Source organism: Gigantopelta aegis, chromosome 7, assembly GCF_016097555.1.
Source record: "Gigantopelta aegis isolate Gae_Host chromosome 7, Gae_host_genome, whole genome shotgun sequence".
NCBI lineage: Eukaryota > Metazoa > Mollusca > Gastropoda > Neomphalida > Peltospiridae > Gigantopelta > Gigantopelta aegis.
This window is the reverse complement of record NC_054705.1, coordinates 38,687,347-38,751,740: the sequence shown is the minus strand read 5'-3', so window position 1 is coordinate 38,751,740 and position 64,394 is coordinate 38,687,347. Positions and strand designations below refer to the sequence as shown.

General features: G+C 37.8%; 2 protein-coding genes across 5 annotated transcripts; one reads left to right on the top strand and one right to left on the bottom strand.

Moving 5' to 3' along the window:
- Positions 1–4,171: 4,171 nt before the first annotated feature.
- LOC121376771 lies at positions 4,172–12,638 on the bottom strand. 2 transcript variants are annotated; one of them, XM_041504544.1, is made up of 2 exons: positions 10,192–12,638; positions 4,172–7,319 (listed from the first exon to the last, which is right to left on the bottom strand). In XM_041504544.1, exons 1-2 carry the CDS (start codon positions 10,252–10,254, stop codon positions 5,760–5,762), a joined length of 1,623 nt encoding a protein of 540 aa, XP_041360478.1. In that variant the 5' UTR covers positions 10,255–12,638; the 3' UTR covers positions 4,172–5,759. The 2 variants fall into 2 exon arrangements, with proteins under 2 accessions (XP_041360478.1, XP_041360477.1); XM_041504543.1 differs by lacking the exon at positions 10,192–12,638 and adding an exon at positions 9,915–10,081.
- Positions 12,639–23,768: 11,130 nt separating this feature from the next.
- On the top strand, positions 23,769–53,636 carry LOC121377066 (double-stranded RNA-binding protein Staufen homolog). 3 transcript variants are annotated; one of them, XM_041504927.1, is made up of 16 exons: positions 23,769–23,932; positions 27,713–27,807; positions 29,126–29,535; positions 30,881–31,085; positions 36,320–36,440; positions 37,665–37,855; positions 38,612–38,697; positions 40,820–41,047; positions 42,172–42,255; positions 42,606–42,752; positions 43,767–43,919; positions 45,630–45,687; positions 47,347–47,427; positions 48,474–48,559; positions 49,899–50,071; positions 53,536–53,636. In XM_041504927.1, exons 2-16 carry the CDS (start codon positions 27,732–27,734, stop codon positions 53,618–53,620), a joined length of 2,184 nt encoding a protein of 727 aa, XP_041360861.1. In that variant the 5' UTR covers positions 23,769–23,932; positions 27,713–27,731; the 3' UTR covers positions 53,621–53,636. The 3 variants fall into 3 exon arrangements, with proteins under 3 accessions (XP_041360861.1, XP_041360860.1, XP_041360862.1); XM_041504926.1 differs by having other exon boundaries at positions 36,299–36,440; XM_041504928.1 differs by lacking the exons at positions 23,769–23,932; positions 27,713–27,807; positions 29,126–29,535 and adding an exon at positions 29,937–29,966 and having other exon boundaries at positions 36,299–36,440.
- Positions 53,637–64,394: the final 10,758 nt, after the last annotated feature.

The following is a 64,394-nucleotide window of genomic DNA, read 5'->3' as shown; positions in this document are numbered from 1 at the left end:
ACAGGGTCACGTGATCAACACAGTGAACGCGTATGCCTTCAAATCAATTCACACGTGTATTGTTTAACAGGAAAACACATTTCTGGTGACAAATTAGTGACTGAATGCCACGCCTCACAAATGCAGAACGTGAGCGTGCTGTGGGTAGGCTGGACGCAGGGCAATCCGTTGTGGCAGTTGTTCGCACACTAGGATGCAGCCGACAGACAATTCATAATCTCAGAACCCGTGTCCAAGAGACAGGTGTAGTGGCGGATCGTCCGAGGCCAGGACATCCGCGTGTGACGTCACGCCGAGAGGATGGACAAATCAGATTACGTCATCTCCGTAATCGGTTCGAGACGGCCGCGTCCACAAGCAGACAATTGTTCAGGGGTCGGGTGTCACAATCCACCATCAGGAATCGACTGCGGACTGCTGGTCTGCGAGCTAGGAGACCATACAAAGGACCCATTTTCACGCCATTTCACCGTCGTCAACGTCTGGAATGGACCCGACGACACGTTAGATGGAATCAGAGACGCTGGAATAACGTTGTCTTTAGTGACGAGTCACGTTTCACACTTAGGTTTGCTGATGGCAGGGTACGGGTGTGGCGTAGACCGCGAGAACGATATGCGCAATGTTGTGTTCAAGAGGTCGACAGATTTGGTGGCGGCAGCGTAATGGTTTGGGGTTCATTTTGTTCCCATGGTCGTTCCCGATTGATTGTCGTCCAGGGCAACCTCACTGCCGCACAATACCGTGATCAAGTGTTGACACCGGAACTGCTGCCGTTTATGCAACAACATGGTCCAGGATTGACATTTCAACAAGACAACGCTACACCTCATACAGCGATCTTGACGCGCAATTTCTTGCGAAAGGCCGGTATCAACGTCATGGATTGGCCGTCCCGTTCACCAGACCTTAATCCCATCGAACACATTTGGGATGAATTGGGAAGACGACTGAGACAGCAGGTCAACCCACCGCAGACCCTTCAAGTTCTTGGCCAGGCACTGATCAACGAATGGCGACGACTTACGGTACGGATTTTCAGAATTCGTCGGTCAATGAGAAGACATTGTGCGGCTGTGGTGGCTGCGCGAGGCGGTCACACGCGTTATTGACTTCAGAACGTGCCACGATCTCATCATGTGAACATCGTTTTGGGGGGTCACATGACATCAGGCGGTAATACGCAATAAATTGATCCCCACATCGACTTGTGTCAATCTGTATTGCTTCTCAAATGATATCGACATCCTTACATCGCAGTTTTATAGTCATGCACCCGGTATTTAATTTGTGCGGTCAAATTTACGCAGTGTAAAGTTTGTACTTGCGCTCAGTATATATAACCGTAAATAAATGTGTTGAGTGTGTCGTTAAATAACACATTCCTTCCTTCCTTTATGTTAAAAGTCACTCTTATTGCCTTTTACCAATTTCAGTCTGTGAGCAAGTCTAGTTTGACTACACGACAACACCTGCCCCAAGTTCAGCCAGCGAACTATTTGATTGGTTCCCAACGTGGCCATTTGGTTTACCGTGAAGCGTTTAAACCAGTCTAGCGGACGTTTTTCTCGTTCCATGGAGTGGTTCTAACTAAACACCCATTAACACCAACCAGGACCAGAACAGCAGTACCTAGTATCTGTCTCTTATTCGCTAATGGGCCGGACGCAGCACAGTGATAAGAAAGAAAAGAAAGAAATGTTTTATTTAACGACGCACTCAACACATTTTATTTACGGTTATATGGCGTCAGACATATGGTTAAGGACCACACAGATTTTGAGAGGAAACCCGCCGTCGCCACTACATGGGCTACTCTTTCCGATTAGCAGCAAGGGATCTTTTATTTGCGCTTCCCACAGGCAGGATAGCACAAACCATGGCCTTTGTTGAACCAGTTATGGATCACTGGTCGGTGCAAGTGGTTTACACCTACCCATTGAGCCTTGCGGAGCACTCATTCAGGGTTTGGAGTCGGTATCTGGATTAAAAATCCCATGCCTCGACTGGGATCCGAACCCAGTACCTACCAGCCTGTAGACCTATGGCCTAACCACGACGCCACCGAGGCCGGTCAGCACAGTGATAAAGTGATAAAAATATTATTTTTTAAAATTGTAACTATGAATTATTTATTGAATAATGGACGCCCTGGCTTGACCTTTTTAATTAAAGTATTTATAATAAATATCAATGAGTGAATAATATATATTATTATATATATATATAAACACAGCTTGCTTGGCAATACAAATACAGTACAAATTATGTTCCTTTTAGCTAGATTTTTTCATTCCTTTTTCCTTTTCCTTTTAATCCTGCTCTCCTTTTGCCATCTTTCCTTCTTCTTTTTCTAATTTTCATGTTGAACTCAGAGCATTCAACTTCCTATAGTATAGGTATCCAACAATATTGTATTATGTTAATAATATATATATATATATATCAAGATATTATTATTACTCTTTAAATATAATGTATATGTGATGATATTTTAACATTGTACGGTCATGATCTCAAGGCACCCCAACCTTGGCATGGCCATATTGCTCTGGGGACAATTAAAATGTAATTAAAATGTTTTGAGTGCGTAGTTAAATTAGTAAGCATTCCTTCCTTCCTTCTATGGGCCATTGTGTAAGATATATCCCTTTTGGCGGACCCATTGTTTTTTCCGTTCCAGACAATGTCCCTACTTCAAAGGCCATGGTGTGTGTACAATGTTTCTGCAACGGCGATCGATCCTGCAACGTGTCGCTACTCGGGCGAGCATTTAGCACCGAGTAACATCCCAACCCAAAAATCGATAGCATGCTATTACTAACATATGTAATATTAAAAACTATAAATGCACGTAGCAGAAATAATAGATTATTTATTTATTTTTACATTTAACATTCGAGGTACTAGATACATGTAGTCCTGAACAACCATGCAATGAAACGATTCAATAGCCAATGATAAATAAATAGTGGCGATGTTATGCTAGGTTCAGACTGTCAACTGTAATTTCCCCAACTACCGACTTACGACGGGTGCGCTCAGATTAACAACTAATGGGTTATAATGACGAACATCGAGTTGTAATAGCGCTCAGCAAGTCGTGAGAGCAAAAGGTTAGCCGACTTTGTTGTGCCAGTTGGTAGTCTTTGCCTGGCATTAAACAAAACAAACTTTAACTTTAACCTTCTAATACTAAGGTTGCATATCACCATTCATTTTTACTTCTGTTTTAATATAATTTCAATCTGATTAAAATGAGCTCTACTGGTCTGCCAGTAGATCTAAGAGCATTGCGTGGACTCCCATGTCCAGGTGACATTTCATCTATAAATAACAATTTAAATATCGACCAATTACACTTCGCCTTTTATAGCGTTATTCGGGAGCATACAAATTCTAAAAATATCGGGCGAGACTATTCATGCAATAGGCGAACTTGTTGGTCTATTTCAACATTAAAAAACAGGGGGGGGGGGGGAATGCAGTAATAAACTCTTGATTGTATACTAGTAGAAACAGATTTTATGGCTATACCATCACGGGTTTGTGTTTTTTTCGTCTTGAAACGAATTTTGTATAAAATTTTATGTTGAAATTAGTTTCCGAAATACTTCGTAAATCACCCGAATCATTTCGTATACCCTCTGCATAATCCCGAATGTTTTCAAATTCTTTTCAAATCACTGGCATGATTTTGCAAGTAAGGTTTTGACTGGTCGAATGAACTCCAACGGGGTGCTGGTAGATCCACAGGTAATAGTAATTAACCAGTGGAGCTAATTTTAATTAGATTGATATAATTTCTATGTCAGAATATATTATAACATAAGTGAAACATAGGATACTATCGACAGGGCTACCTGGATGCTATTTGGGTAGGTACAGTTGCTTGATAACAAACTTTGAAAAAAAAAGGTTAACCACAAAATGTTTTAGTTATATACCATTAAGCCATAGCACTACCATTGGGCCATTTCTCGTTCCAGCCAGTGCACCATGACTGGTATATCAAAGGCTGTGGTATGTGCTATCCTGTCTGTGGGATGGTGCATATAAAAAGATCCCTTGCTACTAAAAACAAAATATAGCGGGTTTCTTCTCTAACACTATGTCAAAGTTATCAAATGTTTGACATCCAATAGCCGATGATTAATAAATCAATGTGCTCTAGTGGTATCGTTAAACAAAACAAACTTTAACGTAGTACTTAGTTTTTATTTAGTAATTTCAAACCAATGCCGATGGGTTATTTTTTTATATAGACGGACGAAAAGAAACTTTACAAGACACATTATATTACAGAAAACCAACAGTGGGATATGAAAGTATCATGAAGTTCAACATCTATATGACACAATGCACTCCGTGATAAATGCAAAGTGCTTGTAAGGTGGTTTCTAAATTGGTTCCTTTCGATTAGCAACAATATTTATCAAATTATTAAAATTTTATGAATGTCAAGTTTCTTTTGGATGTCAGTATAGTACGGAGGTCAATCTACTTGCAACAATCAGTTCGAGATTTGCAAATTCAGTATTTTATTTTGATGGAAGGAGATTCAAGGGATATCATATTTAGTAGAAGCTAATGTTGGTCCATGTTCCCTTTAGCCATTAATCCATCTCTAAAATATATATTTCATGAGCCCGCCTTTGAGAGGAATGTTAGACGAATTTTTAAGTGATTATAAACTGAAGAATAAATATCACACGACTAAGATGTGAAATATTTACTATGTCAAGTAAGAAATTTGCAACACAGTCAAGTACCTCTAAAAGACCTAAAGTAGCATTTCATATCTTAAAGGCCCATGTCCCTATGTCATATACACTGCCTTCGTAGAGAAACGTCTCACTGGGTCTAAAAACGTCAAAAAATAACAAAAAAGATTAAATGACTCAGAGTAGAAATCTGTTAAAACGATCACAATAATGTGCTACAAAAAACATTGTGTTTCTACAAATATTAAGAAAAATAAAGAAACAAAAGAAAATAACAAAATTAACCAATAAAAACAGAACAACCACAAAGCAACAACAATAAATAAATAAATAAATCGATAAATAAATAAAATAAAAAAATAATAAAAAAATACACAAACAAACAAAAACAGCATACTGTTCAATACGGGGAAAACGCTTCTTTCGGTTGCACAACACCAATACGTCCTCCATGCATTTCAAAGCTAATACTGCCTCAGAAAAAAAGTGACAAAAATAGCATACTATCACAACAAACTACCACCTTCTCAAGCTGTGGTCACTTGTCAAGTGGCATGAAAAAAACATCGATGCAAGTTAACTATACATTTTCTCAGTTTTCCACCCATAAGTTAGAGCACCGTCTCATCTGCACCCATTTCCATGTGACCGCATCCCACACTTACAAATGCTGTTACTTAGTAATAACACTAACAAATTATTTACAAACACTGGGTTATTTAAATATTACAAAGGTCAACCTACCTGTAATCATTGAAGAAACGTTTAAAAGAAGCTTTTAACAATTTTTAAAAATATCTTTTTAATGAAAAACTATTTGTTAAACCGGACTATATTAAGCTACTACAGCTAGTAACGACACGGCAAATGGTGGTCCTATTTTACAGATCACTATTATTTCACGTAGTGTCACGTGGCCCGCAGCGTTCGCTCCTAACTGTATTAATTAAAAAAAACCCAAAAAAACCCCATAATAATAATAATGTCAAATGCACAGTAACGCTTCGTTTCTTCTGACATGGAGTTCTTTTAAATTCATATATTGTCCGTCACCTCTGGGACGTACTTTTTACCTCCTGGGTAGTAATCGGCCATTTTAATATCGCCCAGTACGTGTTTCATTCCTTTCTTAACTTTCTTGATGTCACCTTCGTCACGTGGGCTAATACCCAGGCCACACTTGACCGGAGGGTTGTAATTTTTATGTTTATACAGCGGGAAATACGAAAAATACGTCCCTTTGCCTTGCCTAGAAAATAGTTCCGAATTCTTGCGCAGTCTCTTCACCACCGAGTCTGACAGGGCAAGGAGGTAAGCGCGCTTGTGGATGTTGGGGCTAATAGCCGGAAGTGGCTTCTTTTTGTCCAAAAGAGAGTTATCTCCCTTAACTTTTCTGCCACCTGCGCTCAACTCGTCACCGGAAATGGAGACGTAATCGTTCAATTCGTCTGCAAATTTCACTTTTCTTTCTTCTTCAGCTTGGTCTGCGCTGACGATTTGTTCCTCGTTCTTTAGCTCCTGATTGTTACAGAAAGAATGGAAGGACCCGGATATGTCCGTGGATCTTTTCTTATGCGAGTGAGCGTGTCGTATTTTCACGGCTTTCCCACAGGTAGGGCAGACTTGAACCTTTGAGATGCACCACTTTTCGTGTCTTCCTATGCAGTAACATTCAGTGCAGCGCAGTTTGTCGGGATCCACATCCTGGCATTCACACCAAGTTGACGTCTTCATCACTGTCATCATGAAGTCTTGAGAAGGAGACGGTGTTGTTAGACTGCTCCCCCTTGACAAAGAACAGGACCCGGAAGGACTGATGCTGTAAGATCCTTGTCTATTTGGGTCAAAACCACCAGCGGTTCTTTTGTGTCGATTCCTCTTACCACCGGAAATTGTTTCATTGTTTGCGTAGAAATCGTCTCCAATCCCAGGCATGTTGTATTTCCCGGATTTGTTTCTGTGTTGATATTTTAAATTAGCAGTCACTAAATCCGAATCCTCTTTCCACGAATCGAATTCGCTCGGGATATGAACGTCCAATAGTTTTCCTCGGCTTTCTTCCACATCATTTCCGGTCTGCTCGTCATAATTCTGCGACCTCTTCGAATGACCTGGCCTTGGAATTCTCTGCTTTCTTCTCTGCTCATCTCCCTTCACAACCAAATCGTTTCGTCCGGGAGACAAAGGGGGTAACTCTGTTATATTCTTTTTGTTGCCCTTACCCTTACCCTTACGTTTTCCGACCTGTACACCAACAAACGTCCTCTCGCTCACGAGCGGTAAAAGACTTCCGTCTGCGCCGACATTTTGTTTTTCGAAAGTTGGAGGGATTTTAAAGTGTTTGGGGTTCCGCTTGTTGACACTCGGTAACTGAGCGTCCTTATTCAGTATATCTGTATCGAAGAGTTCGTCGTCTGAAGGCAAGGTGCTCGAGTTAAAGTCTGTCAGAGTCGGGTGGGGGGCTCGCGTCGCGTGCGGACACCGGTTGAAGTATCCACGGGTAAACAGGTGCTGGTAGGGATTCGCCGGGTATTTCCCGCTGGGATCCAGACGATTGCAGACGTAACAGAAGTCCTCGGGATGCTTTCGTCGACGCTGGAGAAAGAGAAGAAGAAAGGAATATTTAACGTTTAAAGCTGCAATAGTATACTATCGTTTGTTTGTTTGTTTGGTTGTGTATTGTTGTTTGTCTGTTGGGTGTGTTGTTGTTTGTTTGGGATAGGTTGGGGGTTGTTTTGTTTTTTTGTGGGTTTTTTGTTTATTTTTTTCCGAGGGTGGGCTGGGACTTATTTTTTTATTGGTGTTTGTGTGTATTTAGGTTGTTGTTTTATGTCTGTTTGGTTTTTGCTTACTGTTGTGGTTGTTGTTGTTGTTTGTTTTTGTGGGGGGTTTTCCATTAATTTATATACCCCCTACCCACTTTAAAAATGTATAACCCCCCCCCCCCCCCCACACACACACACACATAGACACACACCCACCCACCATCACCATCAATACTAAGTATTGATAAGCTGAACAGCACCTACCTCGCAGTAAGCTGTAATTCATATTTATGCGGGATTTCACAATTAAAGTATATTTCATTTAAAATAAATAACTTTCTTACAAATTCACTGGAGATACATTTGCAATATCACACGACAATATCCCATAAATGAGGTCTGCTCAGTGGTGATTGCCTATAGGTCAAGGCCAAGTTACCAACTGACATTAACACTACCGACAAATATTTCTACCTATGAGATATATGTTAACTGTGTAAGCCCAAGTGGTAATATAATGCTACAAGCTCTCAACGCACTGCATTGGTAGTAGGGCATTCACGAGTCCACAATATTGGACTCGAGTACACGAGGGTCAATTCGAGCCGGGCCCGAGTACCTGACACTTACACTAGATTAGATTGAGGAATAAAGTAAAATAGCATTATGCCATCTTAATTCCAGTGCTGAACATTGATGTCAATTCGACCCGGGCCCGAGTACCTGACACTTACACTAGATTAGATTGAGGAATAAAGTAAAATAGCATTATGCCATCTTAATTCCAGTGCTGAACATTGATGTCAATTCGACCCGGGCCCGAGTACCTGACACTTACACTAGATTAGATTGAGGAATAAAGTAAAATAGCATTATGCCATCTTAATTCCAGTGCTGAACATTGATGTCAACTCCACCTGGACCCGAGTACCTGACACTTACACTAGATTAGATTGAGGAATAAAGTAAAATAGCATTATGCCATCTTAATTCCAGTGCTGAACATTGATGTCAATTCGAGCCGGGCCCGAGTACCTGACACTTACACTAGATTAGATTGAGGAATAAAGTAAAATAGCATTATGCCATCTTAATTCCAGTGCTGAACATTGATGTCAACTCCACCTGGACCCGAGTACCTGACATTTACACTTGATTAGACTAAGGAATAAAGATAAATAGCATTATGCCATCTTAATTCCAGTGCTGAACATTGATGTCAATTCGACCCGGGCCCGAGTACCTGACACTTACACTAGATTAGATTGAGGAATAAAGTAAAATAGCATTATGCCATCTTATTTCCAGCGCTGAAAATTGATGTCAACTCCACCTGGACCCGAGTACCTGACATTTACACTTGATTAGACTAAGGAATAAAGTAAAATAGCATTATGCCATCTTATTTCCAGCGCTGAAAATTGATGTCAACTCCACCTGGACCCGAGTACCTGACATTTACACTTGATTAGACTAAGGAATAAAGTAAAATAGCATTATGCCATCTTAATTCCAGTGCTGAACATTGATGTCAACTCGACCCGGACCCGAGTACCCGACACTTACACTTGATTAGACTAAGGAATAAAGTAAAATAGCATTATGCCATCTTAATTCCAGTGCTGAACATTGATGTCAATTCGACCCGGGCCCGAGTACCTGACACTTACACTAGATTAGATTGAGGAATAAAGTAAAATAGCATTATGCCATCTTATTTCCAGCGCTGAAAATTGATGTCAACTCCACCTGGACCCGAGTACCTGACATTTACACTTGATTAGACTAAGGAATAAAGTAAAATAGCATTATGCCATCTTATTTCCAGCGCTGAAAATTGATGTCAACTCCACCTGGACCCGCGTACCTGACATTTACACTTGATTAGACTAAGGAATAAAGTAAAATAGCATTATGCCATCTTAATTCCAGTGCTGAACATTGATGTCAACTCGACCCGGACCCGAGTACCCGACACTTACACTTGATTAGACTAAGGAATAAAGTAAAATAGCATTATGCCATCTTAATTCCAGTGCTGAACATTGATGCCAAATCATGCCATTGTATTGCATTTAAAAACCGGTTGATACGTGCTGTGTTGTGACGGACGAACGGATAGTTTGAAAAGAGAACATAGCGCATGATCATATAATTATTGTGTAACTTATATCGATGATTACCTACTGCTGAAATTATTGTCCTACATTGTCCATTGTATTATAGTTGATCATTGTATTCCACCTTGTACGGGTACTTGAGTCCTGTGAACGGACTCGAATCTTGCTAGACTCGACCCGTGCCCGAGTACTCGAGCACTCGTGGATACCCTAAAATTTGGTAACCTAAAAAAAAAAACCCTACCAAACCTCTTCTATGTAAAGCGGTCACCTATGACTGCTTATTTGATATTCTACATACTCACGGTAACACGTAAGCCACAACTAGGTTCTGGCAAGCTAAGCAAAGCACAAACACGTCTTTGGGTTTTTCTGATATCCAAGAGATCCAGCGGTATCGGGGGCATGATGCACAGTCCTCCTTAGATGCCCATCACGTGGTGTCGAGATGATGTCATGACCGTTCAGAAGCAGACGAAGAAAGACAGTATTGAGATGGGACGTAGACAGTTAGGTTAGTGATTGCCCAGGAGGTCTAGAATAAAATATAAAATAAAAATATGCATAGTCGTGAGTACTCACCAAGGGAAACTCACTGTTGATGATGTGGATCATCTTCTCAATGCTCAGTTTAGGGGGCTTCATGTCGTTCTTCTTGTAATGCTAACACTTAATGACATTTTCTCTTTCAGCGAACGTTCCAGTTCATGTTCTTTCAAATTCGTGATAAGAAGATTTTGCTGTATAAGGAACTGATGGTTTCGGCCCAAAAGCGTATACCAAACACAGGTTGCTTGTAGTTCTTTGTTGTAGTGTGTAGTTTATTCTTTGGATTACTAACACTTACAACAAAGTTCCAACTAAACATAAGTCCACAACAGCATGCGATTCCGTTAAACTACACATCGTCCTAGTTCTGGGTCGTATCTCCGCGAGATAAATATATTTAATTTTATAAACCACCACCTCCTTCAGGAATAAAAAGAGAGTTTTATTCAGACCAAATGCTGTTAACCTGTTACCGTAAGTTTTGTTTTGAGTCTTGAACTGTCTGTTATACTGAATGTATGATCCCGAGTTGTTTTCGGGGTTGATTGTGATAAACGCTGCTGAATTATTATATTTCAAGAACATCAATGTCCACCAAGAAATATTTTCTAGCACCTATACAGTGGAAAATCTACAGTTTTTTTTAATACATCCCTCCTGATACATTTGAAGCACCTGTATTATAGTTTCTTTTCAAAAGTGATATTCACTATTCAGGCATAGACCTGTACGTACGAAATGGTCGTTGTTTGAGATCCATTAATAACATATCATGTAGCAACGTCCTTTGCACGTCAGTCATATCACCTGACTAAGGTTCTTAATTTCCGGTCAGGTGTATTTAAACATAATTTTTATGTAACTGATCAGCATCGGCCGGAATTGTCACGACATATCACACACACTATCAATTTACAGAACCCAGTTCATGGTACTGGATACGATTAGAGTTCTGTAAGAGTTTCCCCGACACGTAATCCAATCCGGACGCGTTTTCAATCGAGATTCCTACACAAGTTCGTTCAATCGAAATCTGCGTGCCTTGCGTGCGGCACCAGGTGAAAAGGAGCTCGTTTCGTAGATGTATTAAGCTATGTCTGACACGTCCGAAATTATTTAATCCCACAACAGTTATCGATCCCGGTAAGATGTTACGTCATCATACGGAAATGTTTTCTCGGTGAACAAACAAAACAGTTTGAATGTTGTGATATAGTGACTGAATCTGATGTTCAATTAAGGATCAATTGTAACGAACTTGAAGTGAAAGTATTTCGTTATAACCGATGTTCGTTAAGCGTATGACAGGAAGTAGTACCCTTTTGCTGAGTTGTTGTTGGGATTGTTTTTTTGTTGTTTTTTTTTTTTTTTGGGGGGGGGGGGTTGATGCAGTATATTTTAAAGGAAGAGAAAATAAAAGGAAACGTGTTCTTTCACATCTGTAAATTTAATCTCTCAATTCCCGTTGTAACTGAATACTACTTATACCTTTCTGTACCATGTACTATACATTAAAGCTGTCATTTTATGAAATGAATCCGTGATATTAACCCGAAAGCTTTTTTTTTTCTTTTTGTTTGTCAAAAGAAAAGTAGGTTTGCTTTCATTCTGGCAGATATTTTTAATCAGGATTTGCGTTATCGTAAACAACACAGCAATGTGAACACTTGTTTCAAAGATTTCTATTTTTCATCTTGGTTTCTAGATAATTCTAATTTTACCTTCCATCAATGCATAACTGTTACTGCTTACAGCACTGTCATGCTCCTTTGTATAACTATTTTTACTTCACCAGTTGCATAACGTATATATATTGTTGAATAGTACATATAATTATTTCCCTTTCTACTGATATATTTCTGTGGTAAGCTAGTCTCTACCGTTGGCTATGATGTTTTTCATCGTTTCGTCTTAATCGGATAATAAAAGCTCCTTTCTCTTTTCTTTTTATGTTATTGTTGTTGTTTTTGTTGCTGTTGTATTTTACTTCTGTTTAGTACGCTCTATTAATTATTCAGTAGCTTACGTGCTGAACGTGTTTCTAAAACATGATGGTTACAAAACAAAACCCACTGATCTCTAGAGTCAATATTAACATTCCATTGTACATTCCGCCCTCAAAACTAGGCATCGGTGTGGGTTTTTTTTTTATCATATAAACGAGCGTTCTTGAACATTCTTCATTCTAAAACTCTTTAACTCCCCTTATTCTAAAATGTATTCCTCTGTTGTTATTTTACTGTTTATTTCAAGCGAATTGTCACAGACGCTCTGTTGAGTTGGACATGGCCGTGAATGAGCGTTCCTTTATTAAATTTATAATGACGGTTCTGGTGGTTGAATCTTAAAACTGTTATCGTAAAACTTCCTCATTTAGCGAAACGAACTGGTCATTATCTGCCCGGGTACGTGTCTCCACATTTCACAGAACAAGAAAACTCATAGTACTTGACGTCATTACCAACTGTTCGCGGGTTTTAGTGCGTGGTGTTGGTGTAGTTTTGTTGTTGTTCTCGCTGTTGTTATTATTATTATTATTCCTGTTGTTGTTATTGTTGTTATTGTAGTAGTAATTGTTAATGATTTTGTTTCAATGCATTCACTATTGAGACCAGAATTTCGGTGTTATGGTCGACTTGATTTTTTTTCTCTCTCTCTCTCAGCAGCGTTTCTCTTGCAATAAAACATTAATATCATTTGTTTTTAATTGTTGCTGATGCTGAAGATGCTGATGTCGTTGCTGTGGTTGTTGTTGCTGCTTTTGTTGCTTCACTCTTGAAACATCGTTAAATTTTCTATTGCCTTAAAACATTAATCTCACTGTTGTTGTTGTTATTATTATTGTTGTTTCAAAACATCTATTATCAAGACCAATGTCCATGGTAGAGTTCACTGATTTTTGTTCCTTCTCTCTCAATAGTTTTTCTCTTACATTAAAATACCATCTCTCAAACACATTTTCCCCCAAACAAAATATATTTTACCACGTGAAAAGGTAGCCTTAATCCTTTTTGGTCTCTCTTTGATATTCCGAACACGCACCACACACAAAGTAATCCATTGAAAAATAAACTCCGTATTAAGAATAAATCCTTTTTTGTGCTTTGTCTGAAAAACAAATTCACAGCTATTTTCACGTCTTTGTAACTTCTAAATTAACTGGCTTCCATTCTCCGTTCGCACTATACTTCGTAATAATTAACCTGCAAATTACTGTATCCACTCGACTGGTTTTCTTCGGCATGTAAAGAAGGCGCCTTCCAAAGGAACGAATGAGGCGTGAATGGGACGAATTGGGTCTAGCCTTGTGACGTTGTTTAACCCGCAGTGTCAGGTGTCTGTTTGGTGTATCGATCGACAGGTGCGATTAATTAAAGGTCGAATTTAAGGTTGACTAACATGACAGAGAATAAACAAAGTGGAGTCGCGGACAGTGCATGGTTCGCATAGCTGCGTGATATATACAATAGTCATATAATGATTATATCAATCTTTTGTGATTATATCGTGTATAGTGTATACTGTCAAACAATCAAATTTAATGTAATAATAACAATAATAATTTTAAAAATATAATAATAATAATAATAGATATAATAATGTAAATAAAAATAGCGATGAATGATGAGACATTGAAAAAGAGAGAGAGAGAGAGAGAGAGAGAGAGAGAGAGAGAGAGAGAGAGAGAGAGAGACAGACAGACAGACAAACATAGAGATGGACACACACAGAGACAAAGAGAGAGACAAAGACAGACACGGAGAGAGATACAGAGAGAGACAGACATAGAGTTTGTAGTTTGTTTTATTTAACGACACCACTGGAGCACATTGATTAAATAAATAAGCATCGGCTACTGGATGTCAAACATTTGGTAATTCTGACTCGTAGTTATCAGGGAAACCCGCTACATTTTTCCTAATGCAACATGGGATCTTTTATATGGACGTTCCCACAGACAGGAAAACACATACCACGGCCTTTGTCCAGTTTTGGTATACTGGTTGGAACGAGAAAAAAATCAGTCTAATGATTCGATCCTGCGACGCAAGCACCTCAAGCGAGCACTCAACCAAGTGAGCTAAATCTCGCCCCGGAGATAGATAGATGGATAGAGAAAGATAGATAGATAGATAGATAGATTGATTGATTTTATTGATTGATTGATTGATAGATAGATAGATAGATAGATAGATAGATAGATAGATAGATAGATATATGAATGGATGGAAGGATAATAGATAGATGGATGTATGGATGGAAATATGAACGGACAGACATTGTCGTATTGTCCTGTTTGTTTGTCTTTTTCTTTTCTTTTTTATATTACCCATATAAACAGCTATTTGATTTGCTTACTGGTAATTTAAAATTACACCTTCGTATTTAATGAAATGGCGGGGTGTAGCCAGTGGTAAAAGCGCTTGCCTGATGCGCGGTCGGTCTACGATCGATCCCCATCGGTGGGTCCATTTGGCTATTTCTCGTTCCAACCAGTGCACCACGACTGGTATATCAAAGGACGTGGTATGTGCTATCCTGTCTATGAAATGGTGGACATAAAAGATAATGAACAGATACAGCGGGTTTCCACTATATCTCAAATGACCAAATGTTTTACATCCAATAGCCGATGGTTAATAAATCAATGTGCTCTAGTGGTGTCGTTAAACAAAACTAACTTTAAACTTCCTTCTTATTCTTTCCCCCCCCCCCCCCCCCCTTCTTCTTCTATGTGTGTGTGTCGGACAGACGGACAGTTTCTTTTTTTTTTCAACTTATTTTCGTGCTTATATCCAATTAAGGTTCAAGCACGCTATCCTGGGCACACACCTCAGCTATCTGGGCTGTCTGTCCGGAACAGTGGGCTAGTTGTTAGTTGGTTAGTGGTCAGTGAGAGAGAAGAGGGTGTAGTGGCCTTACACTTAACCATTTAGCCCTTGGGTGGGAGCCGGTACCGGGCTGCGAACCACTGCGCCACCGAGGCAGGTCCAGGCGGATTGCTATCTTATTAGTTTATATTACCCATAAAAAACCACAGGTATTGGCGATAGATGCGCCTAATTTAACATTAATCCTTTTTCGTATTTAATTGACACTTTTAACTAATCTGCTCGACTTTGACAAACGACTTACCGATAGATTTACCCGGATCCTTCAAACGATTTCTAGTTGACAACCTCGATTAGAATTAAGTGCATATCAATGTCTTCGAATTAAATAAGTCGCCACAAACAGGCAGAAAATATCGACCCCAAAATAATTGATCTATTTGACAAGGAATCAGTTGAAGGGGCATTAATGGTGCAAACACGGGGAGTGAATAACAAGGAAAACACTCAAAGAAACAAATGTGTTCGATCGGTTAGAATTGAGAAAGTATGGCTATTTGCACAAATCGTTTATGGTCAAATAACACCAAAGAGCTATTAGAATTTCCTGTAACAAAGTTAAATCTTAAAGTGTAGTGCATGGCTGATATATCATACTAACCTCGTGGTATGTGCTGTCCGTTTCTGGTTTGACTTAACGAGAGAGAGAGAGAGAGAGAGAGAGAGAGAGAGAGAGAGAGAGAGAGAGAGAGAGAGAGAGAGAGAGAGAGAGACAGACAGACAGACAGACAGACAGAGACAGACAGACAAAGACAGGCAGGTAAAGACAAAGACAGGTAGAGACAGAGAAAGAAAGGCAGACAGGCAGAGAGAGAGACAGAGAGAGACCAGAGAAGGCGTACTTTAATCACTGTTGATTACCAGCACGGTGAACTTGAAATTGCGAGAGCTCGTCTAGAAAAGTGAATATGAAAACTTTATGGTGCTTTTTAGTGAAATGTGAAAGATCTCGATTAGCCATGTAACATTGTTAATTCTGGTTTCCATAAAGTATGTAACATGCTAGTGATTGACGCAGATCAGACGCCGATATTATGTCCCTATATATAGGCTACTGATGGGGGACAAAATGCATCACACTAAATGTGCACTAACAGTACAGAGTTACTGCAACCAAAACTCTAACACATAATGTCAGGACTTTGACTGTGTCACTGGCAGTTAACCCCCACAGTAAACTTTATTCTGTTTAACGACACCACTAGAGCACATTGACTTATTAATTATTTGCTATTGAGGTCAAACGTTTCGAAATTCTGACAGTTTAAGAGAGGAAACGTAACCTACCGCAGTTTTCCATTAGTAGCAAGGAATCTTTTATAAAAGTTAAAGTTTGTTTTGTTTAACGACATCACTGGAGCACATTCATGTATAAATCATCGGCTATTGAGTGTCAAACCACTAATTGCAAATTTGCTTTTGAATATAGGGTGTCGTCTAACACCCATCCATTCAATTTATCTTGGCACTTTTCCAAATTTTCGTCTTTGTTATGAACCAGTAAAGTGTAAAGTGTATGGCTATTGGTTTTCACACCAGAGAAGTAAGAACTGCAAAAGTAGAAACGTCATGGACTCAAATATCTTGCGACTTGATATAGTTTTTTTTTAAAGTGAAAGGTTTGTTTTGTTTAACGACACCACTGCTGCACATTGATTAATTATAATTATTAATTGGCTGTTGGATGACAAACATGTTTTACACGTAGTCTTTGAGGAAACTCGCTACATTTATCTGTTAGTGACAAGGGATCTTTTACGAGCACTTTTCCATAGATAGGACAGCACATACCTTGGTATTTGGTCATTAATAAACAAACCACTTGTGCGTCTGGTTGAGAAGGGGAAAAACTATCACTCTAAGGACTGGGTTAGAACTCTCTCTCTCTCTCTCTCTCTCTCTCTCTCTCTCTCTCTCTCTCTCTCTCTCTCTCTCTGTGTCCCTCTCTCTCTCACTCTCACTCTCACTCTGTCTGCCTATGTAACAAACATTTAAGTAGTAATGCATGTACAAAAGAAATATGAAAACTATGACTAAAAAAGTGTTACTTCGTCCATATAACTTTGAAGTGGAGTAAAACAAAATAAAAATCATATAGTTTGTTATAAATACACGAAGTCAAAAGGTATACATACCCCATGCTGTACTAGACGAGATCTAACCGAGTAGCCTGGTCTAACGTGTTGATCAAAACGTCATCTCATGATCGAGCAGCTGAATTAAATTAACCACGTCTTGGTTAAAGGTGCAATATCGATTAGTTTAACCTTCTCTGTAACGTAGAATAAAGCAGTACATTCAGTTATTGTTGTTTTGTGTATTTGTCTATAATATCGATTGCTGTAACCTTCTCTGTAACGTCCAATAAACTGTTAGATTTAGTTATTTCTGTTGTAAAATTGTTTGCATATCAACCGGTGTTGCCTTAATTCCATGTGAAGCAGTCACCACAGTTAATTAATTCTGTCTTTCTTTTTAAAAATAGTTTTTGATATCGACTTGTTTACACTGTCTCTTATAAACACATTTGATTGAGTACTTTTCTAGTCTTTCCAAACTACGATGGCGTGCCAATATTACCGCAATAAAGGTATTAATATTATGAGAAAACTAAATCCGAGATATTTGACGCCGCGTTCGAGTATTAAGACATACGACCAAAGAATGATTTTTCCTAAACTGTAAACTGTTGTTTAGCTAGCAGTATTAAAGTGTGATCCGCCTTTGAGGCACGAATTGTAATTATAGGTCTCTTTATATTCGAGTGAGTTAGAACTGCGAGAGGGGGCCAGATTCAATGGGGTGCATGCCTACGCTAGTATTTAATTATTTAATGTGAACAGACATGCAATGCGTGTATTAGGCCTAGGTGTTCTAGTGTTTCGATTTTTTTTCCAACTCAGTCATAGTTTTATCGTGAAATAATTGAAGTATTATACGTCCGCATTTAAGTAGTACCCATAGTCTCGAATGCAATTAAAATCGACAGACCCTAGATTTTAAACATTAAAGGAACAGACCCTAGTTTTTAAACACTAAGACATATTGTTCACTATTAGAGCCGTTTATGATCACTGAAATCAAACATTATTTATGTTTTATTGTTTAGATTATCCATTTCCGTACAACCGAAGTGTTTCTGGTCATCCTGGTGTTTCTGATGCCACAACATGCATATTGTTTTAATATTTTTAAAAACACACGTGCGTCTGAGAAGTAACTGTTATGGACTCTTGTTTCACGCTATTGTAATTTTATCCAAATGAGCTACAAGTTTGTAGATTAATTAATTAAACTTAATGTCCATTTTCACGGGCTGAAACTAGAGTCTGCGACTTTAAAAGTGCTGTGTCAAAGTTGGAATAATGGCGGTTCCCGCCAATATATATATATATTACTTTTTGCTTTGAAACATAAAATCTATACCTTTAGCTATATTCCTGTAAAATATTACAACCAAATAATTCCATTTACTAATAGAAAAATAAAGTATTTTAGGGGGTGAGTGACGTCACTCTTTTATACATATACATTCAAGTTTTTTCCATTATTATTTGCAGACAACTGACCAAAAAAAAAACCCAAAAAACGAACACAATAAATTGATCATTATATTAAATTAATTTTATAGGTGGGGTTTTTTGTGGGTTTTTTTTTTTTTTTTTTTCTATTACAAAACTACAACACAAATATAGACCCTATAAAACCTTCCTGTTTTTTATGTTATAACTATTTATTTCTGACTAAAGGGTCTATCCTCCATGGATTTGTATTTGTTGCTTTGTAATTTATAAAGGGTTGTAGAAAATAATGTGTATTAAAAATGTTACCAATTTTACTCAAGCCACGTGAATATAAAGCTAATGTAAATGTGGCAATTAGTTTTCATGGAATAAACTCTAAAACAAATAATAATAATAAAAAAAAAAAAAATATTAAGATGGTGACGATGCTATATTAAGCAACGAATTATTCGGGAAACCCGTCTTGTCGTCCAGTACAAGATTTAAAAATTATTATTCTTGACTTAATTATGGAAAGGTAATGCATGGGATCGATGGATTTGTAGTTATTTATTACAAATAAATGTGAAAATAACGACATAGTGTAGTTTCAACTTTGACAGAGGACTTTTAAGGCATATTTTTCAATATTATAATTTATAGCAGGTTTTTTATGAATGAAATGACATTACCTATATTTTATTGTTTAGATACTAAATCTCCGTACATCCTGAGTGTTTCTGGTCATCTTGGTGTTTCTAATACCAGAAATGCATTTTTTCATATTTTTAAAAACGCACGCTCCTATGAGAAATAAGGATTATGGAAGGAAGGAACAATTTTATTTAACGACGCACTCAACAGCTTTTATTTACGGTTATATGGCGTCAGACATATGGTTAAGAACCACACAGATATTGAGAGAGAAAACCCGGTGTCGCCACTTCATGGGCTACTCTTTTCGATTACTGCAAGGGCCCTATGGGCAACCTAGGGAGACACCACAGCATCGTAAAGGTCTAAAATTAACGAGCTACTCTCGATTCACTAATATCAAAACCTATATTAGCTCGGCCATTTACCTTTCGACCGACCGTTCAAAATTGCGCCAAATTCCCTCAGTCAAAATTGCGCACCCTTTTCTCTTTGGCATTTAACTGCTCCATTCAAATTCCATAGCACCACCACCACCCCCACCCGCCTGCTACCGATTTGATCGGACTGCTGGTGCTCCCTTGCACCTGCCAGTTCAGGCGGTCCCTCCTCTCCCCTCCCCCCACCTTTCCTGTCATGGACAGGCGTGCGCTACAACAGCTTGTTCTGAATGTGCACGTAAAACCCTGACATGACATAAGCAAAGGATCCTTTACATGCACCATCCCACAGACAGGGTAGTACATACCACGGTCTTTGATATACCAGTCGTGGTGCACTGGCTGGAATGAAAAATAGCTCAATGGGCCCACCGACGGGAATCGATCCCACATCGACCGCGCGTCTTACCACTGCGTTACGTCCCGCCCCTCTGTACTATTATGTAGCTATAGGTAGCAAGGGGGCGAGACGTAGCCCAGTGATAAAGCCCTCGCTTGATGCGCGGTCGGTGTGGGTCGATCCCCGTAGGTGGGCCCATTGGGCTTTTTCTCGTTCCAGCCAGTGCACTACAGCTGGTATATCAAAGTCCGTGGTATATGCTATTTCTTTTGCTGTGGCATGGTGCATATAAAAGATCACTTGCTGCATTAGGAAAATATGTAGCGGATTTCCTCTGATGATTTCCACAACTGGTGTAACAAAGGCCGTGGTATGTACTATCCTGTCTATGGGACGGTGCATATAAAAGATCCCTTGCTGCTAATCGAAAAGAGTAGCCCATGAAGTGGCGACAGCGGGTTTCCTCTCTCAATATATGTGTGGTCCTTAACCATATGTCTGACGCCATATAACCTTTAAAAAAAATGCGTCGAGTGCGTCGTTAAATAAAACATTTCCTTCCTCTCATGACTACGTGTCAGAATTACCAGATGTTTGACATCCAGTAGCTGATGATTAATTAATCAATGTGCTCTAGTGGTGTCGTTAAACAAAACAAACAAACTTTAACTATAGGTTGCAATATACCAAATAGCATCTCATCGGGGGCATCTAACTTTTAAAAGTTTGTTTTGTTTAACGACACCACTAGAGCACATTGATTTATTGATCATCGGCTATTGGATATTTGGTAATTTTGACATATAGTTTTAAAGAGGAAACCCGCTCCATTTTTCCATTAGTAGCAAGGGGCCTTTGATATACAGGTCGTGGTGCACTGGCTGGAACGAGAAATACCCCGTTGGGCCCAACGACAGGAATCGATCCCAAACCGACCGCGCATCAAGTGGGCGTTTTACCACTGGGCTTCGTCTCGCCCAACCAAACTAAATAAGACCACTATTTTTTGACAAATTAAACTTTCTGGAGTAGGCTACCTGTTATTCTTTTTGTTCGCAGTCATAACAAAGGCAAAACGCTGCTTACTGCGGCAATATCCCCTTCTGATACTATATACAATACACCTAGCCGATTTTTCATTTATACGAACCTTTCATCGATTTTATCGATTTCATCATTAGCGCAAATTATTCTTTGTCAACTTGTTTATTTTGTCACTTAGCATTCAGTCGTGTGTTTAACAGGCCTATATTTGTGAAATTATAAACGGGCAGGAAATGTTAAGAAAAGATAGGAAATAGAAAAAGAAAATGATCGTTTAATTAATTACGACTACCCAGCACATTTTAAATTACATACGGCTGTTACAATTTTAGCCCGAGTACTCAAGACGGTAAGAGACCTAGACGGACATTTAGAAGGACATGTTTTACTTAAGGGACCGTAGCAAAAGTATTTTGAAGCTAAAAGAGACGAAAGTTTTCGTCATGGGGGAGGGGGTCAAAGAATCCACTAGGGTCATTTCGTCTTTTTTTGGAAAAAAAAGGCTTCACTCTCTAAAAATCAAAAAGGAGTTAAAAAACGATCTGTGTTTATTTCCTGTATTTACTTCGGTAAACTCCGGCTTAGATCGTATGAAATCGTTATGAACCATTTATTTTCAGACTCCTCTGGTTATTATATAGACTGAGCAAGGGCACAGTACCATAACAACCAGTCATGAAACATGGACACGTTTTTCCTTTCCTTCCTGGGTCCTTTGAATGGAGGGCCCTGGCCGTGAGTACCCCCCTCCCCCTTTGGCTATTAATAAACTGCGTTATCCCCCCCCCCCCCCCCCCCACCTCCGGGGATACATTTTTAAATATTTATATTTACAAAATAAATTATACATTTGTAAGCAAAATGGTATCTAACGGACACGAGTTTTGAATTCTATTTCTTACAGATTCTGAAAAAAAAGTTTTAAAATAAATTTAAATGCCCTTTTAAAATTCAGGCTCTTGCGTAGTTAACTTGTGCGTCACAGACAAGCCAATTTCAGGTTAACTTGTAGTTCACAGAGTGATTGATTCGACTGTTGTTTTCTTTTTTCATTGGATGATATGACATTTGTGACAACAATAACTGTGTTAGAAATGTCCACTGAGAATTGTGTTATGCAGGTAATTAGAAGTTATCAGATCAGATCTGGGATGGAAAAGTAAAGTTTGTTTTATTTAACGACGCCGCTAGAGCACATTGATTTTTTTTATCTTATCATCGGCTATTGGACGTCAAACATATGGTCATTCTGAGACTGTTTTTAGAGGAAACCCGCTGTCGCCACATAGGCTACTCTTTTTTACGACAGGCAGCAAGGGATCTTTTATTTGCACTTCCCACAGGCAGGATAGCACAAACCATGGCCTTTGTTGAACCAGTTATGGATCACTGGTCGGTGCAAGTGGTTTACACCTACCCATTGAGCCTTGCGGAGCACTCACTCAGGGTTTGGAGTCGGTATCTGGATTAAAAATCCCATGCCTCGACTGGGATCCGAACCCAGTACCTACCAGCCTGTAGACCGATGGCCTGCCACCACGCCACCGAGGCCGGTCATCTGGGATGGATGTCCTATAGTCAAAAAAGAAGGAAAGAAATGGTTTATTTAACGACGCACTCAACACATTTTATTTACGGTTACATGACCTCGGACATATGGTTAAAGACCACACAGGTATTGAGGGAGGAAACCCGCTGTCGCCACTTCATGGGCTACTCTTTTCGATTAGCTCATGCTTCAAGATGTCCCAAAATGCAGTAAAAGTTATATATAAAAATATTATATATATATTATATATTTAAAGTTAATATGTGTTTTGTTTAACGACACCACTAGAGCACGTTGATTTATTAATCATCGGCTACTGGATGTCAAACATTTGTTAATTTTTTTTTACATATAGTCTAAGAGCGGAAACCCGCTACATTTTTCCATTAGTAGCAAGGGATATTTTATATTCACCCTCCCACAGACAGGATAGCACATACCACGATCTTCAGTATACCAGTCATGGTTCACTGGCTAGAGACCGGCTTCGGTGGCGTCATGGTTAGGCCATCGGTCTACAGGCTGGTAGGTACTGGGTTCGGATGCCAGTCGAGGGGTTTTTAATCCAAATACCGACTCCAAACCCTGGTGAGTGCTCCGCAAGGCTCAATGGGTAGGTGTAAACCACTTGCACCGACCAGTGATCCATAACTGGTTTAACAAAGGCCATGATTTGTGCTATCCTGCCTGTGGGAAGGCGCAAATAAAAGAATCCCTCGCTGCTAATCGGAAAGAGTAGCCCATGTAGTGGCGACAGGGGGTTTCCTCTCAAAATCTGTGTGGTCCTTAACCATATGTCTGACGCCATATAACCGTAAATAAAATGTGTTGAGTGCGTCGTTAAATAAAACATTTCTTTCTTTCACTGGCTAGAGCGAGAAATAGCCTAATGGGTACACCGACGGGGGATCGATCCTGCGCCGCAAGCACCTCAAGCAAACATTGAGCTAAATCCCGCCCGTTATTTTATAATATAGGCCTACTAGTCGTGTACCACTAGTTAAGACGGGGGGAAATGAGTTCAACCAGAAAGAAAAACATCATGAAAGAACAAGCCAAGATGTTCGCAAACGTTAGCTACGCTTGCTGTCGCTGAACACATGCTGTATTCGGACTGTTATTCGGTCGCCTATGCTAATGAAGAAAAGGATTCCCATATAGCGGAGCACATGTAAAGGTCTAATCGTGAAAAAGTCACTTGGGTGCAGACCAACATGGCCGCATGTTAGTCTGTGATTTTCTTTACTGTTTGCCAACATATTTTCGCCATTTTAGTTCAAATAACATCTTTAAAAATCACATAATTATTAGCATCGTCATTTCTTAATTCATACAGATCATAAAATAAACAGGTAAACATTCATATTTGCTGGAATATTTGCTTTTGTTTTGAAGCGGTGAGACTGAAAATGTTGTCGGCGCAGCCGTTTCCGGGCTTCCAACTCGTTAGTTGGAGGTCGTGAGATGGCCGCGGTGGATACACAACTTGTGGGGAGGGGAATCACGGGAATTATGTTTTTTTAAATTTTATTTTAAATGTTCTATTGTACATTCCCCACCCTCATACTTCAGTATCGGTCATTAATATTCGCTAAACACAAGTCAAAGTGTTTTAAAAAAAAAAAAAAAAAAACGTGCATTCTCCAATGTAGGCTATTAAAGGGACAGTGCTGAGTTTGCTTCCTCTGTTAAGATGTTGCAGACAAATGCTAGACTCAGACTACTAATTGCCAGCAGAAAGTTAGCCAACTTTGTGCTTTCACAACTTCGGCATGAGTTCCACTCCTACACCCGATCAATGGTTGGGGAATAGGGTTAGTCTTTAGAGCCTTTGATATAGCGTACGAGACCGTGCTGGAGCAAAATTGAAAAATTATAGATATTCTGCTGAGACCTTTTTGCCATGTAATATGTATTTCCATCATTCTACCCGCAAAATTAGTAAAAATGCAGTGTTCGAGATTAAAATTGTTGGTCAGTATCCCAGTTGGACATTTCAAAATCTGGTATCACACCTGAGAATTTAGTATTATATGGTATCCCGGTGGGATACTGAGTTCTTGAAGTCTGGTATTCAAAATTATATTCTGGTATCCCAGGTATATCCACATATTAATCACTAATACACACACTACAGAAAGAAGTTCGACAGCACCTACATTCAGCTACGCTTCGTGACACTCCGTCACAAGAATTACAAAGCTTGGTGACCTATTTCGTGACGTAGATCATGTGATCGTCCACTGGGTGATTCCGCCTAGTAGACAAAATGGCTGAGTGGGCGATCATGTGACGCAATGTCACGATATAGGTCGGCGAACTTAGAATTCTGCTGTCCGGAGTTTGCCGAAGCTTAGCTGAATGTGGGTGCTGTCGGGTTTCTTTCTGTAGTGTGTGTATTAATGATTAATATGTTGATTTTTTTTAATCAATTAACTTGAAAATGATCGATGTAAAAGTATTTGACATCAAACATAGGATTGTTGTGGTACAGTGCTGTCCGGTGTATCGGCGCACCTAAGCATTCAAGAACCATTTTCTATGTGAACACTGTGAAATACTTAATAAAATGTGACTCTCACCAATGAAGCTGTGCATAATCTGAAATACACTACAAATTGTTTTATGTCTAGTAAATAAACATTTTAAAATGGTGCATAAATATAGGCACCCCCTTGTATCCAAAACAATTTGCATGTCCGGTGATTCGGCGCAATAGATGTGGATCGTTGACCCCACTATTTATAGACCGCCCATGACCTCACTTTTAGGACATCAACGCTACACTATTGTCCCAGAATTATTTTAGTACTTTTTTGTTTTGTCTTGTTAAAAATATTACTATGAAAATGAACGATCACACATGACCCATCTCATGATCAGTTTCAGAATCGTTTTCTTGAGTTGCACAGTACTACAGATGCATACATGTTTTGAGTGTCATGCATGGCTAAGATGCCTACATGGATTTTATTTTTCTCGGGTAGATTGTGCACACACGTGGATCTTATTTCGCTATTATTTTTTTTATAATAATGTGACAATTGTGAACTGGAATGGTGTAAAATTGTCGTTTTTGTTTGCATTCGTCTGTTTTTCTTTTCAGTTTAAATAAAAATAACCGAACAAAAATAATTACATCTATACTGTTTACTATAAATTATATAATTTTAAAAATGCTGGAAAGGTGTTTTAACATTCTTAATATCAATAAGGCTGACCTACTTCGCGTTTATATACACGAAAACAGGTGAATGATTTATTTTGAAATTATGATATAATTATTGATAATTCTAATAATTTTTTTTAATTGCACCCTTAACAATAAATATGTTGATACTTTATTAACCATTGAAAAAGAAATTGAACTTTAATTCGTTAAAAACACCGACAACATGACAACTTCCTAGGCATACTTGAGCAAAATACCAAGTGCGCCGATATACCGGACATGGTTGTATTAGAGCGGAAATCTTTGCCAACTTTTTGGTTGTCGAGAATTGCCCCAAAAATACATATCTTGGTCTCTGACTGTAATGAGAGCGTATTTATGTGCAAATGTCCGTCTAGCTCTTACAGTCGGAGTACTCGGGCTAGGAGTTGGGGAAATTACAATGCAATTAATCAAGTGGCTAACTTTCTGCTGGCAGTCGATAGTCTGAGCCTAGCATATATTTTTTTCTGCATAACCTATCAGTAGCTGTACGTCAAGTGTGTTTCTGATCATTCCTTATGATTGGGGGCAGGACATAGCCCAGTGGTACAACGCTCACTCGATGCACAGTCGGTCTCATCTTCATAAATCAAGGCTAATATTCGTTCCTCGTATTCAGCCTTGATACATGTAGTCAAGATTACTGATATCCACTACTAGTGCCCTCTATTGGAAGAAAATTTGTAACCGATTATGTCCCTTACACGATGACATCGCTGACCAATCACAGCATCGGTAACAATCTTGAAAGCAATATCAAAAATTAACCGCGGGACGCTGACGCTGCCATCTTTGTTTACAATAACAAGGGAATCTATAAGGAGCGTTGCGATTTGTTGCAATCAGATCTCATCGCATCCAATGAAATTTAAGCATTTTGTGGCACGATTTCTTGATGACATGTATCAAGGCTGAATACGAGGAACGAATATTAGCCTTGATTTATGAAGATGAGTCGGTCTAGGATCGATCCCCGTCAGTGGACCCATTGGGCTATTTCTCGTTCCAGCCAGTGCTCCACAACTGGTGTAACAAAGGCTGTGGTATTTACTATCCTGTCTGGGATGGTGCATATAAAAGATGCTGCTAATCGAAAAGAGTAGCCTATGAAGTGGCGACAGTGGGTTTCCTCTCTCAATGTCTGTGTGGTCCTTAACCATATGTCCGACGCCATATAACCGTGAATAAAATGTGTTGAGTGCGTCATTAAATAGAACATTTCCTTACATCCTTCCTTCCATTATTAGTTGTTTAATGTAGTGCACCGGGGAGTTGGGGAAATTACGATGAAATTAGTCGAGTGGATATAAACGATCCCTTGCTGCTAATTGAAAAGAGTAGCCCATGAATTGGGGACAATGGGTTTCCTTTCTCAGTGTCTGGCAGTTGATAGTCTTAGCCTAGCATAACGGAGATGCTTTTAACATTTATAATTGCATATTAAATATATTTTTCTGCATAACCTGTCGGTAGCTGTATGTCAAGTGTGTGTCTGGTCATTCCTAATGATTGAACTAAGGTTGATGAGAGTCGCGTTTTGCACCCTAGTTTTGGCTTCTTACAAAATAAATATCTAAGTATTATGACTTCTATCTTCAGTCACTTCAAATCCATATTTAGTAAATAGTAAAAAAAATTATTACAAGGTTTTCATTAAACACAGGTGCATTAGACATTTTGAAAAACAAAATTCAATAGCAATTTTGCATTGGAATTTTCCAGCATTATGAAAACGGAAATGTCATGTACCCAATTTACTGCTATTATTTTAAGGAGGTGCAAAGTGACGTCATTGGACTAAGTCATTCATAAGTAAAACAAATTAGCTGTATTGTTACAATGTTTTGCCACATTCATATAAAATCCAGTCTACTTACCTTGTCTTGTGTTAAAATTGGTCCAAATTTGTCTGTTTCAGATTGCTGTAATCAAAAACCATGTCACAGTTGATGAAATCTTCAATGAACAACGCTGTTGCTGCTGTCGAACAGCATATGGCAATGCCCCAGTCAGGTGTGTATATATATATATAGACTCAGTGATTTTCTGCGATCGCGGAAAACGGACGGAATTCACGGAATTCCCATTGTGAAACGGAATTACGATTTTCAGCGAAGTTTAAAAAATTAATACCATTTTACTATTGCCACACACTGTAAAACTGACGATTGGCCTGCGTGCAGTACTATTGGCAAACGCTTAGTGTCGTATTTACCGGTGCTACATTCAGCCAGACCGATAGAAAAAAACGTAAACCAAATGGCCACGTTGGGAACTAAATACTTCGCGAACGTTAGCGTTTACTGGCTGAACTTGGGACTGGTTCACTGCTTGGTCTGTTGCGCCTGTGCAGACGAGACAGGTTGTTGTTTTTTGGGGTGGGTTTTTTCAGGAGTAAGTTCAGTCAGCGGTTTGTCGCTAACGTTTGTCATGGAAGACTGATTTTTACATTTTGTTAACACTAAGCCCCGTTGAATAAAACCGTGCACTCAATTGTTGGACAAATATGCTTTATGTAGTTGTTACAACTGTAACCTTTGCTCTGATTTTTCACTACTAATATGAAGGCCTACTTTGATTTAACAACAAATAGCGATGTATGTCGACACCAGTCAATTTTCGGACCCTGGTTTTGGTTTCGTACAAAGTAAATAAAACAGACCCAATGGTATTTTTTTTTATATGATATATTTGACAAAAGGTATTTTTACTTTTTTTCCATCTTTTAAAGAATTACAAAAAAGTAAAAAGTGAACAACGTTGTCTGTCTGTTATGTTAATTTGTCACAGCTTGTGTTATATAAATTGTTAATTAGGCCTACACGTTGTATTCTGAAACGGAAATGAAACGGAATTTACAAAAACATGAAACGGAAAATAGTTTTTTTTTAAAACGGAAAACCACTGGGTCTATATATACAGTGAATCCCCTCTAAACCGGACACACTTGGGACCAAGATAGACTCTGTAAAGCATCCGGTTTTGAGGGAATTCCAGTTTACAGAGGGTCCGGTTTTGAGAGGTTTCAGTGTGTGTTTGTTAAGGGAAAATGATAATCTTGCATGCAGCGCCACTATATTTGGCAGCGGCAGACTCATTAACTAACAGAATGAAGAGTGGCGTGATGTCACTAAGGATAAGTTTAGCATTGAAACATACACAATGATGTAACAATTTTTTGTAAAAGTCCTGGGAATTGTACTTTAATTTTATGTTTTTTCAAGTGTAAGAACTCTGTATAAACATTTAACGTCTTTATCTCGGGTCCCTGACGCCATGAATAAAATGTGTTGAGTGCATCGTCAAATAAATATTTCCTTCCTTATCTCAGGTCCAGCCATCAAAGTGCTGTCACACCACCCCGGTTTCCCGGACTCTGGACCCTCCCGACAGACTTTACAGGGCATGGCGACGTCACCGGTGGGGCTATCCCACCCGTCGGGGTTGCCGAATGTTCAGCCAGGCCTGGCTCACTCGCAGCCTCTGAGGGCCAGCTTCGCTCCAAAGCCTCTGAAAGCCTTGGGCACGACACCGCAGGTCACTCAGAACGGCTTGGGCCACCCAGGACTACCTGTGAGTTCATCGATAGCGGCTTCGATCAACTCGGAGAACATTCAGCAGCAACAACAGCAGCAGCAGCAACAAGAACAGCAGCAGGAGCTTTCCGAACAAAGTAGCATGGCAAACACAAAAGAGAAAACTCCCATGTGTCTTATTAATGAATTAGCCCGTTACTGTAAGGTGAGTCTTGGCGTGTCGGCTGTGTCTTATTAATGAGTTAGCCCGTTACTGTAAGGTGGGTCTTGGCATGTCGGCTGTGTCTTATTAATGAATTGGCCCGTTACTGAAGGTGAGTCTTTGCGTGTCGGCTGTGTCTTATTAATGAATTGGCCTGTTACTGTAAGGTGAGTCTTGGTGTGTCGGCTGTGTCTTATTAATGAATTAGCCCGTCACTGTAAGGTGAGTCCTGGCGTGTCGGCTGTGTCTTATTAATGAATTAACCCGTTGCTGTAAGGTGAGTCTTTGCGTGTCGGCTGTGTCTTATTAATGAATTAGCCCGTCACTGTAAGGTGAGTCCTGGAGTGTTGGCTGTGTCTTATTAATGAATTACTGTAAGGTGAGTCTTAGCATGTCGGCTGTGTCTTATTAATGAATTAGCCCGTTACTGTAAGGTGAGTCTTAGCATGTCGGCTGTGTCTTATTAATGAATTAGCCCGTTACTGCAAGGTCTTAGAGTGTCGGCTGTGTTTGTTTTGCGAGCATCAATGTTAATTGGCAGCACGTTTCCTATCTCTATCGACCAACTTTTGAAGAGGTCCTGGACGTAGCCCATTGGTAAAGGGCTCGTCTAATGTGCAGGTGGTCTAGGATCAATCCCCGTCTGTACCATCGGGCTATATCGAGTGCACTACGACTTGTATATCCAGGGATGTGAGAGCTATGTGCTTTTCCATTTTGTCTAAAAAAACAAAAACATGATGTTCAATACTGTTGACCATACAAGGTTCATTTGCTTGTTTTATGATGTGTGCCTTATATTATAAGTTATAACCAGTTTAGATTTGTTAGCATTGAATGCAATTTTTGGTAGTTCCAGGGGTTATAAACAACAATTTTCCTTCAGGGGCCCTTGAGCGGCCCCTGGCCACAGTAAGCCTTTTTGTTCCAGCCCCTCTCACATCCCTGTATATCATAGGTTGTGCTCTTCTGTCCGTGGAATGGTGCATATAAAAGATCCCTTGCTGCTAATGGAAAAATGTAATAGGTTTCGTGTGATGCCTACAAGTCACAATTATCAAATGTTTGACATCCAATAGCCGATGGTTAATTGATCAATGTGCTCTAGTGTCGTCATTAAACAAAACAAACTTCTTCTTCAGTATTAATTGTCTTGTGTTTAGATCTCACACCAGTACACTCTGGTGGATGAGCAGGGCCCGGCTCACAAGAAGACGGTGGTTTACACCCTATATAGATAGAACTCTGTTTCACGTTGGTGGTATACATCCTATATAGATAGAACTCTGTTGTTTTGCATTGGTGGTATAAACCCTATATAGATAGAACTCTGTTGTTTTGTGTTTAGATCTCACACCAGTACACCCTGGTGAACGAAGAGGGCCCGGCTCACAAGAAGACGTTCTATGTGAAGCTGCGTCTCGGAGAGGAGGAGTACTCGGCCTCGGGACCCAGCATTAAAAAGGCCCAGCACTCCGCCGCAGCCATGGCCCTCGACAAGACAAGCTTTAATCACCCACCTCAGAAAACGAGCACCAGTCAGAACACTACCAGTAAGTGAGGCACTGATGTGTGTTTCTCTTTTATTGTTTGTCCTGTCGTTGTAAAGTAAAAATACAGTGAAACCCCTCTAAACCGGACACCCGCAAGACCAAGTAAACTGTCCGGTTTTAAGAGGTATCTGATTTAGAGGTTATTTTCTGTACTGATTTATAAAAAAGGACTGAAAAATGTCTGGTTTTGGAGGAATTCCGGTTTACAGAGGGTCTAGTTTTGAGAGGTTTCACTGTATAATATATACATGTAGGTATTATTTTTCTGGCAGTGGAAATAGTGTAAATGTTTTTGTTTATCTCAAAGTTAAAAGTTTCTAAAACATCATTTAAGTTGTATGTCAGTGAAACTTATTTGGTTTATAGTTGAACATCCATACATATATGTAGTTGCATCACAACGTGAGAAAAAACAATTCAAATTTTTATTTAATTTTTAAACTTTTTTCGAGAATATCATCTCTGGATGCAACTGCCAGGAACATTGAATAAGTTTATGGTAGGTGAGATTTTAATTCCACAGAATTCCTGTTTTGACATTTCTGTAAGGCTAGAAATTGACAGGGATTGGATAGAAAATGCCTCTCATAATGCACAATATATAAATCATTAAAAAAAGCCAAAAAACCTGGTTTAAAGGGACATTCCCGAGTTTGCTGAAATTTTAAAGATGTTATCGACTAACAGAGACTTTTTAACGATTGTAATTACATATCAAATATATTTTTCTGTATGACATATTCGTGGCTGTATATTAAATGTGTTTTTGATCGTTCTAATATTTGTACTAGGTCAAATTTCATTTTATTTACTAAAAATTTGTTTTTTCGTACGTACGAAATTATTTGAAGACAAACTCCAGTTTGGGCTTCTTACACATATTTTACGACGACCAGAAACACATTGAATATACAGACACTGATATTGTAAACAAGTTAATATATTTAATATGTAAGTTTAATCGTAGAAATATTTTATTAGTCGGAAACATCTTACAATGCAGCAAACTCAGGAATGTCCCTTTAACGGAGAATTGTTTTTGGGGTTTTTTTTTAATCCTGGAACTTTGTACAATTCCAAACACAGAATACCTAGTTTAATTTTATAATTGTTACCTGTACATGTAAACACATAGGGGAACACTTGGTATTGTAAACCAACCTTATTCACTACTACATAAAAATGTGAAATTGGACTGAATGTCAGTAATTTGTAAGTAACGCACTTAATTTCCTAATACTACATAGCTCTGTCTGTGAGATGATGCGTATAAAAGATCCCTTGCTACTAATGGAAAAGTGTAGCAGATTTCCTCTCTCAGACTACATGTATATGTCAGAATTACCAAATGTTTGACATCCAATAGCCGATGATTAATAAATCTGTGCTCTAGTGGTGGTGTTAAACAAAAACCAACTTTAAAACTACACAATTAAATTTCAGTTACATTAATTACAACACATAACGTCATCTCATTGGTTCAGATGTAGCAACGGGAGTTTGTTCATTTTTCAATGAATGTAAAAATTACATTGTCAGGGAACGTCGTTGTCAGGGAACGTCGTATCTGATGACGTCAATTTATATGGGCAAGTTGTCTTACTTAGCATTATTGTTTATGGATAAAAAATAATTCAAAATAATGTATGACGTTTTCCAGATGCTTTTTTCAAAATGGCTTCAGATATTGAGATGAAATTTTTTTTTATAACTGCTACAGATCAAGTTTTATTTTCATGGCAATTTATCCATTTTTGACAGAGTTATGACTCTTGAACTTAGGAAATACAAAAATTTGTTTTCCTGACTTCTTTTTTGAAATGCCTAAAGATACTGAGCTGGAATTTTGTATATATAACTTTATCATGTTCTGTTACAGATATTTAGCTACTTTCATGGCATTTTACCCTTTTTTTACAGAGTTATGGCCCTTGAATTTAAGATATAGAGAATAATACATGAATGGCCGATAGATACCATTTATCTCACAGTGCATTGTTTTAAAATGTATCTTAACGAGCAAAAGTGAGTTTGATACGTTTTTAAACAAGTTACTCTATTTATTCTATTTCTTACATATCCTCAAAAACCAGGTTTTAAGCAAATCTTTATCGACTACAAGATATTTACAACCCTTTGCACTTGTAGCTGACTTACACATCACAGACACATGATTGCCAGGTTAACTATACATCACAGTGTAATCAATTTCCACCGTCCTGGTTTTTTTTAATTGGACGTATGGCATTGATGACCTGGTCATCACCTAGGAGTAGCCAGTCGTAACATTTGAAATTGTTAACACGCATACATGTAAACAAATTTAACAACTATGTTTTATCAAAAATAATCATGGTGTTCTCACCAACAGGTGTGTAAGAAGTATTGTTATAGTTGTACTCTCAGAATGCTTGTTGAAATAACTGTAACATTACTATTTAGACGCAAATTCCATTTGTCTGTAATTTGTTTGCATATGCATACATAACTAATAATGCATGCATATATATATATATATATATATATATACAGAGGCACATTTAAATGGAATCTACTCCTTCCATTTGCATAAAAAGTGATTGCTACAAATTACAGATTACAGACATATGGTATTTGTACCTTTTCGTGTTCCCTTATTTATTTCCATTGGTATATATTTAACTCTTTATCAAATGTTAGACTTTTAGTACAAATTATCCTCATTTTAATGTGTTCCCTTATTTTTTATGGGTCTTTGTTACAGCATGGTCACACTGGGAATTAAGATTTGTGTTTAGCAGTCGCATTGCTTGTTTATAATAATATAATAATAGTTATTATTATGTTAAAAGTAGATTTTTATTTATTTCCTTTTTTTTCTCTCTTTTTTTTTGCTTAAATATATATATTTTTTATTCAATTTGTGTGATGGCCCCTGGCTAACACCCTGTATTATTTGAACAGATTTGTATGTTATTAATAATTCTATCAGAGGAAACAAATGCTTCGATTTTTTCATCATATCATCGGTACAAATAAGGACTGTATACAAATGTAGAGAGAAAAAAACAGAAAAAGATAACACAAAAATATTGGCAATACATTCATAGTACAATTGTTTCAAAATTACGTGTAATTAATTTTTAAAAATCCAAATGAGTGATAGGCAAAGGGCCTACCTATAAAAATATTTGAAAAAATAGAAAGCAATTTAGTTTTATAAAATATTTTTTTTTATTTTCATATGGTACAGGCATCGAAATAAGTCGAGATTGGTCATTCAGGTTACTAAGAAAATCGATTATGGTGCTTCGTTCTCCAAAAAATGGTTTCAACAAAAACACCATTACCTAAATTTTAATCCTGGGCTATTTGTACTGTTAGTCCAGCACAGGGGGTTAGTGGTTAGTGGTTAGTGAGAGTAGTCCAATTTCAAAAGATTTCAAATTGATAACCACCTAGTATCAGGGCTCGAAACAGCCTGTGGCCAGGTAGCAAAATGCAACCAATGTCCCATTTGGGCAACTTAAATATTAAAAAAACAATGGTGTTAGCAGACCTTGCATTTTAAGGTGCGCGGGTGCGATCGCGCACGTACAGCGCACGTAATTTCAGTTTGACGAGTGTGAAAAAACCCCGCACGTTACACTGATCAAACGGCGCACGTAAAATAGATGGGTATATTTATTTCCACTGTTCACAAAAATCAACAGTTTTCATAGCTCATTTAGCTGATAGGAAGGTACTTTTATTAAAAACATGGCAGTGGCTTCCATGCAGTCGTTAAACTGGTATTTCTGTTTGTTGAACAAATCGGGAAATACTGGTTTAATAGACAATTTTGTAGACGTACAAGTCAAAATCCAATCGGAGCTACGCTGCCTATTTTATTTATTTTGGAGAGTGAGTTTTCACTCGCCTTCGCATATTGAGGTGTGCGATTTTTCACTCGCCTATAATTTTCAAAAACCAAGGACTCTGTTAGTCGCCCAAATAATATTATGTGGGCGATCTTTAGAGCTATAACATATGAGCCGCTGTTAATATTTGTATTCCACATTCAAGTCATGCTCGTGGTTCTCTAAGTCTAACCATAATTTGTCAACATCCATTATAATTTATTTTTGACCACCATATATTTTGGTGAGTTTCGAGCTCTGAGTAAGTCACTTCTGTTCTGTTTTGTTTTTATTACATACCCTCAAATTCAGGGTTCGAAACTCGCCAAATCATATGGTGGCCCAAAATATAATAATGCATATTTGGCAAATTATGGTAAGCGAACCACGAGCAGGATTTTATGTGGAATATAAATATTAATAGTGGCTCATACGTTATAGCTCTAAAGAAGATAATATTATTTGGGCAACTAACTCCATTATTTCTTAATATTTAAGTCATCCAAACAGGACACTGGTCGCATTTGACGACCTGAACACTGACCGTTTCGAGCCCTGCAAATTATTTTCTAGCAAGAAAGCCTGGCAACCGTTGGTTTGTAATTTTGTGGTAACCTGTACATGAGTTGACCAGGCTCTCTGCTCAGCTCCACAATAACTTTTTCATCTAGGAACCAGATGGCGCCTACTTGTATTTTTTTTATATATAGATAGTATGAAATGTTTTAGTTGCCAAATGAACAAAACATGGTCGTACATGTATATGTGACAATATCGGTCGCAGTATAGAGGGCTGTATGCTTACAGGGGTTTATTTTTACAATTTAACTTCACACATTTGGCTTTGACTTTAGGAATTTTAGTGTCGTTTTACAAAATAAAAATGGAAATTTTCTGTTTCATTTCAAAAACATCTTATTAAGCTACATGTAAGTTAGAATTTAAAAGAATAATCCTATACATGTATATGTGTTTAATCAAATTAATATATCTATTTTGTATTACGAAACGTTTATTGGGGATGGAAGCGGTGTTATGTATCGTTTACAGAATGTCTTTAGATATTATAATAAAAAATGGAAATTATTTACATTCAAATTGGGACTTTTTTTTTTTTTTACTTCAAAATTGGGAATAGAAAGCATCATAGTCCTTAAAGAATGGTGGGGAATGGTGCCGATGATCGGAGTCTAGAAACATAAGTGATAAAACTCTGGCTTACTTCGATGCCTGGTCGGTCAGATGTTACAATTCGCAAGCATGTTTCTCTCCTGGTGTGACCAGACTGTACACACGTCAAAAGGATGGCCTTAGATAGGTTATCTTAATTGGCAGTGACCAATATCACACCCACAGTGGAGCTGAACGCCCTGGCGATGAAGAGGGGAGAACCGGCGGTCTACAAGCCCCATGAGCCGAGACACTCGCAGTATTACCAGCCGCCCAACTTCGACTACCGGGGGATGTACAATCAACGGTACGTCCAGCACTGGCTTTAGAGTCCCATGTCAAAGTTGCAATAATGTGGGTTCTCGTCAAAAATATTTATTGATTTTTGTCTTTGAAACAAAAAAAACTTATACCTTCAGCTCTATGTCTGTAAAAAATGACAGATAAGAGTAATCAATTTTATCATAAAGTTAACTTAAAAAAGAAAAAAATCTGCCAAAATATTTGTGTATGGCGCCATGCCCGTTTTACCTTCTTGCAGAAACCCTGATTTACTAGCAGTGTTTTTGTTTTGGGGTGGAATCTCAAAGATTGTCACACGCATTAACTTGTGACATCACTTTTTGTATGCATACACTTTCAACACACAAAGTTTACCCAGAATTCTTTGTGGTCAGCTGTCAAAAGAAACAATTTATCTACAATTATTAATTGTTAGTTATGAAAAGATTATTTCTTGGGTTGATTAATTTGTGATAATTTATTACAAATAAATGTGAAAATAACAAAATATTGTAGTTTTGACTTTGAAATGGCACCTTTAATTTAAACGTTGTGTATGGTTGTTACTTTGTCATGTTTTGGTGCTGTTAAATGTCTTAGGAATTCTTCCTGTGAATTGGTCGGTCATCGGATTGATCCTTCTCAGTAGACCCATTTGCAGTTTTGGCTATTTTCCTTTCCAACCAGTGGTCCACAACTGGTGGTATGTGCTGTCCTGTCTGTGGGAAAGTGCATATAAAAGACCCCTTTCTGCTTATCAGAAAGTAGCCTATGTGGCGGCAGCGGGTTTCCTCTAAAAAAATATTTAGAATGACCATACGTTTGACGTCCAATAGCCGATGCTGAGATTAAAATCAATGTGCTCTAGAGGCGTCGTTAAATAAAACAAACTTTATCTTGCATTTAAGCTCTGGGATTGATGCCAATTTAGGGGCAGGGTCTAGTTGGTAGAGTGCTTGCCTGAGGTGCTTGCGTTGTAGGATTGAACCATGTCTTTCGGCCCATTCTCTGATCGAGTTTTTTCCAGTCCTAACCAATACACCAATGTGCTCTAGTGGTGTCGTTAAAGAAAACGTTTTTTTTTTCAAACTGAATAATTTTAACTAAATTGGAAAAAAACTTAAATTAATATTTGCATTTCCTTAATTGTTCAATATAGATCATTTCAACGTTTATATATTTTTATATTATGTGACTTTTCTCGTTTGAAGTTTCACATTCCTGATGTTTCTTGTGTTTTTAAATTCAGCTACCACTATGGTCGGATCCCGAGGACGTTCTACATCTTGTTGAAAGTAGGTCAGCGCGAGTTCATCGGAGACGGGCCGACGCGCCAGGCAGCCCGCCACAGTGCCGCCCAGAAAGCGCTGCGGATCCTGCGCACTCTGAGCATGCCGACCGAGGACGAACGTAAACAGCAGAAAGAGAAGGAAGAAAACGGTTCGTACTCGTTTCTTTTTATTTTCCAGGCCTCCGAGAATTGAAAGGGGTGGGACGTAGCCCAGTGGTAAAGTGTTTGCTTGATGCGCGGTTGGTCTAGGATTGATCCCTGTCGGTGGTCCCATTTGGCTATTTCTTGTTCAGCCAGTGCTCCACAACTGGTGTAACAAAGGCTATGGTATGTGTTATCCTGTTTGTGGGATGGTGCATATAAAAGATCCCATGCTGCTATTCGAAAAGAGTAGCCCATGAAGTGGCGACAGCGTGTTTCCTCGCTATATCTGTGTGGTCCTTAACCATATGTCTGACACCATATAACCGTAAATAAAATGTGTTGGGTGCTTCGTTAAATAAAACATTTCTTTTTTCTTTCTTTCTTACATTGATTACACAAAGGAAGTTAGCATTTGCTTTGACTGGCAACGAACTGTCCATGTTTTGTTTGTTGATAGAATTTCATCCACGCAAAAATAACAAGATTAGTGTTAACAACAACAACTCATTGATTGACATTGGTTTTTTATTAGTCTTTTTGTTTTGTATTTTATTTTTGATCAGTTACTGCGTCAAGTAATTAAATTGCGCCGATACATCAGGCACATTTTTTTCGGATTAATTAATATCATTCTCACATTAATTTCATGATTTACTGTACCATAAAAAGATGTTGGTTTCATGCAGTCTGATTATAACTTGACGATTACTGCGGAATTTTCCACGGTTTTCCAAGACTGATTTGTGATTTTGTTATTTCAGGTGTGAATGAGGATGATGAGTTGAAGTCTGAGATAAGTCTCGTCCACGAAATCGCTCTCAAGCGCAGCATGCCCGTTGACTTTGAGGTACTTCTTCGTTTATAGTCTCCAGCCAGTGCATCACGACTGGTATATCAAAGGCCGTGGTATGTACTACCCTGTCTGTGGGATGGTGCATATAAAAGATCCCTTGCTGCTAATCGAAAAGAGTAGCCCATGAAGTGGCGACAGCGAGTTTCCTCTCATTATCTGTGTGGTCCTTCACCATATGTTTGATGCCATATAACCGTAAATAAAATATGTTGATTGTGTCGTTAAATAAATTATGTTTTTCGTTTTATAGACTATTGGTTTAAACAATATTTATTCCATTGGCCTATATTAATACCTCTCCACTAGACTATGGGAAGAGACGTAGCCCAGTGGTAAAGCACTCGCTTGATGCACGGTCAGTTTGGAGTCGATCCCCGTCAGTGGATCCATTGGGCTATTTCTCGTTCCAGGCAGTGCACCACGACTGGTATATCAAAGGCTGTGGTATATGCTATCCTGTCTGGGATTGTGCATATAAAAGCTACTTTGCTACTAATTGGAAAATGTCGCGGGTTTCCTCTCCAAGACTATATGTCAAAATTACCAAATGTTTGATAGCTGATGATTAATATATCAATGTGCTTTAGTGGTGTTGCTGAACCAAAAAACCCTTATAGAATATAATACTTGTGTGCCTCATAAAACTGCTTAACGACATCATAAGGCTCAGTCCACGACTTCATTTGAGCACAGACACAAAAAGGTTAAAATGAGTAAAGAAAGCAAAATTGAACTACCCACTAATAAACATGGCACATTTCTTAAAGCCGCATACCCTAGTTTCATCCAGCGAAAATAAAATATAATTTGGTTAATCTACAAACCTGTAACACACTTAGATCACGTTTTTTCCAAATGGAGTGAAAAAGCAGGTTTTATATCGATAAATACCATGGGAATCCCCATGTCCCAATTGCTTGAAATAATTTTGAAAGTTAGTATTCTGATGTCACCGGTAGATGTCGCTCGAAGCACAACAATGCCTATGTCACGACAAATTTCACAGAGTGCGCACAGACTTGGGGTGCGTTCTTTTCACCTCTCCTGGACATGTTCCAACTGTTCTGTCCTGGTTGTATCCCCTGTCCAGATATCGTAAGACTTAGCAAAATTATTGGTTATTGGTTCTAAGGGTTTGTAACGTTTTGTATTGAGACACTTACTTATCTGAACTTTATTGTTACTGAAAATGTTCACGAACTGTGAAGAAAAATCTCACAAATGAACAACAAGCAAACGACAACAAATCGGATGTTGATTGGAGTGAACCGTGCACGAGAAAACTAGCCAAACCAAAATGATAACGGTCACGTGGTATACCAATGTCTGACGTTTACACAGGAAGATTCCCTCTAAAAATAGATTGGACCTCGCTTGCTTAACGTTTTTTTCTCGACAGCACGTCTTGTGAAAAAATGCAAAAAATGCATTTCGTGGTTTTACAAACATCAGGATTACCAAAAAACACTTCAGGTGAATGGAAATGTGTATTCTAAATAATAAAATGTAAGTAAAGTGCAATTTTATTTGTGAAAAATGGGGTTTAATAGCGAAAAAACAACGCCGTAATGGTTAACAAATAGCCGTAACTATGGTGTGTCCCTTTAATACCTTTTTTTTTGCCTATGATTTTCAGGCGTATTATGTACATCACTGGTACTGTTGTTAATGGGGCGAGACATAGCCCAGTGGTAAAGCACTCGCTTGATGCTCGGTTGCTTTAGGATTGATCCCCATCAGTGGGCCCCTTGGTCTATTTCTCGCACCAGCCAGTGTACTATGACTGGTACATCAAAGCCCATGGTATGTGCTATCCTATCGATGGGATGATGCATATAAAAGATCCCTTGCTGCTAATTGAAAACAGTAGCCTATGAAGTGGAGACAGCAGGTTTCCTCCCTCAATATCTGTGTGGTCCTTTGCCATATGTCTTGACGCCATATAATCGTAAATAAAATGTGTTGAGTGCGTCGTTAAATAAAACATTTCCTTCCTCTCAATATCTGTGTGGTCCTTTACCATATGTCCGACGCCATATAACTGTAAATAAAATGTGTTAAGTGCGTCGTTAAATAAAACATTTCCTTTCATTTCTTTTGTTAATGTTTTATTCAGGTTACGAAAGAGTCGGGTCCGCCACACATGAAGGTGTTTGTCACCAAGTGCACTGTGGGTGATTTCGTGACAGAGGCGGAAGGGAACAGTAAGAAAATCTCGAAGAAACGTGCTGCAGAGCTGATGTTGGAGAAACTGAAGAAACTCCCACAGCTCTCCATCTCCATGACGAAACCCAAGGTCAAGGCTGCAGCCAACAACAAGAGGAAGAATCGAAATCTAGTGAAGGTTTGTACTCTGTGTGTTGTATAGGAGGAGATATTACAGGAGATATTGACCTGAGCCCCGTTCCACGAAGCGATCTTAGCCCTAAGATCAATTTAAGTGCATAGGGTAGCCATACCCAATTTTTTGTTTGTTAAGTAAACTATTGACAAAATTAATGACTCTTATCATTACTGTTATGATTTTCTTAACCCTGACCTTAGACTTAACCCATTTTGTTTCTGAGGGAGGCCCCCCATGCGCCCTGTTGACTGTTGTTGCATTCTGTTCCATAGTGCAATCCTCCAAAATTATTTTCTGGCAGCAACATTGTTGACAGTAACTGATTCTGGCTGAGTAAGATACAACCGATATCCTACGTAATAAGCAGGGTATATATTTTTAAAGCTGTGTCAATGCTATGATATTGTAAAATACGACGTAGGCTATGGCAAGCACTCACATGATGTGAAGTCAGTCTAGGATTGATCCTCGTCGATGGACGCATTGGGCTATTTCTTGTTCTAACCCGTGTACCACGACTGGTATATCAAAAGTTGTGGTATGTGCTATCCTGTCTGTGGGATGGTGTATATAAAAGATAAATAAATAGCGGATGATTAATAAATCAATAAGCTCTAGTGGTAACATTAAACAAAGCAAACTTTTGAAATATAAATTATCAAAACTTTTATTATTGCACTCTCTTGTCGCTCTTTTAAAAAATTTATGATAATTGTGGAAGGGATCCCTCGCCTGACCTTGCAGAAACTACTGTGTCGTCATTAAAATATTCAACACATAGCCCAGTGGTAAAGCGTTTGCTTGAGGCTCGGTCGGTTTTGGATCGATCCTTGTCGGTAGTCCCATTGGGCTATTTCTCGCTCCAGCCAGTACTCGACAACTGGTGTAACAAAGGCCATGGTGTGTATATCCTGTCTTTGGGATGGTGCATATAAAAGATCCTTTGCTGCTAATTGAAAAGAGTAGCCCATGAAGTGGCGACAGCATGTTTCCTTTCTCAGTATCTGTGTAGTCCTTAACCATATGTCTGACGCCATATAACCGTAAATAAAATGTGTTGAGTGCGTCGTTAAATAAAACATTTCCTTCCTTCATTAAAATATTCCTTTATTTTCCTGTTTCAGCTCTCGGATTCTTTAATCTTACAACAGCAGGCTGTGGGCGCCGATGGAAGTTTGACCACCTCGCCCGACGGAGCCCAAAATCAGGTTAGATTATCTACTGTCAGCTGCTGATGGAAAAATATAGTGGCTTTTAAGTGATGTTCTGGTGATGGTAAAATATTAAAGATTTGTGGAACATTTTATGATAAAATTCCCTACATTAATCGGTCAGTATGCTGTAGTGGTGTCAATAAATAAAACGGGCGTCAACAAACTTTTGATTTTGAAAAGTTTTCTTATAATATCCATGTCTACCTCTGCTGTTTTAATTGCTGAACTCTCCCCTAATGTTTTCAGAAGCTAATTGCCATTAAATTCTTTGCCATGGATTTATTGCTAGTAATTCAATTCATTGCCATTGGTTTAAAAATATTTTTTGCTTATCTTTTTTGAAGAACCAAAAGCCTGATTCGAATTTTGGGCTGGGAATGAACCCGATCAGCCTGCTCATACAGATCATGCAGGCGCACAAGAAGAAGGAGCCGGTGTATTCACTAGTCGCAGAGCGCGGGCTGCCGCGCAGGAGAGAGTTCGTCATTCAGGTACGAAATAACTTAGATTACATGTCACTGTATGAGTTGTTAGTCACAGGAGAGAGTTCGTCATTCAGGTACGAAATAACTTAGATTACATGTCACTGTATGAGTTGTCAGTCACAGGAGAGAGTTCGTCATTCAGGTACGAAATAACTTAGATTACATGTCACTGTATGAGTTGTCAGTCACAGGAGAGAGTTCGTCATTCAGGTACGAAATAACTTAGATTACATGTCACTGTATGAGTTGTTAGTCACAGGAGAGAGTTCGTCATTCAGGTACGAAATAACTTAGATTACATGTCACTGTATGAGTTGTTAGTCACAGGAGAGAGTTCGTCATTCAGGTACGAAATAACTTAGATTACATGTCACTGTATGAGTTGTTAGTCACAGGAGAGAGTTCGTCATTCAGGTACGAAATAACTTAGATTACATGTCACTGTATGAGTTGTTAGTCACAGGAGAGAGTTCGTCATTCAGGTACGAAATAACTTAGATTACATGTCACTGTATGAGTTGTTAGTCACAGGAGAGAGTTCGTCATTCAGGTACGAAATAACTTAGATTACATGTCACTGTATGAGTTGTTAGTCACAGGAGAGAGTTCGTCATTCAGGTACGAAATAACTTAGATTACATGTCACTGTATGAGTTGTTAGTCACAGGAGAGAGTTTGTTATCAATTATTAAATTAGGTACAAGTTTCCTCTCTTCTCTCTCTACCCCCCTCTCTCTCTGTCCCTCCCTCCCTCCATTCCCCCCTCTCTCTCTCTCTCTCTCTCTCTCTCTCTCTCTCTCTCTCTCTCTCTCTCTCTCTCTCTCTCTCTCTCTCTCTCTCTCTCTCTCTCTCTCTCTCTCTCTCTCCCTCCCTCCCTCCCTCCCTCCCTCCCTCTCCCACTTGCTATCTCGTTTTCTGCATTTGCCTTTATGAATAATGGCATTATGTTGGACACCAACTTAACTGTAGTTTAAAGTGTGCTGAGGTGCTGTTAACTCAAATATTTCATTCTTGTCTCAGGTTCAGGTTGAAGACAAGTCGTGTACAGGTGTGGGACCCAACAAGAAACTGGCTAAACGTAACGCAGCGGAGGCGATGCTACACCTGCTCGGGTTTAGCCGGCCGTCTCCGCAGCCAGCCAAGTCTGCCATCAAGACTAACGCTAGTCCTGATGTGAGTCCCGTTTAAACCTTATTTAATATTTTTTTACTAACGCAAGTCCTGATGTGAGTCCCGGTTAAACATCATTTAATATCTTTTACTAAAGCTAGCCCTGATGTAAGTCCCAGTTAATCGTTTTACTAACGCTAGTCATAATGTGAATCCCAGTTAATCATTTAATAGTTTTTTTTATCAACGCTGGTCCTGATGTGAGTTCCAGTTAAACATCATTTGATGTCTTTTTACTAACGCTAGTCCTGATGTGATTCCCGGTTAAACATCATTTAATATCTTTTTACTAATGCTAGCCCTGATGTGAGTCCCAGTTAAATCTTTTTACTTATGCTAGTCCTGATGTGAGTTCTGGTTAAACATCATTTGATAACTTTTTACTAACACTAGTCCTGATATGAGTCCAAGTTAAACATCATTTAATTAATATCTTTTATAACGCTAGTCCTGATATGAGTCCCGGTTAAACATCATTTAATATCTATTTAATAATGCTAGTCCTGATGTGAGTTCCAGTTAAACATCATTTAATATCTTTTTGCTAATGCTAGTCCTCGTGTGAGTCCCCGGTTAAACATTTTAGTCCCCTACCGATCCAACCAGAGGGGACTATAGGTTTTATCTCCGTCCCGTCTGTCTGTCTGTCTTGTCTATTCATCCGCCTGTCCCACATAAAGTTTTTCAGATGGTTATTTTTAGAATGCCTTGAGATATTGAGCTGAAATTTTAGTTTTTGGCTTTATCATGTACTGTTACAGATCAAGCTTGACTTTTCATAGCAATTTAACAATTCTTGACGGAGTTATGGCCCTTGAACTTAGAGATACAAAACATTTGTAGATTCGGCAGTAATCTCAGAATCTTTTAACTAACACTAGTCCTGAGGTGAGTCCCAGTTAGAAATTATTTAATATCTGTTTACTAACTCTAGTCCTGACGTGAGTCCCAGTTTAATCTTTTTATTAATGCTAGTCCTGATATGAGTCCCAGTTAAACATTATTTTATCTCCCTTTTTTTTTGTTACTATCAACGCTAGTCCTGATGTTAGTCCCAGTTATATCTTTTTATTCATGCTAGTCCTGATGTGAATCCCAGATAAATCGTTTTACTAACGCTAATCCCGATGTGAATCCCAGTTCAATCTTTTACCAACGCTAGTCCTGATGTGAGTGCCAGTTAAATCTTTTTACTAATGCTAGTCCTGATGTGAGTCCCAGTTAAATCTTTTTACTAACACTAGTCATGATGTGAGTCCCAGTTAAACATTATTGTATTAACGCTAATCCTAATGTGAGTCCCAGTTAATCATCATTTAATAGTTTTTTTTACTAATGCTAGTCCTAATTTGAGTCCTACTTAAACATCATTTAATATCTGTTTACTAACGCTGGTCCTGATGTGAGTTCCGGTTAAACATTTAATAACTTTTTACTCACGCTTGTCCTGATGAGAGTCCCAGTTAAACATTATTTAAACTCCTTTTTTGTACTATGAGTAGTCCTGATGTGAGTCCCAGTTCATAGATCTGTGTTATTAGTTTTAAATTAGATATAGCTTTGCCAGTTTACACTATTGAATCAAAAACTGTCGGTGAAAGTAGCTTTTACAAAAGAACGTTTTTGATGTACACCTACATGGGCGACCTAAAGGCTATGATTTTTGTTTTTATCTCCCGCAAAAATTATTTTTATTCTCTTGATTTATTTCAGGTCGGAACTGGTGACAAGAAGGTGACATTTGTTGACAATAGCACAGAAAATAATGGGGGTATTTATTTACTTCTCATCTTCTTTTCAAGATTATATATTATTAGTTGGTATGTTAGACGCGTCAGTTTAGTATAGGGGCAGGATGTAACCCAGTGGTAAAGTGTTTGTCTGATATGCGATCGGTCTAGGATCGATCCCCGTCGGAGGGCCCATTGGGCTATTTCTCGTTCCAGCTAGTGCACCATGACTGGTATATCAAAGTCCGTGGTATGAGCTATCCTGTCTATGGGATCATTCATATAAAAGATCCCTTGCTACTAATGAAACAAATATAGCAGGTTTCCTCTCTAAGACCATATGTCAGAATTAGCAAATGTTTGACATCCAATAGCCGATGATCAATAAATCAATGTGCTGTAGTGGTGTCGTTAAAACAAACTTTAATTTGTAGTCATTTGAAATCCCAAAGTGGCTTAGCTAGCCAATTACCATTGATTGGATAATGAGTTATCTCCCCTTTTTTCAAGATTACACATGCTTAAAGGGACATTCCTGAGTTTGCTGCATTTTTAAAGATGGTATCGACTAACAGAAACTTTTTAACGATTGTAATTATAATGTACATATCAAATATATTTTTTTTTGCATAAAATATTAGTGGCTGTATATTAAACATGTTTCTGATTGTTCTAATATTTGTACTATGTTAAATTTTATTTTATTTCCTAATATATATTTTTCATACATACGAAATTATTTAAAGACAAAATCCCATTTGGGCTTCTTACAAATATTAAGACAACCAGAAACATATTGAATATACAGACACTGATATTCTAAACAAGAAAATATATGTAATATGTAAGTTTAATCGTAGAAATATTTTATTAGTCGGAAACATCTTACAATGCAACAAACTCAGTAATGTCCCTTTAAATAGTATGATAAATGTATTCCAAAACACTGGTGCTGAATTTATAATTAAAGGGACAGTCCTGAGTTTACAACCATTGTAAAATGTTCCTGGCGAATAGAGCCTTTTCGATGACGTAACATACAAATTAAATACATTTTCTTATTTAGAATATCAGTGTCTGTATTTACAAGGTGTTTGTTATTAGCCTAATGCCTGTAGTAGCCCAAACCAGATTTTACCTACCAATGATTTCGTATATACGAAAGAAAAAAAATATATCACAAATAAAATTAAAAACTGAGTGCTACAAACATTAGTATACCACCGCAAACATATACAGACACTGGTATTCTAAACTAGAAAATGTATTTAGTATGAAATAGTAGTGGCCAACAAGGCTGTGTTATTGCAAACGTCTTACAATGGCTGCAAACTCTGGACAGTCCCTTTAATTCCATCACCAAATTAAATGGCTGAATGTATAACGTTTTTTGTTTACTTTTAAAAGCTCTATCACAAATCACTTGATGACTGGTTTATAATATCCTGGATCATTGTTGATAGTGGTAACCATATTTAACTCAGAATGGAGGTGGGGGTAGTAATGGGTGCAGCTTTAAATAAATTTTTAATAAAGAAAGAAAGTTCGCATATGAATCTTGAACAGTGAAATCAAAGTTCTGTTGGTTTCCATTTTCAGTCTGGCTAAAAGTTATGGGTTTTCCACTTTCGGTTTGGCAAGAGTCCGCTTAGCTTTTTTATCTTTCATCTGATGTTTGTTTTGTTTTTCTGTGTCGACAGCTCTGGGAGGTTTGAACATGAAGACTGGCCGCCAGCTTGTACCGGGCCTGTTGTTGATTCCCCAGTCTGGAATCGGAGCCGGTGAGTCTTTAAATGGAGATTATTACATGATCTTGTGTGTTGTACTGATTTTACGAAACGAGTGTCAGGATTTTTGTATTGCCTGAGTGAGAGCGATGGTAATACATGAATCCCTGACACAAGTAAAATCGGTACAATTCAAATGCAAGTTTAATAATTTCTTTATTATCCTCATTATTCATATTATTATTTTTATTAATAACAAGGACCATCTCAAAATGTTTCAAACGTAACTAGAAGGAGACGACAAAAGAGACATCATTTTCAGAAATGACGTCATTTCGGTAAGCTAAAACTGAGGAAGCCGCATTTATGATGTCGCTTATGAAGTTATGATGTTGCTTCCCAAAACTACGTCAATTGTTGTACACGTGTAATCATTATGACACGTGTCATACTGGTTATATTTCCCTTCCTATTTTGAGGATAACTATGAGGATAGAAACAACTTAATGACAAGAAGTATAACCACATGCAGGGCTTACGCTGTCTTTAGCCAGTTCACCAAGTGCAACAAAAAGTTCAATTTGGCAAAGATGTTATTACCAATTCACCAAAAAGCTAATTCGAAAAACGTGTCGTTTGTAGGTGTATAGCAATTTTAAAAAATAATTCTGTTTAGATAAATATTACTTGAATTTGCCTAATACACCTAGAGGATACTCCACAAGTGTCTTGTGATATCATAATTTATCGGCACAGCGCTAAACCTTGGCACTCATTGATAAAAGTATAAATATCCTCAGCAAGCCATGTATTTCATACATAGGTTTAGTGCTAAAACATACACAGTGAAGTAACAAAAGAAGCGATCTCGTAGGAGAATATCGCAGGAGATATTGCAAATTATAGTGCCAGTAATATCTCATACAAAAGCCTTTAATGGATGATAAACAGCAATATCAAGAATTCCTGATTTTCAGAAGCAATAATATAAATCTTATACTTTTGTTTGTATAAAATTTGAAATCCTGAAGTGAGCTTACTTGTTTTAAATGTTTGGAAGTGTTGTTGAACTAATATTCCTTTCTTTTCGTCCCGTGTAGCGGTGCCCGGGCTTCGACCAGAACAACAGCTACAAGATCTGGCGACGAGACATCAAATAGATGTACATTTTGAGGAATCGGCAAAGGTGAACTTTAACCCTTAACCCTTTTAATGTCTGGGGACATAGTCCAGTGCTAAAGTGTCCACCCGATATGTGGTCGGTCTAGGACCGATCGTCGTCAGTGGACCCATTGAGCTATTTCTTGTTTTTTGGCTAGTGTGCCACAACAGGCAGGAGCACTTGTGGTTCTATTGAAATTTGAATTTCCCATAGGATTAAGTCCAAAATGTAAAGATTGTGCAGTTTCCATAAGATAATTTGGAACGGTTCATCGAAAAGAAATAGGGGAGGGACGTAGCCCAGTGGTAAAGCGCTTGCTCGATGCGCGGGCGGTCTAGGGTCGATCCTTGTCGGTGGGCCCATTGGGCTATTACTCGTTCCAGCCAGTGCACCACGACTGGTATATCAAAGGCTGTGGTATGTACTATCCTATCTGTGGGATGGTGCATATAAAAGATCCCTTGCCGCTAATCGAAAAGAGTAGCTTATGAAGTGGCGACAGCAGGTTTCCTCTCAATATCTGTGGGGTCCTTAACCATATGTCTGATGCCATATAACCATAAATAAAATGTGTTGAGCGCGTCGTTAAATAAAACATTTCTTTTTTTTTCTTTCGAAAAGAAATGGAGCTATTTGAGTAGTTTTCACTTAGTTTGCCAATTTGTAGCTCATAACTAAATTTGTTCCAGTGTACGCCCTTATATAGTATTCTACATATTACTACAGTAAAACTTCCATCAGTAGTACAGTGAAACCTCTCAATACCAGACCCTCTGTAAACCGGACATTTTTCAAAGTCCCTTTTTAAAAACCAGTACACAATTGAACCTCTCTAAACTGGATCCCTCTTAATACTGGACATTTTTATTGGTCTCTAGGGTGTACGGTTTACAGGGGTTTCACTGTACGTATGTAAATAAATATATAAATGATGTGAGTGTATTTTGGGGTTTTTTATGGGGTTTTTCTGGTGTTTTTTTCTTTTATATTATAAGTTATATTTTAATTAACGTGAATTAGTATAATACAGACAGTTTCATTGTTTAGTTTTTTTAACGACACCACTAGAACACATTGATTTACACGTGAATGTATGGGTGTTTTTGGGTGTTTTTTTTATAAGTTATATTTTAATTAACGTGAATTAGTATAATACAGACAATTTCTTTGTTTTGTTTAGCGACACCACTAGAACACATTGATTTACATGTGAATGTATGGGTGTTTTTTGGTGGGTTTTTTATAAGTTATATTTTAATTAACGTGAATTAGTATAATACGGACAGTTTCTTTGTTTTGTTTTTTTAACGACACCACTAGAACACATTGATTTACACGTGAGTGTATGTTAATTGTATTTCAGAACCAGACGGTGTATGTGACAAGTGTGTCCCTGCGCACAAGTCCTCCACAGATGGTTCATGGAACGGGGGTGACGCTTGATGCTTCCCGTGACGCAGCCGCCTTGTCGGCCATTAAAGTCTTCACAGACATGGGCCTTGCCGGGATGAAGGACGAGAAAATGGCAGGCGACGGGTTAGTGTAATTTGTGTACACCATTGTTCATGTTATTGACGCTAACCCTCGTTACTGATAGTGTAAAATATTTTGAGCTATTGTAGCAGATTTGTGCTAATGAGAAATTTTATATATATATATATATATCTATATCTATATATACTACTCAAAAGAATTTAAGGGTCAAAAATTTATAACCAAATAAGTTTCAGAGTGTATTAGATTGATGATGTAAACTACACCAAATTTTTTATTTAGTTCCATATTTACAAAAAACCACAAATAAACATCACTGTATACAAGAAAGTCACATGACATGCTGTCAAAGTTGAAGGTTGTCAAACATGGATTTTACACATTAGAACATTCGTTTAATAGTGTGTGAATCCACCCCTGGCGCGAATACACTCGACACATCGTTGCCTCATGCTGTTGATCAGACGTCCGAAGAACTCTTGGGGAATGGCCTGCCACTCCGCCATAAGAAGTTGACCCAGATCATGAAGGTTGGCCGGAGGGGCATGGTTATCCCGAACTCTCCTGCCTAATTCGTCCCAGGCGTGCTCTATTGGGGCCAAGTCAGGCGAATATGCTGGCCAATCCATCCTGGCGATACCTTGTTGTCTGAGAAAGTCCGTTATCACCCTGGCGCGGTGGGGTCTGGTATTGTCATCCTGCAGAACTGCCCCGCCGCCAATCTGCTGAAGGCCTGGGAGAACCAACGGCCGGATAATCTCATTCAGATAGCAGATTCCATTCAGATTGCCATCTACCACATAGAGGGGGGTCCTGTGGTGGATAGAGATGCCTCCCCACACCATGACGCTGCCACCACCGAACCGGTGACGTTGTCTAACGTTAACGTCAGTGAAGCGCTCCCCAGGACGTCTGTAGACACGAACCCGACCGTCGTTGAACTGGAGACTAAACCTGGACTCATAAGTGAACATCACTCGACCCCACTGAACACGTTGCCACCGCAGATGAAGCGTGCACCAGTGACGTCTGGCCGTTCTGTGACGTGGTTGGAGTGGCGGTCGAACAGCCTGGCGACGGCAGCGTAGATTATTGGCTCTCAGACGATTGCGTATGGTTTGATCAGACACTCGAGTTCCAGTCGCAGCCCGCAGATTGTCATGTAATCGGCGTGCAGTGGTTGTGCGTTGACGTAGAGCCATATTGGTGATGTAGCGGTCCTCTCTATTTGTAGTGCTTCGGGGTCTTCCCGAACGTGGACGATTTCGAACAGAATTCGTTGCTTGGTACCGTTGCCACAGTCGGCCAACGACACTCTGACTGACACCAAGTCTCAGAGCAACATTTCTTTGCGTATTGCCATCCTGAAACCAAGCAATAGCCCTTCCTTGATCTTCGATAGTCAGTTGAAGTCGTACCATTGTCGAATTTGGAGTGTGCACCGTACACGAACGCAAGCTCCAATTATACGGAAATTCAACATTGGGAACATGGAATACACGTGCAAAGCGTGCAAATGAAGCACTTTGTGAAAAAGCAAGTTATGGACACTTAGCAGACCTTTCGCTTTCGCCCTAATTTACGTGCAAATGTAAGCATGTTTTCGCCATTAGAACTAGTCGACAGTGTCAATGACAGTGGATTTTAATTCATTTATGGGTTGCTTAGACCCACTTTCGTCAAAATGGAACAGTACCATGCGTGAAATTATGGTCTAGCTAATATAATTGACATTCAGAAAATAATGTCGAAAATATCGTCTGACCCTTAAATTCTTTTGAGTAGTATATATCTATATCTATCTATATCTATATAGATATATATATTTATTTATTTATTTATTACACACATACATATACAGTGAAACTCTCCTAAACCGGACACCCTATGGACCAAGTAAAAAGTCTGGCTTTTAGAGGTATCCTGTTTAGAGAGGTTCTCTTCTGCACAGATATTTAAAAAGGGGCCCTGAAAAATGTCCGGTTTTGAGGGAATTCCGGTCTAGTTTTAAGAGGTTTCACTGTATATATTTTTCTGGGAAATGTGACTTAACACCACCCACTAAAAATAAAACCCAAAACAAACCCACAACTTTATTTACAACAGGCTGGAACTCCCCTTGCATAAATTTCTGTGCAGATTTTTCTTTTGCCTTTAACTTACACTTACTTCTAAGTTTAAATCAAAATTATAATTTGAATTTCGGCAAAACCGAGTCGTCATGGTATTCATAGAAGTTTGAAATACATTTCATGTGAAACACAGAAGGTACTGGTTGTTTAACTACACCACTAGAGTGCATTGATTAATCATCGTGGTATTCATAAAAGTTCGGAATACATTTCATGTGAAATGCAGAAGGTACTGGTTGTTTAACTACACCACTAGAGTGCATTGATTAGTCATCGTGGTATTCATAGAAGTTCGAAATACATTTCATGTGAAACGCAGAAGGTACTGGTTGTTTAACTACACCACTAGAGTGCATTGATTAGTCATCGTGGTATTCACAGAAGTTCGAAATACATTTCATGTGAAACGCAGAAGGTACTGGTTGTTTAACTACACCACTAGAGTGCATTGATTAGTCATCGTGGTATTCACAGAAGTTTGAAATACATTTCATGTGAAACGCAGAAGGTACTGGTTGTTTAACTACACCACTAGAGTGCATTGATTAGTTGTGGTATTCATAGAAGTTCGAAATACATTTCATGTGAAACGCAGAAAGTACTGGTTGTTTAACTACACCACTAGAGTGCATTGATTAGTCATCGTGGTATTCATAGAAGTTCGAAATACATTTCATGTGAAACGCAGACGGTACAGGTTGTTTAACTACACCACTAGAGTGCATTGATTAGTCGTGGTATTCATAGAAGTTCGAAATACATTTCATGTGAAACGCAGAAGGTACTGGTTGTTTAACTACACCACTAGAGTGCATTGATTAGTTGTGGTATTAATAGAAGTTCGAAATACATTTCATGTGAAACGCAGAAAGTACTGGTTGTTTAACTACACCACTAGAGTGCATTGATTAGTCATCGTGGTATTCATAGAAGTTCGAAATACATTTCATGTGAAACGCAGACGGTACTGGTTGTTTAACTACACCACTAGAGTGCATTGATTAGTCGTATTCATAGAAGTTCGAAATACATTTCATGTGAAACGCAGAAGGTACTGGTTGTTTAACTACACCACTAGAGTGCATTGATTGATTAATTAATCATCAGCTGTTGGATGTCAGTTATTTTGTCATTCTCACATGAAATCTACAGAGGAAATACTCTACATTTCTCCTTTCGCGGCGTCAGACTTTTTATATGCACTTTCCCCACAGACAGGACAGCACATACCACGATCTTTGATACACCAGTCATGCACTGGTTGAGTAAAAAAACCCACCAAAATAATAAAAATAAATAAAATTAATATACTCTAGTGTTGTCATTAAAGAAAACAAACTTTATAAACATTCTTTCCTTTCTTTGTTGTTGCAGGCACCATGTGAAAGCTGACATGACCAACATCGGACCACACCCCACAATGGCCGGCGCTGCCGCCCACTTGAGCAAAATAGGATAAACACTGAACACCATGACCTAAACTGTTGTCCTTGATCTGCTGTTATATTGTGGAGTTTATTTCGAGTTACTTGGGGTTAGTGGGGAGGTGAGGGGAGTAAATAGAACTGAATCTATAATGCTGGGCATACACCTACCGACAAGCCGGTTGTGTTGCGTCGGTACTATCGCTGACTCGTGACTTGGCTGGTTTTCAGTGGTAGGTCTATGTTGCTTGTGTAGCGAAGTATGTAGGGTTATGAAGGTCTAGACTGTGATGAGTGAAGGATTTAGTGGGGTTTGGGTCATGCTTCCCTGGAAAATATATTTAAAAAAAAAAGAAAATTAACTTTGAGCTTGGGACAATTTCCGCCCCACCCCCATCCACCCCTGCACACATCATCACATGCCTGTGTTTGTTGAGAGCACATTTTCTGACAACTGCCAACTTGATCATTGAGTTCACGTTTATCAGCAGGTGTATGCCAAGCATTAGTTCTGGGAATAATTTGTAAATCGGTACCAAAATTTGACAACTTGCAACTGTGATAAAGCATATCCATGATAAATTGAGTGCAATGGGAATTTTTGTAATAAAATTTGTAGCACAAAATCATAGGAAACAAAAATTGGTATTGTATATCAAAATGAAACAAATTATTCCCAGCAGATTCTGTTCTATATTATTAAATCTAAATTGAAAGCTGCTAACCCTCGTTATTAGACAGTGTACATTATTAGACAGTGTACGTTATTAGACAGTGTACGTTATTAGACAGTGTACATTATTTACACCTTTTGTTTTAAATTAGTGATTAAATATTTTTGGCTATTACACTGTTTGACCACTAATTCGAACATTACTTGCACGTTTTTTTCTAAATTATCGATCTTGGCCAATCTAACGTGTTTAAAGAGACATACCCTAGTTTTTAAACACTTAACGCATATTTTTGACTATTATAACCCTTTTTGATGACTTAAATCATACTTTACTTAGATTTTATTGTTTAGATTATCAATTTCCGTACATTCGAAGTGTTTTTGTTTATCCTGGTGTTTTTAATATCAAAAAATGCATTTCTCATATTTTTAAAAACGCACGTGCGTCTGAGAAGTAACAGTTATGGGAGTCGAGTTTTAGTCTATTTTTAGAGGGTATTTCACCATTTCAAAGTCAGAGACTAATGTTTCAGTCAATTGTAACTTTATTCAGATGTGTTACAGGTTTGTAGATTAACTAAACTTAGTGTTGAATTTCACGGGTTGAAACTGGGGTCTGTCCCTTTAAGGTCATCTTGGTGTTTGTAACGGCTGAAAATTAAATTTATGTATAATGAAAAAGGTACAGGTACATAACGTAAGAAAGTGGGATCAGCAGCTTTAAGACAATTTATTGTTAAATGGGGATATCTGCAATGTAGCAGCAGTCAAATGTTACCCTTCTTCTGAGTGGTGAAAAAACACTAAACAAATGTTTTATTACTGTGCTTTTTATAAACTCTTTTTGTTTGACCCTTTGTCAAATCAGGACAGATTTGTCAATAATGTTTACATAAAATTAAAAAAGAAACTGAGGATAAATGTTGTACTTGATAACATGACTAAATCATGGCTAGTTCGTTGTTGTTTTTTAAAATAATATAAACAAAGGTAGATGTGACTTCCTCATTTTTACTTTTCTTTTTGTACATTCATCTGACCTTTGACCTATGAATAGGATGCCCTTGACTCGTTGGAAGATTTCAGCCATTATATTGGATGTCGGGATGTTAGGACCAGTCTATGTCATAGGGGATAGAGGTCAGGAAAGTGTCATGAAAACGGACAACAATCCAAGTTTCCTTCCATTTTTACAACGGAAAAAAAAAACATTTATAAAAAGAAAATGTTTGTTCACAGTAATGAAATGGATATTTTGTTTAGTTTTTTTACATTAAGAAAAAGGGCAAAAACCCGCATACTTGTAAAAGTTAGTGTGCTATTGTTTGCAAAGTAAATTTGTCTAATATGATAATTTGTTTTGCTGCAGCCTTAACTACGTGATAATTTTTTACTTTTTTCATTGCATTTTATCAAATAGATAAAAAAAAAATGTGCATACAAATCATGTAATTCCTGTAAATTAACCTCCTCGGTTGTTTGCTGTTTCTAATATTAGAATAGTAAAGTTAAGCAAATTTTTAATGTTTAATGAAGATTTTTTTTCACCAAGGCTAATCAGCTATTCATCATGTTTAAAAGAGTAAAATGTATTTTGTGTTAGTTTGTGCAAGATTGGCTGCAATAATGAATGTATAAGAATACATTCTAAGATGAACTTCACCAAGTATACCTTTAATACCTACTTGTGTTTAATACCCATTTCAGTTGTGAATGTATGGAGGCAAAACCCATGCTCCGGTTCCAGGACAGATTTCTGGCTGTCCAGAGACCGGTCCCGGGACAGACATGCTTGAAGCCTCAGTGGTATATGAGCATATTTTAAAATTACTTAACTTGACCCATACTCCAGCATATTCCATAATTATACTATAACAAAAAAACGTTTAGCAATTTGGTACATTGTAATACTGCATCATACTGTAACCCTTTCAGTTACCAGTGCACTACGACTGGTATATCAAAGGCCGTGATATGTGCTATCCTGTCTGTGGGATGGTGCATATAAAAAGATCCCTTGGTACTAATGAAAAAATTTAGCAGGTTTCCTCTAAGACGATATGTAAAAGTTACCGAATGTTTAACATCCAATAGCCGATGATTAATGAATCAATGTGCTCTAGTGGTGTCGTTAAACAAAACAAACATTTTTGTACTTTAACCCTAAACCGGACGCTACATTAAATGATATGACAGTTACTTATATGGTTTTCCTTTTACTTTTACTCAAAAATGTTACATCATTTAAATCCAGTGTCGGATTTAATTTTGAAAGTAACAAATTTTCTTTTATTTAAGCACAAAGAACATATACCAGATTGCTAATATATATATTTGTTTTAGTATGTTCCTGGAATTAACAAAAAAAACACAACGTATATTCAGTCAGGGCTAATTAGGGCACTCGCCAAATTAGCCAGTTGCAAAATTTTCAAAACAATTGGCGAATTTTATTTTCATTTGGTAAATACATTTCATATAATCCTTGTTATTTTATTAGAAAATAACTTGGTTTTTACAATTTTTGAAGTTTAAATAGATGATTTTACGAAGGTTTCTGCTCACCCAGAGCTTGGCCTGTCAGTCCCAGATTTTCTACAGTCTGCTAAGTGACTCGTTCACAATTGATTGCTAATATATTAGATAATTATCTGAATTTGAAAAAAAATGAGTTCTTTTTAATAGATGATGAATAATGAATGTTGGACTAGACACTTTTTGGATTTTCTGAGATTGGTATTCAGGAAATATAAATGGATTTTCATGAGTTTTGTTTATAGTAAAATGTGTATTGGATTTCTGCATTTCTCCTTTCTCTGCCCTGCATTGAAACAAAACAAACAACAGCAACAACAACATATTGAGTAGGTATTAAAGGTAAAGAGATTCTGGTGAACCTGTCAATTACATGTAGCTTGCTATAAGCGGAGGACTATCGATCTACTGGATAACATCCTTTAAGATCCATTTCCACTTATTATAAGTGTTTTTCTATGTGTTTTTTTGATTTTTATACATAGTTAAACGGCTGGCAAATATTTTGAGCCGAATTTACAAAAGCCTGTTTTTAACTTGCATGCGTATATATTAGGCCTCTGCAAAGCTTCGTATATTCGATTCGATTCGAAATCGTTGCGAAGCTTCGATTCGATTCGATTTGGTTCGATTTTTGTGTATTCAGAATTTTGAATATTGCAAAGGGACATTCCTGAGTTTGCTGCAATTTTTAAGATATTGTCGACTAACAGAGACTTTTTTAACAGTTGCATAGCAAATATATTTTTTCTGCATAAAATATTAGTGGCTGTATATTAAATGTGTTTCTGATCATTCTACTATTTGTACTAGATTAAATTTCATTTTATTTAAATAAAATTTTATTTCCTAAAATATATTTTTTCGTACGTACAAAATTATTTGAAGACAAAATCCAGTTTGGGCTTCTTACAAATATTAAGACGACCAGAAACACAGTGATATTCTAAGCAAGAAAATATATTTAATATTTAAGTTTAATCGTAGAAATATTTTATTTTTCGGAAACATCTTACAATGCAGCAAATTCGGGAATGTCCCTTTAATTAACCTAGTGTTAATTTAACTATGGTTTGAATAACCGGACCCTGCATTTAAGAAACTCTGGCTTCATAAATTCGGCATACAATATTTAGCACTTTAGTAATATTTTCAGTTTGGTAAACGCAGGTGGATTGTGCGAAAGTCTCGTTAAAAGTTCATCAACCACGATTTTAACCATTGGCTGAACAAAATGAAAAGGCTACGTAAAACACTTTAGATTGCTACAAAAAGCTGTTTCAAAATTGATTTGTAACAACATTTGTATCATTATCGAGTATGTACTTCATTATTTTCTGTAATATATTGGATGATTTGATTTTTAAGGCCTGACTGAAATAATTCAATCTTGTCAAAAGAAAATCATTGAAAATTTAAAGAAAGGAAGGAATTGATCTTGTAGTTTGATGTGTGACTGAAAAAGCAATACATTTTGTTAAGAAAACAAATGTGTTTGAAAGATAAGAAATTTTATCGCCAACACAAAGCCAAAAACATCTGTTGATAGGTAAATGTGTAGGGCGGGATTTACAAAGCCTGTTTATGACTTACACGCGTGTAACTACATATACATACATTGACAATGCTTAAACACCGGCGTTTAAGAAAAAACAGGCTTCGTAAATTCGGCCCCCAAATGTTTTAACACGAAGCACGAAATGGTGTCAGGACATGATAATTGTTGTAATTGAACAACAATTTTTTTTTTTTTTTTTTTTTGTGGTAGCTGAAAGCAAAACATCTTATTTTATTAAAAAATATAATTATTGTGTTATGATACAGATGTATCTTGTTGTGATTTACTATATGACTGATTTTATGCTTCAGTATGAATTCCAATTAATGATATTTTGATTCTGTAGTAGTGTTTTCAGCAAGGAATCTTTTATGTTCACTTTTACCACAAACAGGATAGCACATACCACAGCCTTTGATATATCAGTCGTGGTGCACTGGCTGGAATGATGTAACAATGGCTCCTTGGTGTCTAGCATTTGGTTATCTTAACAGTTTACGAAGACCAAAAGAGATAAAAAAAAAGAAAAAAAGTTTGTTTTGTTTAACGACACCACTAGAGCACATTGATATATTAATCATCGGCTACTGGATGTCAAACATTTGGTAATTTTAACATATAGTCTTAGAGAAGAAACTGGCTACATTTTTCCATTAGCTGCAAGGGATCTTTTTATATGCACCATTCCACAGACAGGATAGCACATACCATGGCATTTGATATACCATTCGTGGTGCACTGACTGGAACAAGAAATGACCAAATGGGCTCACTGACTGGGATCGATCCTAGACCGACCGCGCATCAGTCAAACGCTTTAGCACTCAGCTACGTCCCTACTTCCCCTTTAAGGGATATAATCACAAAAATAATTTAACATTTATAAATGTATGAATGAATCGTCCCCTCGTAGGGTTTTTTAACCCATGATGTACCTGTAGTCGGTCCGTCCCATCATTCTATTAAAAAGTTTTTTTTGTGTAAATAATTTCAATTTGGTTTGATGTAAGAAAAAGCATAAAAGTGTTTTGGAAATACAATCTGTGTGTGCAATTTACAAATCAGTCAGCTCCGAAATAAGTATGAACAAATAATGCAGTCCCTGTAAGTGCATTTTAGACGGTTCAGATTTACGAGAGTCATCATAAAAAGTGGGCGTCATACCCATACCTGCCCTCTTTCTGCAAAGACGGTCCGAAACAGTGCCACGATATCCCTGAGGCTGACTAAGCTGAAGCCTAGGGGCCCATCAAAAGCAGGAGCCCAATGCAACCTTTTTTTTTTCTTTTAGTGTTAAATGTTAACACTATGTTGAAAATGCCTGACTGGATAACAAAATATATTCATATTGAAATTAGTACCAAACAGCTATATAGGTAGTACTAAACCAATTAACTTCCGGCTGGGTCAAAGTTCGAGGTGCACCAACTTTTGATAGAGAAGTGAACACAAGTCCTTTGGTGATAAATGTGTGTTAGTTGTAAAAAAAAAAAAAAAAAAAAAAAAAAAAAGTTTCATCTGGGCAAAAAGTGGTTGCAGTTTTATTTCATCTAGTACCACCGTGTCAAGTAGCCTTGTGTTTGAAACGTATGGGGTACCTGTCAAAAAAGTCACTGGTACAGATTACAGAAAGTACATTTATTGGTATCTATATAGTGAATAGTATATAAAAAATGGTTACTTGCGAGTATTCGATGCAATATTCTGTACTGAAACCACCGCAAAGTTATATCTCTGGTACATTTAAAGGGTATGCTATAATATATTTTCCATTCCTTTAATGAATAGTTAAAACCTTTTTCCTGATATTTTAATTGTGATTTTGGAATTTGTGACGTTTTGCACAGCAGTTTATATTGTTCCTTGCAACCTTGTTTCTCTTTTAAAATCTGCTTTAACTTTTGTGGATAAACTGGTTTATAATTGGGGAAAAAATTCAGAGTTTGACAATTTAATTTTCCATATTTTTCAATGAAACATTTTACTGCTTTAATTAAAGACGTATAATATAAAAAAAATCGTTATTATATTATACTTCACCATAAATTCGTCAACGAATGAATGAATGAATGAATGAATGTTTAACAACACACCAGCACGAAGAACACATCGGCCACTGGGTGTCAAACTATGGTAATGCAAACAAATGAGGTGATGATCAACATCAATATAAAAATTCAAGATTTAAATAAAAACAGTGTAAAAAACTGCAAAAATACAAATATCACAGATAGATACTCACTTTTACTCAAAATTTCAATTTGTGCTGTATTGGCCATTCTCAAAGAGAATGTTACACCCCTGCACCACGGTGAGGTTACAGCACGCGCAGGGGTAAATTCGTCATCAGTTAGAAAGCCACCATGTACACCAATTAAATCATTTATAAAAATAATTCCCTTTTTGGCATACTTTTTGTAAAAAATAGTTTTTTTTATCTTTTAATATTTTACTGTTGTGCCAAATATTGACACCAACTATGTCGTCTATACTTTCAGTGATTTCTTCACATTGAATTTTTCTCCAGCTTTCAAGAACATCTTTCCAAAACGGATTACTTATATTTTGTTTTTTTTGCTAACAAATTGATTCCCATGTATAATTAAATCATGTATTGATACATTTGTAATAGATGAAAAAAGATGTATCCATTTTGAATCATTTGTAAGTAGTCTTCTTATCCATGTTGATTTTAAAGCTGTTATATAGATTGAAATATTAATCATTCTTAATCCTCCCGTTTTGATAATCTTGAATTATAGTTTCACGTTTTATTTTTTCTGGTTTATTTTCCCATATAAAACTAAAAAATCTTTTATTTAACTTTTGGACTAATTGTTCAGATGGAGTTGGTAATGAGATTAGTAAATTTATTATTTTGGGTATTATTAATGTTTTTAAAACAGTGAGTCTGCCTAATAGCGTCAATTTTCGGTCACTCCAGATTTTCATTGTACTTTCCATTTCTAATACTTTTGGTTCAAAGTTATCTTTAACTATATCTTTTAGATTTAAAGAGAAGCGAATTCCCAATAAAGTAAACTTAGTTGAACCCCATTCTAATTTCCATCTAGTATGATGAAAGACTTCATTTGAGAATCTTTTTCTCCCAATCCATATTGTCTTTGATTTAGAATAATTTAGCTTCAAACCTGACATTTTTGCAAAGCAGTCTAGAGATTTAAGTGTGCCGTACAGTGACTCGGGAGATCCATCCAAAATAAAAGTAGTATCATCTGCATACTGCGAAATAAGATATTCTTCTCCATCAATATAAATTCCCTTAATATTCTTGTTATTGCGTATTAAAATGGCAAGTATGTCTGCACATATTATAAAAATGTAGGGCGATAACGGATCGCCTTGTCTGCAGCCTCTGTATAACTTAAAACTTTCTGATAGATGTCCATTTTGGATTACAGCTGAAACTGAATTTTTATACAGTGTTTGTATCCAGGTTTTTATTGAACACTTAAAATTAAAAATGTTTAGAGCTTTTTGAATAAATTTCCAGGATAAGGAGTCAAACGCCTTTTCAAAATCGACTAATGATAGCTGACCTGGTATTTTATATGTTTCTGTGTATTTCATAATGTCATATATCAACCTTATATTTTCTCCTATATATCTTCCCTTTATAAATCCTGTTTGATCTTTTTCAATAATTTTGTCTAATACGGTTTTTATCCTATTTGCAATGCAACCAGATGCTATTTTATGAGTACAATTTAAAAGGGTGAGTGGCCTCCCAATTTTTTAAAAATTGCTTAGGTTTGTTTGCTTTTGGTATGCAGGTGATGATGCCTAGTTTTTGTACATGTGACATTTTTTGAATACTGTAACTATAATTGATGGCTCTAACTACAAAGTGCCCCAAATCAAGCCAAAAGAATGTTTAAAATTCTGCTGGAAATCCATCAGAACCAGGACGTTTTTCATTCTTCATATTTTAAAGAAATAATAAAGCTTCAGCGTACGTTCAGTTAAGGAATTTTTATATGCACTTTCCCACAGACAGGAAAACACATACCACGGTCTTTGACCAGTTGTGATGCACTGGTTGGAACGAGAACAAAACCCAATCAGTTGAATGGATCCACCAAGGTGGTTCGATCCTGCGACGCAAGCACCTCAATCGAGCACTCAACAGACTGATGCAACCCCCCTCCCCCCCCCCCACCCCCCCCCCCCCCCCCCCCCCCCCCCCCACACACACTAAATAGTTTTCTAGCAATACCCTTTTAATCAGTTTGGTCGTCAAAACTGAGACAATGTAATTTTTCAAGCTTCCTTGTTATTAATGGAAGCAGATTTCCCCTCTAAGACTTTGTCAAAATCACCAAATGGAAATCGAAAAAGAGTAGCCCATGAAGTGGCAACAGCAGGTTTCCTCTCTCAATATCTGTGATCCGTAACCATATGTCTGACGCCATATAACCGTAAATAAAATGTGTTGAATATGTCGTTAAATAAAACATTTCTTTCTTTCTTTCTCGAAAAAGGGAACAGGAATCTCTGGTGAATGTTCTGGTTCATCCCAAGAATTTATTTTAATGGATTATTCCAAACAGAACTACAGTTAGCTTGCCAAGTCAGTCGAATCCTCGTCGTCGGAAAGCCAGAATCTAGCATCCTCCAATGTATATCAAAGTGCCTTCGCTACGATTGGCGTCAATTGCATACAAGAGTTTGTGGTGTTTGAAGGGACATTCCTGAGTTTGATGCATCGTAAAATGTTTCCGAAAGATAAAATATTTCTACGATTAAACTTGCATATTAAATATATTTTCTTGTTTAGAATATCAGTGTCTGCATGTATATTCAACGTGTTTCTGGTCGTCTTAATATTTGAAAGAAGCCCAAAAAATATATTTTAGGCAATAAAATAAGATTGAACCTAGTACAAATATTAGCAATCTAATTAAAATTAGCTCCACCATTACATGTGGATCTAACAGCAGCCCGTTGGAGTTCATGTCCAGTTGACCTTTCATTTGACCAATCAAAACCTTACTTGCAAAATCATTCCAGTAATTTGAAAAGAATTTGAAAACATTCGGGATTATGCCGAGGGTATACGAAATGAAAGAAAGAAATGTTTTATTTAACGACGCACTCGACACATTTTATTTACGGTTATATGGCGTCAGACATATGGTTAAGGACCACACAGATTTTGAGAGGAAACTCGCTGTCGCCACTACATGGGCTACTCTTCCGATTAGCAGCACGGGATCTTTTATTTACGCTTCTCACAGGCAGGATAGCACAAACCATGGCCTTTGTTGAACCAGTTATGGATCACTGGTCGGTGCAAGTGGTTTACACCTACCCATTGAGCCTTGCTGAGCACTCTCAGGGTTTGGAGTCGGTATCTGGATTAAAAATCCCATGCCTCAACTGGGATCCGAACCCAGTACCTACCAACCTGTAGACCGATGGCCTACCACAACGCCACCGAGGCCGGTCGGTATACGAAATGATTCGGGTGAATTACGAAGTATGCCGGAAACTAATTTCAATATATAATTTTATATAAAATTCGTTTCAAGACGAAAAACACCCACTGATGGTATAGCCATAAATCTTTTTATACTAGTATACAATCCAGAGTTAATTACTGCACTCCCCACCGTTTTTTTAATGTTGAAATAAACCAACACTTCCGTCTATTGCATAAATAGTCTCGCCCGATATTTTAAGAATTTGTATGCTCCCGAATCACGCTATAAACGGCGAAATGTAATTGGTCGATATTTGAATTGTTATTTATAGATGAAATGTCACCTGGACACGGGAGTCCACGCAATGCTGTTAGATCTACCAGGGTAGACCCAGTAGAGCTAATTTTAATTGGATTGAAATATTAGAACGATCAGAAACACGTTTAATATACAGCCACTAATATTTTATGCAGAAAATGTAATTACAATCGTTAAAAAGTCTCTGTTAGTCGATAACATCTTAAAAATTGCAGCAAACTCAGTAATGTCCCTTTAATAAATCAATGTGCTCTAACGACTTCGGTACAGAACACGACA

Excerpts from the sequence above, each read along its gene's own strand:
- LOC121376771 (XM_041504543.1), bottom strand. The coding sequence starts at position 10,016 with ATGCCCCCGATACCGCTGGATCTCTTGGATATCAGAAAAACCCAAAGA. Across the intron at positions 7,320-9,914 it reads GTTGTGGCTTACGTGTTACC|CGTCGACGAAAGCATCCCGA; the intron begins GTGAGTATGTAG and ends CTCTTTCTCCAG.
- LOC121377066 (XM_041504926.1), top strand. The coding sequence starts at position 27,732 with ATGTCACAGTTGATGAAATCTTCAATGAACAACGCTGTTGCTGCTGTC. Across the intron at positions 42,256-42,605 it reads CCGACGGAGCCCAAAATCAG|AACCAAAAGCCTGATTCGAA; the intron begins GTTAGATTATCT and ends TCTTTTTTGAAG. Across the intron at positions 47,428-48,473 it reads CCAGTCTGGAATCGGAGCCG|CGGTGCCCGGGCTTCGACCA; the intron begins GTGAGTCTTTAA and ends CGTCCCGTGTAG.